Source organism: Panicum hallii, chromosome 6, assembly GCF_002211085.1.
Source record: "Panicum hallii strain FIL2 chromosome 6, PHallii_v3.1, whole genome shotgun sequence".
NCBI lineage: Eukaryota > Viridiplantae > Streptophyta > Magnoliopsida > Poales > Poaceae > Panicum > Panicum hallii.
In genome coordinates this window covers 34,490,722-34,562,810 of record NC_038047.1, presented here as the reverse complement: position 1 = coordinate 34,562,810, position 72,089 = coordinate 34,490,722, and the positions used below count along the sequence as shown (strand labels likewise).

The 72,089-nt window shown below is 45.0% G+C and overlaps 2 protein-coding genes across 2 annotated transcripts; one reads left to right on the top strand and one right to left on the bottom strand.

Annotated features, from left to right (window-relative positions):
- Positions 1–9,292: 9,292 nt before the first annotated feature.
- On the bottom strand, positions 9,293–10,156 carry LOC112898233. The gene has a single exon (XM_025966597.1). The coding sequence runs from the start codon at positions 10,154–10,156 to the stop codon at positions 9,293–9,295; it is 864 nt and encodes a 287-aa protein (XP_025822382.1).
- A 37,155-nt stretch (positions 10,157–47,311) lies between these two features.
- Positions 47,312–48,655, top strand: LOC112898232 (aspartic proteinase nepenthesin-1-like). Its single transcript, XM_025966596.1, has one exon. The coding sequence runs from the start codon at positions 47,312–47,314 to the stop codon at positions 48,653–48,655; it is 1,344 nt and encodes a 447-aa protein (XP_025822381.1).
- Positions 48,656–72,089: the final 23,434 nt, after the last annotated feature.

Below are 72,089 nucleotides of genomic sequence, written 5' to 3'. Positions count from 1 at the left end.
AACAACGAAAGCCTATAGTAGAGGTGCACTACTCGAAAAAAGTCTTTGGTCCTCCTGAAAAGTTTGTGTGTCTTGGGTCATCTTCAAGGTTTTGAATATCTTACGTTTCAGTACCGGTTGGTGCTACTTTTAATGTCAGGTCATCCAACCGGTACCGAACAACCGAGATATTTTAGTCTCGAGTACTCAGCACTGGTTATATATCCGGTACTAATGCGAGTGATGAACCGGTACTATTCACGTGTTTTCCAATAGTGGTGCTTCAATGGTTTGGCGGCAACACAGTTACAAGCTACTCAACAAACAATTCGGTGAATGGTGAATATCACTGTTTTGGATCGACATAAACGTGCTAAATCATTCTTAGCCGGACATTTCAAACATTACAAGCACGTACAAGAAGCAGAAGAAACGTGTTGTGCATAAGACCCATGGGCCCACATGGCTCACAATGCCAAGATGTCCCCGGTCGGTGGTATTGTTCAAGCGCGACGTATATTCTTCATTCAGTCTTCAGTCTGCTAGTCTTACTTACTAGTAATATGAGCTTATTAAAAATAGTTTATCTTCTGCCGACTTTCTTAATTAAATACAAATAGTATAGCGTGCCAAATACCTGACTAGTACAATGCCATAGACTAGTACAATCCCATCTTCTGATGCCACCCATTCCTCATTGTCTTCTGCCGACTTTCTTTCTAAACGCCCGGTAAAATATGCTTCTGACATAAGAAAAATTGTGATGAATGGGATCAGTGATGAAGCATATATATAATTGAAAACTGAGGGGAGGGAGGCAGCGAAGTTGTATAATAAGTGGTAAAGTGGGGAGGGCGACATATATATTTATACCATATTTTTATGGGCTTAATAACTACGGTGGCCAATGACGTACAGTAGTGGTGTCAGTATTGTCCATCATCTTCCTATGATCCTTCTATAGAGGGGCCACCATCAGCATTCCTAAATAAGCATGGATTCACATCAACGGTAAGTTCCTCCATGAGGAGGCCAACTTTGCAATCATACACCTAGCCACAAATTTATTAGGTAAAGGACACTCTAGAAGTTGGAGTTCCTTCACAAGGATCTTTATATCTCATGAGTCTGCTCTACCATAGAAAGGTTGTTCACCATGAAAGCTCTCCATGGTATATAGTTTACTGCCAGTAGTAGTCGTATCATACTTTGCAACCAATGCATCCAACAGCTCTTTTGCATCTGTTATATGCATTTACACATCAACCAGATGATTAGTAAGAACACTTATAACGCAGCCTACGAAGAGATTGTTGGCATCCGTGAACTTCTTCCTCTCCTTAGAAGAATGTTCACCTATTGGTATGCCAAGCCTCGGTTCCCATGCATGCATTATAGTCAGCCCGAGATGAACCTTGACTTGCCATCTCTAGAAAAGTTTTTTGATCTCAATGCATCAGCAAAACTAGTATAATAAGGTTTTGGGATTGTTGAGAATATAGGCAAACACAGTATTAAATTTCGTAAGAAATAAATCATGATGAATATAGATCTAACATACTAGACAACATAAACAACATAGCCAGGATTTCAGGATACATGCTTAAGAGACAGATCAGATCACAGAATATGTATTGAGGCTTGGCTAGAGGGTTGACGACGACGAACCGCCGCTGCTGAAGACGATGAAGGCGGTTGGCCCACGAGGCGACGGAGTTGGATGGAAGACGCACCGTGGTGAAGACCTTGAGCAGTCACGCGAAGTGCTTCCAAAAAGCCTATTCGCCCTCTCCCGGTGCAGAATCCCAAAGGCGAAAGGTTCCGGAGATGAGAAGAGGCAAAACCCTAACTCATTTAGATGTGTTCTTTGGTGGAGGCCGATGGGTCATATATTATAGGGAAGTCAAACCCATCTCGCCTTGCGTTAGCAATCTAAACCAATTAAGCCCCCGGGCGAGGGGTTGGATTTCGGTGCCGCCCTTTTCTCATGCCCAGTGAGGTATGGCGTGCACGCATGTGTGGTGTTTCTCTTCTCTCCCCCATCACATAGATTGGAGGAGTGGAGATAACCTCCATATTTATGTTGGCTATCCCACTCCTCCACTAGCAAGGTAAGACTAAGGTTTGCACCATTTATTTTTGCACACATGGGCCTTTGAGATTTATAGGAATTCTGAAATTTTCAATGGACCAAGCCCATTAATTCCAGCAGACATGTGCTGGTATTGTTGTGCTGTATGTTCAGTTTGCATTTGTAGGTGGCTGAAGCAAAACACGGTGATTAAAAGATGTCTCATTTGTCTTGTTTTCCTTATCTCTTCTATTTTTTCTGTTTAATGTTGGAGGGTCGGAACCTCTAGCCTGGCAGTTTACCGATTATTTCAATATGAAAATGAGTGTTGATTTGTCGTCCTCTGAGTTTCTATAGGATAAGAAAAACAACAATTTTGTAGCTGTAGCTGCAGTTTGAAGATCTTGAGAGTCCATACCAGCTAGGCCTGTCCTATCGTGCCAGCAGCCATGAAGCCTATGATGAGCCCATTGCCCGTAGTCCACTTCTTGTGCAAGGTGCTGGTGTTTGATTTGGTTGAAGGGCTACGATGGGATGGCTATACAATCCTTGTATTTCAGGATATTGTGACTTGATTCCCGATGCCTCCCATATTCAAAAGTCATACTCATTTCTGTAGCAGTGTATAGCTTGGAGATAAGAGCTCTTGTAGCACTCATGGTTGTCAAACATGCTGAGTTTATATCCTTATTTGTGGTAACCATCTTTCTCGTACTTTCTGAATTATGTTCTCCATTGAATGGGCACATGGCTTGGCTTGTGATAGTAAGTTTAATTTCTACCAGAGTTGCCAAAAAAAAAGAGTAGTAATATAATATTGGTATTATCTACTATTACAATTGTGTACCGCATATTGACATGGACACCATAAGTTGTGTCAACTCAGGAAATGCCACAGTTATATGGATGTATACATGGCCTATTCTAATGTGGATATAGAGGTTTTGCATTCATTAACTAGCTAGCAAGGATTGAGAAGATCTTCAACTCTTCTAGATTGGGGTAGTTCAATGACCAAATAGAAGTTTACACACATGTCCCATTCCTCTTCCTCAGAAAGCTCATAATCAGCCATCACTACCGGACGCGGCTGATTTGCCGAGTGCCCCGAGCACTCGGCAAAGACGTAAAAGCACTCGGCAAACATTTTGCCGAGAGCCCCACTCGGCAAAGGGCTCTCGGGGAAGCCGGGGTCGGCAAAGGATACTTTACCGAGAGCTTCTCCTCGGGCTCTCGGCAAAATGTTTACCGAGAGCCAAAAGCGGCCCTCGGCAAAGAAAAGTAGCCGTCACGGCGCGCCCCCGTGGACGGATCCTTTGCCGAGTGTCGCCGTCAGACTCTCGGCAAAGGACCGCGTCAACGCCCACCCTGGACGCCTTCTTTGCCGAGAGCCCGGTCAATAGCACTCGGCAAAGAGGGCATCCAGAGCTGCGCCGTCCTGCCTCTTTGCCGAGAGACACTGGAGGCAGCACTCGGCAAATATTTTTTTTTTGACCTCACTATTTTCTCTTTGCTTGATTAGAAGGAGAAGGAATGAAAGAACGGATGGAGACAAACACAGGATTATGCAGTAACAATCAGGCCTGAGAGTGTCTGGCGGACAGTCCGCCAGCCCTGGCGGACTGTCCGCCAGGCACTCTCAGGCCTGATTGTTCCCGCGAAAACTAGTGACGTCAAGAATTAATCCAATGGGCTCAAACTTTGTAGGCACATTCACTGTAGCCAAGTATATCACAAAGTACACAATGAACAATCAAAGTACATTCAGTCTAGCTAAGTCTCAAATGCAAATAACTCCATCATCTATGCCGAAGGTGGCTAGTTGTTCTGGTTGGTCTGATTTGGAGAAATATACGGATCATTGGAGGCCGCCGACTGATTCTGCAACATATAGATGAAATGTATGAGTGAAACGACAAAATAAACGACATATTGAACATTGCATACTCACTGAAGTAGAAAACGGATCGGTGGGTGGTCTAGGTGGGGTGACGAAGGGAGGTGGCGGAGGTAGACCCGTCGCGGCGCCAAGACTCTGAATGTACGCGAACATGCACGCCATCCTCTGTCGGTCAGCCTCCCGCTCGGCCTCCATCTCCGCCCTCATCCTTGCCTCCAACTCCATACGTTCTCTCCTCTCTTCTTGCAGCTGAGCCTGCAAAATTTTTACCCCAATATTACAATAATACAAAAGCTAAGTTATGTAATATAATAGATAAAAAACGTATGAACAAGCAACAACCTGGAGTGCCTGGACTTGGCTCGTCAAACTGTCCGGACGAGGTCGGATGCCTGCGCTCGAGCTCGTTTGCCGTGCTTTTATCTGAGATAGAGTCGGAGTAGAAGAGGAGTCGATCGCGCCGTCGCAAATCCAGTACCGTCCATGCTTCTTTCCTCCTCCGACCTTCATGACAATTTCAGCGTCAAGATCCTCCTGGGTCGGATCGTACTCTGGCCCGTGCACCTCCCTCGCCATCGATGTGTACTCATTGAGGCGAGTATAGGTGCCCGTCCTCCGCGTTGTAGCTGACGCTGGATGTCGCTTTACCCTTGTGGGATAGAGCATACGCCATGAATTTGTTGCACTGCTGCCCTCCATGTGCCGCCGACTGCGAGAAACAAGATGATGAGAAATCATGCATAGTTGAATAACCACAAAACAAGTAAAGTCGCGTACCCATGCTTGGGCGTACTCGGTCAGGTTACGGTTGCCTTGGTGGTGTGGCACACCGGCCATAGTCAGACGGTGCTCACGACGCTCCTGGTGCACAGCGTTCCAGTCATCGGATAACCACTTAGCAACTATCTGCTGCCAGCACTCAGGAAAGTGGGCACACCAATGAGGAACCATCTACATGACATCAAGTAGAAGACATATTAGTAGAGGACATTAAGCCAAGTTAATGTTCAAATAAATCAAAATTTGGTATTTACCTACAAGTACTGCTCCTCAGTCAACGTCATAGTTCTTGCTTGCGCCTTGGTGACCTTCTATCCAAGGACGACGGCGTGGTAGTTGATGATTGACTGGAGGCGCTGCTCGTAGAACATGTCGGTAACGAGCTTTTTGCAGCGATACTCGGCAACCACATCCGCCTGCGCGTCCATCCCGGCCTGTAGTCTGTAGAAATCCTGCAATAAACACGATATCATTATTTCAATCATATTATCAAGGATGTGCAACGAATGCGATATATTGATCACTTACCCAAAGCTCGCCCTTCACTCGCTTAGCCAAGTTGGGCCACTGTCTGTCGGCAACATCCCGCATGTCGGGGACGGCCCGGTAGTGCTCCCACGTATAGGCCGGACACGGCTCTCCGGCCAACGTGACCAGGCCAGGGAAGTGATCCCTAACCAGAAGACCCAAGATCCCATTCACATGGCGTCTGTGAGCACCAACGGGCCTCTCCACAACTATCCAGTTCCTGCACAGGTGATTGATAAAAAATTTTAATTTCTACCACAAAATTGAAATTATAACGTAAACATGTACTGAAAACATGTAAATTTACTTACTTATCCCCTTGGGGAGCTATGATCGGGCGTTTTGCTTCAGGAATCGGTCGCTGGGGGAGACTCGCCGGACCTCGCTGGTAGACGGTTGACGAAGCAGAGGCCTCCGTGCCCTCCTCGTCCGCCTGCTCGTCATCCCCTGGCCCCTCCTGGTGGACCACCTGGTCCGCCTGCTCGTCCTCCCCTCCGGGAGCGCCTGCTCCTCCTCCTCCGGGAGCGCCTGCTCCTCCTCCTCCGGCGGCACCTACTCCTCCGGGAGGCACCTCCTCCTCCGGGAGCGCATGCTCCTCCTCCGGCGGCGCCTGTGTCATCGCCCTCCTGCCACTCCCCTCCTCCTCCTGTAAGACGGTCCCTCAGCCGCCGCGGACGTCGGCTCACTGCTCCCCCCGAAAACCTCTTGTGAAGGGCCGCTACACTCTTCTTCATCCCGCGGCCCACCATCTCTGGTGAATCCCCTGCAATTAAAAGAAAATTAATTAGTACAGATAAATATATAACACATACTTAGATAAATACATAAAGAAAATAGAACATAATTACATGCAAATTATGTGGATGAAGAGAGATAGAGGAGCTTCATCCAAGATAAATACATAAAGAAAACCGAGTTGTGTTATGTGGATGAATAGAGATAGAGGAGCTTCATCCAAGAGGTATAGAGGGTTTTGGATAGCCTCCCACGGACATAAGACGATGGGCCCACGAAGAGATACTTTGGATGAAAGAAAAATGATCAGTTCTGCTGGCTGATCCCGAGCTGTCCTGGCGGACTGTCCGCCATTCCTGGCGGACAGTCCGCCAGGACCTCTCAGCCAGCCAAAAAACCTTCTTTAATTCCAAGGGATTGATCCAAACTTTAAGATATCTTAGAGGGATGATTGGATGTATATGAGACAAAGCAGAAGACAAATAAAACACAGTTTTCAAGACAACATAAAAAAAGTTTACCACTTTAGAGCAACACCCATAATTACGTAATAAGTACAGATAAATATATAATACATACTTAGATAAATACATGAAGAAAATAGAACATCAATACGTAATAATATAGTCTTACATTGACTAAAAATATTCATCGTAGTCGGGATTAGCTGGATCATAGTCCTCATCATCACTATCAATCATGTCGTAACCAATAAGATCAGAAGACTCGGTGTCTTCATTTGCATTGTCTACTTGTAGTCGTTCTAGCATGTGTAAATCCTTAACGCTCTGCACCTCTTCCTCCTCCCCCGCATCATCAACCGCTTCAACTTCCATTTCGTTTGCCTCGGTTAATTCTATCTCGAATCGCCCTTGTAGCCCCTCTTCTTGAAAGAACTCTCCGTCATATATGTTTGGATCTAAGTTGTAATCATCATCGTTAGGGACAGGTACTCTGCCGTGCGGTGATATCTTGTACACAATATACCAACCCTTAAGATGCTCTTTGCTTTCACACGCATATGGGAGATAATAAACTTGTATAGCCTGTTGAGCAACAACATAGACATCGTCTATGGTCATGACTGAATCCTGTCGAATTTCGACTAGCCCAACATTAGAATGCGTCCGTCTCATTGCTTGAGGGTCAAACCAATGACATTTGAATATCACGGGATTAAGTGGTTTCGAACCATAGTAGCTGAGTTCGTATATTTCTTCAATTCTTCCATAATACTCAATCCCATCAAGGCCGGGAGTAAACACCCCAGAATTTGTGGTCTTTCGATTGGGTCGACAATCCTCATGACTGCTTGTACAAAAACGATATCCATTCACGTCATAACCAGAATATGACTTGACCTTATATCCAAAGCCACCGGCCACCTGTCTCAACTCGGCACTCAAGGTCGCATCGCTAACGCCCTGCAAGTTCAAGTACGATTGGACAAACTAAGTAAAAACAACTTAGAGTGAAAAGCTAAGTACGGGCTAGATTGGACCGTACCTTCTGTTTGAACCAAGAAATAAAATTGGGGGATCCATTTCCTGCACCTTGTTTGAGCAGGGTATCTAATTCCTGCTCCGTGATATCCCTTGATTGACGCCAGAATTCTTGAATAAATTGTTGCATGTACGGTGTCACCTCGTCAAGGTTGGTCAACACATACAGCATGATCCGACACCACTCTTGATGACTCAACCTCTTGGTGGTCGAACCACTTGCAGTTCCAAGCTGACCTTGAAAAAGGCTGAGTCTCGAGTCATTTTCGCTAGCATTGTAATGAGCCGGTGGATTATGCACACTAGGTAGGTTGTCACCATAGTATACTGATGTAAAGTTCGACACCTCCTCCAGAATGTATGCCTCGGCAATGGAACCCTCAATTTTGCTTTTATTTCCACATTTCTTTCGGATAACCTTTAGGCATCTCTCAATTGGATAGCACCACCGACCCTGCACGGGACCCCCCATTCGTGCCTCATACGGGAGATGCAATATCATATGCTCCATCGGATTAAAGAATCCGGGTGGAAAGATCTTCTCCAACTTACATAACAACACCGGTGCGATTCTTTCCAAGTCTGCAACTAAGGTCCGTGATAACTCCTTTGCACAAAGTGTGCGGAAGAAGTAGCTCAACTCTGCAAGTACCAGCCAGACATGCTCAGGGACATAACCTCGAACCATCGCTGGAAGAAGCCGCTCAATCCATATGTGGTAGTCATGACTCTTCATACCTAAGACTCGCAAAGTAGACAAGTTGACTCCTCTACTCAGATTAGCTGCATAGCCATCAGGGAACATCAACGCCTTGATCCATTGTAGTACTTCTATCCTTTGGGGCTTGCTCAAGACATAATCGGCTTTAGGCCTTCTCCATGTCTTTCCTCGTGCAGGAGGCCTCATTTCTAAGTTTGGTCTGTCACACAATATTGCTAGATCCAACCTAGCCTTAACATTGTCCTTTGTCTTCGTGGGAATATCCATGATTGTTGCCCAAAGTGCTTCAGCAACATTCTTTTCAGTGTGCATCATATCAATGTTGTGTGGAAGGAGCAGGTCGTCATAGTACGGGAGCCGAGTCAAGCCCGACTTATGAGTCCACATATGTTGCTCACTATATCCCACAAAGCCACCCTCTGGATTGATCAAGAGACCATCTATCTGCTGACGAATCTCGGCACTAGTCCTCATCGGACTTGCGAGGTCTGTCACTGTAACACCTTTTGTAAAGTTTTTGATGTCTCGTCTGAATGGATGGTCAAGAGGTAGGAACTGTCGATGTTTGTCGAACGCAACATACTTACCACCCTTCTGCAACCAAAGGAACCTAAGACGTTCCTTGCATACCGGACATGGGAATTTGCCGTGAACACACCACCCGCAGAAGACCCCATACGCCAAAAAATCGTGCAGAGAGTATTGATACCAAACATGCATCTTGAAGTTGGTCTTTGTGGCCCGATCATATGTCCATACCCTTCCTCCCAAGCATGGACCAATTCATCAATCAGCGGCTCCATGAACACACCCATATTTTTCCCCGGGTGTCCAGGAATAATGAACGATAACAACACGTTCTGTCGTTGGAATGCTATGCCTGGGGGGAGATTGAGGGGAATCAGAAACATGGGCCAACATGTGTATGTGGCAGCCATCGCTCCATACGGATTGAATCCATCAGTTGCCAGCGCAATACGAACATTACGAGCCTCACTGGCTTTGTCCCGATGAATGCTATCAAAGTAGGTCCATGCTTCACCATCTGATGCATGTACCATCTTGTGAGGATTGTATCATTTCCCTTTCTTATGCCATGTCATCTGTTTCGCGGATTCCTCAGTCATGTAAAGCCGTTGGATCCTCGGTATGGCCGGCAGGTGACGTAGGATTGTCACGGGGATATCAAGCTGCCTCTTGTTGCCATCACCAGAGTCAACCTCCAAGAACCTAGAGGATTTACACTTCGGACAGTACTTTTCTTCCGCGTATTCTTTCCTGAACAGGACACATCCGTTCGAACAGGCATGTATCTTGTCATACGGCATCTTGAGTGCACGAAGAAGTTTCTGTGACTCGTACATACTCTTTGGCAGGATGTGACCCTCTGGAAGCAGGCTGCCAATAACTGTCACTATACCATCAAAGGTGTCTCTGCTCAGGCTGTACCGCGACTTCAACGCCATTACTCGTCCAATGGCATCCAGCTGAGAAACTTTTGTATGTCCGTGAAGGGGTTTCTGTGCTGAGGCAAACATATCATAAAACGCCTTTGCGGACCCCTCAGGCTCCTCCTCTACAAGTTCTTCAGCAACGTGTGCCTCATGATAGTCATCTAACATGTCCACTACACCAGCCTCAGCATCACAATCCTCGACACGTGGTCTCACCACGTCCTCTCTCCTACGATGGCCTTCACCATGATGGATCCACCGGGTATAGTTTGGCGTAAATCCATTAAGGAAGAGATGTTCCCCCATGACATCCTGTGTTTGTCTTTTCCTGTTAGCACACTTGCTGCATGGACAGAAAATTCTAGCCGCTCCTTTAGCATTCTCGCCCCACGCCTGTTCCAAGAATTCATTGGTGTTCTTAATCCACTCAGGGCTGACATCTCTCTTACTACGGTGACCAGTGTACATCCACCTACGGTCCTCCATCGTCTACTATACCCAACGAAAACTAGTTAATATCAATTATATATGATAAAAGTCTAGTAAAACTAAATTAATACGAAGTCTCTATAGACGATGGGCCCACGAAGAGATACGTTGGATGAAAGAAAAATGCTCAGTTCTGCTGGCTGACCGAGACATGTCCTGGCGGACTGTCCGCCAGTACTGGCGGACAGTCCGCCAGGACCTCTCAGCCAGCCAAAAAACCTTCGTTCCAAGGGATTGATCCAAACTTTTAGATATCTTAGAGGGATGATTGGCTGCATATGAGACAAAGCAGAACACAAATAAAACACAGTTTTCAAGCCAACCTAAAAAAAGTTTACCACTTTATATCAACAACCAAGAGAAATCGAGATTTTCACAAACAAAGCATGCATCATTTTGGAGATTCTTTTTGCTTAAATAAGAAATTATCTACTAGCCAAGCAGGTGTGCAACATTTCATTCAACATTCCTAGAGTCAATAATGTTTAGCTCACTTCTTAACTCACAAACTCCGAAATCATTACTATAATTAAGCAATTGTTTCCTTTTAATATCCTTTTCAAATCTCCAATCCACAAGGGGTAGATCTATCGGGCATACGCGAACACATACTTCACAAGCATTGCAATCATCTTATGTACTAGCAAGGCGGGGTCGTCACCTAGACTGGAGGCGACGTTGCCGGCGGCGGACGGACGGTCGGCGACAGCACCCGAGGAGCGCTCCCCGGCGAGACGACGGCGTTGGGAAGACTGCTGTGTGGGAGCAGCGGCGTCGGGGTGTGAGCAGCGGCGTCGGTGGCCTCGGGGCGGCGAGCCCGCGGCCTCGGAGCGGCGAGCCAGCGGCCTCGGTGCGGCGAGCCCACGGCCTCGGCGGCGGGCGGGCGTGGGCGTGGGCGGGCGCGGCGTGGGCGGGCGCGGCGGCGTGGGCGGCGGGCGCGGAGGCGTGGGCGTGGGCGTGGGGGCGGGCGTGGCGGCGGGGGCGGGGCGGGCGGGCGCGGCGTGGGCGGGCGCGGCGTGGGCGGGCGCGGCGGCGTGGGCGGCGGGCGCGGAGGCGTGGGCGGGCGCGGCGGCGTGGGCGTGGGCGGGCGGGCGCGGCGTGGGCGTGGGCGGGCGGGCGCGGCGTGGGCGGGCGCGGCGGCGTGGGCGGGCGGGCGCGGCGGCGTGGGCGTGGGCGGCGGGCGCGGCGGCGTGGGCGTGGGCGGCGCGGCGGGCGGGCGCGGGCGGCGGGCGGCGGGCGCGGGCGGCGGGCGGCGGGCGTGGGCGGCGGCGGCCAGGCGTGGGCGTGGGCGGCGGGCGCGGGCGGCGTGGCCGTGGGCGGGGCGGCGGGCGGGCGGGGCGGCGGGCGGCGGGCGCGGGCGGCGGCGGCCGGGCGTGGGTGTGGGAGGCGGGCGGCGGGCGCGGGCGGCGGCGGCCGGGGCGTGGGCGGCGTGCGGGCGGGCGTGGGCGGGCGTGCGGTGGGCGGGCGAGATAAACCCGCTTGTTTGCCGAGTGCCCTAGATCTGGCGCTCGGCAAAGCCCCCGCCCTCGGCCCCGCTATCTTCGATTGAGCCGCCGCCCCCGCCCCCGGGCCCGCTGCGCCGCCGCCGCTCCCCCGCCCCGCGCCCCCGCCCGCGTTCCCGGCCGCCGCCCGCGCCCGCGCCGCCCGCGCCCGCCCGCCCGCCCGCCGCGGCGCGCCCCGCCCGGCCCGCGCCCCCGCCGCCCGCGCCCGCGCCGCCCCCGCCGCCCCAGCCGCGCCGCCGCCGCTCCCCTGCCCGCGTTCCCGGCCGCCCACGCCCGCCCGCCCGCGCCCACGCCCGCCCGCCCACGCCCGCCCGCCCGCCCGCGCCGCCCCCGCCTCCCGCGCCCGCCCGCCCGCGCCCCCGCCCCCGCCCCCACCCGGCCCGCGCCCCCGCCCCCGCCCCCACCCGGCCCGCACCCCCGCCCGCGTTCCCGGCCGCCGCCCGCGCCGCCGCCACTCTCCCGCCCCGCGGCCCCGGCCGGCCCCGCCCGGCCCGCACTGCCGCCGCTCTCCCGCCCCGCGGCCCCGGCCGGCGCCCCCGCCGCAGCCGTGCCCCCGGCCTACGCCCCCGCCGCCGCCGCCGCCACGGCCCCGCCCCCGGCGTGTGCTGGGAATGTCTGCCTCTGACTTTTCAATGTAGTTGCACACAAGTCTTTCATTTTAAAGATCTCGCTACTTGTTTCTCCATTACCACTCGCATCCCACCTTATGCATGTTGATTTCAGGTTGATTATCTAAAAAAGGCTTATCCAGCAAGAAGCTATATTATTCAGTGACTGATTGGTAACCAAGGCATGTTGATTTTTTTTAATAACCTCCCTATTTTCTCTTTGCTTAATTAGAAGTAACGAAAGAACGGGTGGAGACAAACACAGAATTATGCTGTAACAATCAGAACTGAGAGGGCCTGGCGGACTGTCCGCCAGGACCCCTCAGTTCTGACGGACCGCTATTTCTTTGTGCTGTGCAGAGAGTGCTTGTTGTCTGTTACCTTTGGCTGTCATGTTGCTCTCACAATTTTCGTAACTTGTGAGACCGAAAGAAACTTACCATAGGCATGTCTTGGGGCTTTTAGTCAACAATTAACACCCCTTTCGCACTTGTGATATCAGCTGAGTGCTCCTTGTGGCCAACTACATGATGACTTTCCAGAATTAAGTAGGGTTGGCTTACACCTTGAGTAACTGGGAGAATAGAGCAATATGGGACTGTGTTCTGTACTTGTTCAATATATAGGTATTGCTACTTGTATTTTTTGGGGGGCAAACAATTTTGAGCTGATAAGCTTTCGACCATATGAGACCCTAAATCTGTGTTTTCGACCATATGAGACCCTAAATCTGTGTTTTCGACCTACACCATTACACGTTGTTTTGTTCATAAAAACTTGTATCATATGCAATTGATATTATTCTCGGCTATGTATTTAGAAAATAAGACATCTCTTTTTTTGTGCATTGATCCATAATGTATATGGATTTTATTTCCTTCTTGGCAGGACTTCGTTCCATCAGTTTCAACAACTAGCCATTGTATGTCCGGTTCAGTGTCAACTGAGGAATCGTGTTCGACTGTACCGCCGCTCTCAGCTCAAAGGCCCAGTCCAACACAGGTTTGTTTTAGTTGAATTGAGGTGTTCCAAAGTTAATCGGTCCAGTTGGCTTGATTCATGGCGGGACTAAATCAAATATCCAACAAGTTTTTTGCATACAAATTTCCCAATGACTTATTGACTCATTCTTTCAGTTGAACACCCGGTCGAAAAGAAGCTCACCTGCAAGGGTTAAGGAAAACACCCAGTCGGAATCATGTGGAAGCTCACCTGCAAGGTTTAGTTGTCCTTATAATTTGTATACGAAATTATTTGCACATTTCCAAATAGTTCTGACGCAAGTTTTTTTTAATATTATTAAGTGGACCGATAGAGCTGGAGTATGAAATGTAAGTTTGTCTGCATCCTTATAATTATTTTTGAACAGGAAAGTCAAAAGTAAGCTGGATTATAAATTGTAGGTTTCCAACTGATCCGATGGACACGCGAAAAAGAATCCTTCTTTCTTTGCATAACATAAAGTTTGCGGATAGTAACGATCAGTGGAGAGCTACTGATCATGATGTACTGGAAAAAGTTGCACGAACTCTACAAGTTGTGAGTTGCAACTTGAGTATCGATGATATAAAAGAACATGTTACTGCATTGGAAAATGATGTCAAACTCCATTTGGTAAGCATTGCAATCCATATCATAATCCGAAACTTAGCTTAATCTTAATACCCTTCCAATCCACAAGTTTTTTTTTGGTTTATGCAAGCGGGTGAGCACTATATTTCAGAGCATTGGCTCACATATGCGGCAGTGTTTGACTATGTTACGCCTGACTATGTCGTCGAGACCCCGCCGACACATCTTGTAGACAATGATAATGTAGCCAATGAGCCTAATCCCAGAAAGAAGATGAAGATGAAGATGACATGCAACGCAGAGTCCACCAGCAGTGGCAAGTCAGATTCAAGCTTTGGTGAACGTTTTTCAAACCTGATGGAAGATAAAGAATTTGCCGCACAACTCTTCATGGGTCGACTGAGTATGGAAAATTGTTGTGACAAAGCTATGAGGTGTGGTTTCAAAGGCAAAGAACTTCGTTCTGTTCTAAATTTATGCAGGTTAAATTGGGAGCAGCGTCAGATATTCTTGAAACTTGAAGATTCTGAAGCAAAGGACTATGCCTTAGAAGCTATTTACGGGTTTGTCCCGCCGCCACCGCCTCCGCCGCCGCCGCCGACCCAGTGAGTTGTATGAACGTTTCCAAACTTGTATGGACTGTATATGTTCATTTATGCTAGCTCGGGACATTTGAACTTGTATGAACTTTGTATGAATTTGTATGGACTTGTATGAGTATTGTCATATATGAAATGTGTGTAATGTGTATTGTCATATATATATATAAACTGCATGTGATGTCCGTTGTTATATATATATATATATATATATATATATATATATATTATTGGACTGGATACGAGAAAAAAATAGTCATAACTTTGTCACGTGAGCATCCAATTGGCAAGCAAGTTGCACAACACAACATCACACTCTCTATCCAAGCAATGAATAAAGTTTGTCCGTGTCACTGGTGAATTTCACACTCATCTGTTACTAGGAGCGATAGAAGAGGATGCGTTGTTAATCGGGAAATATTGTGATAATAAAGCCATAAATGGAGCAGCCCTTTACCCAAAAGCTCTCACGCACAGGAAGCATCTAGCTAACGCGACGTCGATGGAAAAACATGAGCATCTTGGTCGCTGCGGCAGTAATCACTCATCATCCTCATCATCATCATCATCATCAGCAGCACCTACATCATAATGCTCCCACGCAGCTGGAAAGTCCCTAGGAGGAGAAGGCGGAAATGAGGGCCAATCCTTCTCCTCAATGCCAAGGTGGCGCTCAATCCTGTTGATACTCTGCTGATTTGCCCGAGCGTGAGCACGAACTACATCGTTGGTGTTGCGGCATACTTTGAAGAGAGCTTTCAAGCCAGAAATAAAGGCATTGCCTTTCCTGCGAGGACGAGTCCTAGAAGAGGAAGGCATCGCCGAGGTGGAGGGCATATCCATAGTGGGCTGGGGTGGAGAGTGAGCTGATGGGGGAGACTCGCCCTCTGGTGGAAACTCTTGCTCCTTGGGAGGCTGTGGGCAATATGGGGCATGGACCGCATCATATCCAAACTCCATTCCAGTCACGGCATTAATCATCCTTTGAATGTATGGAGCATAGATAACTGGATTACTGCCATGATGGAGCATGTACCTCAACTCCGTCCAGAAAAAGTGAAAGACACTAAAGGGCGGGTGATCAAAGTCCATAGCTAGAAGAAGGTTCTTGACCGTACCATGAATCTTGGTGCGATCACCCCTCTTGGGAGTCAAGGTCTCCCGGAATATCCTGTTCATGATCTCCATATATGGACGTAGTCCATGAGTCGTCGCTATATCCGGATCCTCATCCCGATAGAGAGTCATAAGAGCTTCATCCGTTGGATTGATGTCATCGTGAATTTCCATCTCATCTAGAGTGTCATCAAGCTTAAGGATAGTAGCAAATTGCTTGTATGAAACCCAGAAGGCGCGCCCTTGAAGATTGAAGTGAATAAAGGAATTCTTGCCCTCACCTTCAAACCAAGCAGTGGAGCAAAATTGAGCAACCAACTCATTGTTCCAATCTTGATTGAGGGCCAAGAATTCATAGAGGTGTTTCCTCTCACATTCACGTATGACCAAGTCAAAGGTTGGATTATTTTTCTCACTCATTTCAACCCAATTGATGTACTTGGAGACGGTGATAGCATTCTTCTTCTCAATAAAGACGGATATGTACCAATCAGCTTGAAATTTGCTCCAAAACCTCCTATCCGTGATGTACTTCTCATAATCATAAGGATTTTCCTTTCTTTCCTTAAATGCAGCACCTCTTTGCTTTGTGGTGTAATCCACTCGCTTCACTCCAGGGTCACCGAAGTTGATCCTTGTGTACTCCGGTCTGTGCATGATATACTTCCGGTAGGGTTGGAGTGGAGGGTACTCATCAAAGATAGGAACCTCCTCTTGAGGCACATCACCTTGTGGTTGAGCAGCTCTTTGGTAGCTACGCCTGGGTTCCGCATGGCTAGGACCGCCCATTTTCCCAGCTCGACTCATTGAAATTTTGGGCGTTGGCTTCCTTTTGCGCTTAGGTGGAGGAACGACTTCAATTTCATCGGAATCGGAGTTGGAGACGGGATCATGCAAGAACTTGGTCCTCCTCTCATGCACCATCTGTACATGTATAGAAAGTATACTGCTTGATTAGAAGTAATGAAAGAACGGGTGGATACAAACAAAGGATTATGCAGTAACAATCAAGACTGAGAGGTCCTGGCGGACAGTCCGCCAGTTCTGGCGGACTGTCCGCCAGGACCTCTCGGTTTTGAATGTTCCCGCGAAAACATGTGATGTCAAGAATTAATCCAATGGGGCTCAAACTTTGTAGGCACATTCTAGATGATAATGGAAGCCTAGACTTAAATTTTGAACAACAATGAGTGGATAGATTGGGAGATCGACTTGAATAAAGGTTTAGGTTATGAAATGAACATGAACATGTGAACTAAAGATTTAGCCATCCATTCTTCAAGATTTTCAAGGAATAGCATGCTCTACCTAGCAGGAAACAATAGCTAAAAGCATTCCTCAAGATATGCATCGTGTAGAGAGATCGATGGAGGATTGCATATACATTGTTCTTGCCCTAGGATGAATGGAAGTGCTTCCAAAGGATTGGAAACGAGGGGAGAAGGTTCTTGCAGCCTGTGGAGGGGCTCGTTCGCCGTGGACCTTGCGGAGGAACCGAATCCTTGGCTCCACGGACAATGGGGGGGGCAATGGGGGGTGTTGTCCGTGGGGAAGGAGGAGAGAGTGAGAGGAGCTAGTTGTGTTATGTGGATGAAGAGAGATAGAGGAGCTTCATCCAAGAGGTGTAGAGGGTTTTGGACAGCCTCCCACGGACATAACACGATGGGCCCACGAAGAGATAGTTGGATGGAAGAAAAATGATAAGTTCTGCTGGCTGACCCCGAGAGGTCCTGGCGGACTGTCCGCCAGTACTGGCGGACAGTCCGCCAGGACCTCTCAGCCAGCAAAAGAAAATATTTTATTTGCCGAGTGTCGGTCAGCTGACACTCGGCAAATACACCCTTTGCCGAGTGTCAAAAATCAAGCACTCGGCAAAGATAACGGCTTTTAGGGTTTACGGTTTAGGGTATCTGTTTGCCGAGTGTATTTGTTTGCCGAGTGTTAGGCTCTCGGCAAAATATTTTGTGCCGAGTGTTTTTTTTTTGCCGAGAGCGACACTCGGCAAATAGTAAGTTTGCCGAGTGCCCGAAATATAGCTCTCGGCAAACCTTTTCACCCTCGGCAAATCTGGCCTCTCCGGTAGTGCATTTTAGCTACTAGACTGTGGCAAGCAGTATGTTTATCCACAACTAAAGCTCTTCCGAAGGATATATTTAGTAGTGTTTTGATTAATGGCATTAGCCACTACAGCATGGGGGTAATTGACTATATTATACAAGCTAAAAAAATGCTCTTTGAGTGGTTAAGAGCCGGCCCAAGTGTCGTCCTACAATCTGGTTTGTGAACCATATCTAATTTTGAAGGTTTTGCATCCCAGAATGTCCCCCCTAACCTTTTATGAGCATTACACCAGTAAGCTTGAGACTTGATACCCGAGGCCTTCCATCCCCAAAAATCATAGAAAGGAAAGCAAATACTCCTGTTCCACATGCAGATGCATAGCTAATTTGCATTGGAGGCAAGCGCTCCAGAGCTACTCTGGCTTCTCAAACTTGCTGAGTTTAAAACCTCGCTTACCACCTGATTTATAATCTGGGCCTTCAATGAGCACATGTCTTGGATTTGTTGATGGTATTATTTATCAAAGTTATGGACAGAGAGATAACTACTCAAATCTTCAGTACTTCGCTCATGCATCTTTAAGCTTTGCAGTCTACCTTTGGTGTTTTCTAGCAATTAGCAGCTTCTCACAGACATGCGATTGCTATTTCGCTTGTGCTTTCGGTGATAGCATTTCTTAGGATCTCTAGGAGCAAAACTAGTGGGTATTAGACATTAACTCATGGACAAAACAGTGGTTCTTCTCATTACACGCGCGAGAGTGAGATAGATAGATAGATAGATAGATAGAGAGAGAGAGAGAGAGTCAGGGTTGGTGCTGGATCCGGCCATTGCGTTGGTGACGGTGCTGAGGAGGCGGTGGCGATGTCGAGGTCGGTGAGGCCGACAACGAGGTGGTGGCGGCGGCGTAGTCGATGGCGGCACACTGCAGAGGTGGCGACGCTTCCCGCCGCTTCAGGCTTCGGCAAACCGGTCCATGTTTGGCTCGGCCTGCAGGCTTCTGTTCACGCGTGCGCAGCCCACAAGCACCTGTGGCTTGGCATGCACGCTTGGCTCGGCTCGGCCCAATAGCCATCTTCAGCTCGGCTCGTCTCACCTAGGCCTGGAGCGTAGAAACCAACGGCTGGGCCGCCAAACTGGCCCAGCGCACCGCTTCCCCCCACACGTTTTTAAAAAAGGGATAAAAAAATTAAAATTAGGAAAAGGGGTGCCGGTTGGGAACATTTTGAAAAATGGGTACCTCCCGCCCGCTGATCGGGCGGGAGGCGTGGGGCCGGGGACCTCCCACCCATCCAGCGGGCAGGAGGCTCCCGAGGGCCTCTTCGCAAATAAGAAATTCGCGAAGAGGTCACTGCGGGGGCATCTCGCCCACCCAACGGGCGGGATGTGGTCCTGAGGGGCATCCCGCCCTTTGGTCGGGCGGGAGGTCCCCCCTCCCCCCCGGCTATATAAGCCCCAATCTGCCTCAAAAATTTCATTTTATCCAACAAAAATCAGAAAAAAAAAAGAAAGAGAGGAGAGGAAGAGAGAAGAGGAAGCGGCGAAGCCCTGTTCACACGTCGATTTGGAGGTATATTCTCATTCTAGCCGTATAATTACTTGAAAATAACTATAATCTAGAAAATATTTCTTAGAGTAGTTATGTTTTGAATAGTTTTTAGTATTTTCATTTGTTTGTAGTATAATTTATATTCTGAATAGTTTAGAATCTGTAAAATATAATCTGAGAATCGCTGAAACTTAGGGTCATCGTTGTGTATTAATATGTAGTATAACTAGTTTATTAATGATTGACAGATATGTCTTCCGAGAAGGATATTTTCAGTATATATTACGGAGAAGGAAATGTGATTTATGGGCCGAATGGGGTAGATTTAAGTGAATTCAACTGTGCGGTCAGAGGAATTACCAGACCGCACGAGAGGACATTTGAATCCATATGCAACTGGTTAATGAGGGGATTAAGGATTAATCAGGAGACATACACTGTGAGTGTTCAATGCGTCATAAATCGTACCACTCATGCTTTGATCTGGGAGCTGATACCACTTGCAAGCAACGAGGACTGGTTAACTTATCTGCAAAATGCAAGTCATTGGCAATGGCCACTAGTACTCCTTGTCTGTGTGCATCAGAACCCTTTGGTAAACATTGAAGCTGCGCCGGGGGATGAAAATATTGATGAAGAAGTTGAGGAGGCAAACATTGAGGCAGGTGGCACCGCAACACCTCAATGCGTGGCAGATGAGGGGGAGTACATACCCTTTATTGTTGAATAGCTGCAAGACGAAGAACGTGAATTGGATGAAGCAATGAATGCCGATTCGTCTGATGATGACGATGATGTGCCTGAAGAATGGGTAAGCAGCGACTTCAGTCATCTTATCGTAGATGACGGATCTAGCGGGCCTTCGGATTGCAGGCAGAATGAAATTGTCCAGGGTGCGAGGTACCACTCAATTGAAGAGGTGAAGGAAGCTGTTAAGTGTTGGTCTCTCTATCTTATGCGAGAGTTTAAAACAGTCGAGTGCAAATCTCGTAAGTACGATGTGGTATGTGTGAAGGAGGGCTGTCCGTGGTGGGTGCATGCCTATAAGGGTAAATGGAAAGATTATTGGGAATGCTCAATTATCACTCAGCACACTTGTGATTTGCCGGGGGGTGCAGAAAACCCATCGCAACCTTACATCGCAATACATCGCAAATGAGATGTACGGGATGATAGTAGAGAACATGTCATATGAACCAAAATCTATTATCTGATATATTCAGGAAAAGTACAAGTATACCATCTCGTACAGCAAGGCATGGAGTGCAAAACAAAAGGTGTTGGAGATGAGGTTTGGTACATTCGAGGCTGCATATGATAATGTTCCTCGATTGCTGGCCGTCCTATGTCAGAGAAATCCTGAAAGCTATTATGACCTGAAGACTCTAGACAGAGGAGAAGGTCCGCCCTACATATTGCAGCAGGTCTTTTTCAGCATGGGTCCATGCATTAACGCATTCCAACACTGCCGGCCTCTCCTTTGCATCGATGGGACCTTTCTCACAGGAAAGTATAGATTGCAAATGCTGACAGCTATTGGAGTGGATGGAAACAATCAGTTGCTTCCTGTTGCTTTTGCTTTTGGTGAGAGTGAGAACACAGACAGTTGGTACTGGTTCCTGGAATGGGTTAAGCTTGCAGTCGTTCGGGATAGGGAAGATGTCTGCTGATTCATGATCGTCACGCCGGCATACTGAGGGCAATACTAGATTTGCAGCAGGGGTGTGTGGAGATCGGAGAGCCGCCCAAGTGGCGTGATGTTCAGAGTAGGTGGTGCATGAGACATATCGGTGCAAACTTTTTCAGGCAATTGAAGAACAAGCACCTTATGGATATGTTCAAGAGGCTATGCAAGGAAACGAATCAGCAAAAATTTAACAAGCAGTGGCAGAAACTTGATGAACTGACCGGGAAGAAAAGAGCTGAGGACGCATCAAAAAACATAAGTGCACAGGATGAAACAGAGGCTTTGTGTCCATTGCCAACAGATACTGCAGGTACTCGCAGAAGGTCTGGGTCAGCGGTGAAAACCTTTTCTGAATGGATTGAGAATGAACCCAAGGAGAAGTGGGTGTTACTTTATGATACCGATGGTGCAAGGTACGGCATAATGACCACCAACTTCGCCGAGGTTTACAATTGGGTGCTGCGAGGTGTTCGTGCGCTTCCACTGGTTGCAATTGTGAAATTCATCGTCCGCGGGTGTACCGATTACTTTAGGGAGCGGTTCACTAAAAATCAGGTATTCATGCAAGATCCTAACAGATATTTTGGAAAAATAATAACAGAATATATGACTAAGAAGGCAGCTAGCGCCCGGCTACACCACGTATGGCAATGTGGTACACAGGAGCTCAAGTTTGAGGTATCTCCTAAAGACAGAGCGCGACGTGGCATGAGACGTCAAACTCCAGTAAAGGAGTGCATTCTCAAGTTTGATGGAACTTGTTGTTTCTCATGCATGAGGCCAAAGTTGCTGCACTTACCTTGTTCTCATGTAATGGCTGCTTGTGCGGATATTCGACATCCTATCGATATATATGTTTCCCATTACTTCAGAAAGGAGACAATTGCCAGCACCTGGTAGTATGAGATCTATGGGTTCCGTTTGGTTGGATCGTTCACTGAGACAGCGAATCCTGTTATATATATTCCAGACCCAAGATCATCACGGGTTAAGAGAGGGCGCCGTCAAACACGGCGTATTCGTAATGATATGGATGAGTCCGAGCTCCGTTCGAGGATACAGCGCTGCAGTGCATGTAATCAGATTGGACACACATATAAACGTTGTCCAAACAATGATGCTGGCCCCAGTTCTACTGAAGCTGGATCTACAGGTGATGCTACAGATGGAAGACCTCCGGTTGCATCAAGGAGTGGGAGACGTCGCTGATCGAGTGCTAGTACGTCATCAGGCATCATTTAGTTGTAATTTTATTTGAACGTTATTTGCTCATGTGTAATATTTGCGGCGTTGAGATTGTATCAGATCTGGATGTGTATTTGTAATATCTGCCGCATTGACTAAAGACAGAATATTTTGATTCATGTATTTGTAATATTTGTTGTAATGTTTGTAATGTTTGTTATCATATTATTTTATTTTTAATGGCTTCATGTATTGTACTATCGTAATATTTGGATTCTACTTTGCAAAACGTTATCGTTTAACCATCTTCGTACGAGTTTTAGATACCGTAATTTTCTTCGTAAAATTGAAATAAAATTTTATATGCATACATAAGAGTATGCCGAATAAATCTTATATTTGAAAAAAGTCTGAATTTTAAATAGTTTGTGAAACATAAATTCTAAGAAAATATAACAAAAACCATCCGGCTCCCCTTTTTCGAATTTTAATTTTTTATCCCCTTTTTTAAAAAAAACTCCGCTTCCCCCCACCTCCGCCTGGGCTGAGTCGCGGTCCGGCCACTCGTGGCCGTCCATCGTGATCGGACGCCCATCCGGCATTTTCGTCGGATCAAAAACGACGGCCGGCGGGGAGCACCTGCAAACCCTAGCTCATTCTTCTTCTCAACTGCAATAGGAGTTGCGGCGGCCGTCCATGGTGGTCGGAGGAAAGGTGGCGGTGCCACCGCTGGTCCCCTCGCCAGCGCGCGCGCTCACCCGTGCGTGAGCGCGCTGCTGTCGAGCGGCCTTGTGGTGGTGCCCTGGCCCAGAGCCCGCGCGCCAGCGACGTGGTGCCGAGCGGCGGTTTGTCTTCTTGTGCGGCGGCGGTGGAGCATCGGTGAGCCGGCACCTCAAGCTTATCTTCCAGCATGGCAACAGCCGGCAGTGTCGGGCGCAGGTAGGGCTAGGGTTAGGGTTTTGGCCTTTTCTTTTCTTCTTCTGATTTGTATCGAAATCCTTTTATTCTTTCTTCTTCTTTTTCTTCTACCCTGATTAGATCTACTCACTAGTCTAGGTCGGATACCATTGATCGCATTTCTTAGGATCTCTAGGAGCAAAACTAGCGGGTATTAGACATTAACTCATGAACAAAATAGTGGTTCTTCTAATTACAAAGAGAGAGTGAGGGAGATATATATATAGAGAGAGAGAGAGACCATCGAGGTTGGTGCTGGATCCAGCCATGGCGTCGGTGACGCTGCTGAGGAGGCGGTGACGATGTCGAGGTCGGTGAGGCCGGCGATGAGGTGGCGGCGGCGGCGTAGTCGATGGCGGCGTAGTGCATAGGTGGCGCTCCCTAGATCGATAGGGTTTTAGGTGGGCGAGTAGGGCACGGCGAACCTTGGCGTGCGTGCCTCTGCGGCCCCCTCCTCTACGTAGTGCTGCATGACGGGAGTCCACCAACCACATCTCGGTTGGGCGCCCCTATTCAGGTCGCGATTAAGGACTCCGACTCGGTCGTCTGACCGAGTCAGACGAGATCAATCTTAACATTCGGCACATGTCTTTGCTTCAGAAACCGTCACGGCCTGCGGCAGCTAACTACGCAGAGCGGAGCTCATGTACCAGTAGGGGCATGTCGCATTAGTGGTTTAACTATGGCTGGTGAAGTAGCGAGTCCGGAGCACGGGCGAAACACAAGAACACTAACACAGAGGAGACGAGCTGAACGGGAATGAGAATGCAACGATGGACCATGTAGAGGGCTGAACACGGAACAGGTAGAAAAGCACGAAGAGATCACTGTACGTGTATGATGGTAAAACTACTTTTAAGAATGCAGAGGTAGAGGTGAGAGATAGAGATCTCGAATTTCTAAGGGCAGGCCCATGTGCTGTCATTTGGAGTTAATGTGGCCGTGAGCCTTTCGCCTGGATCTGGATTCTGGATGAATCCTTCCAACATGCCAAAGGCTTCTTTTTTTTCTGCAGAGAACGATCACCTTTCACTAGAAATTCTGGCGTGGCTTTGCCGCACCCCACAGATTGCATTGGATCAGCCGTATCCGCGTCGAGTGAGCATTAGGGCCAGCAAGCATTGTGATGGATCCGCTGCAATGTATAATTGAAGCTCAGCCAGTGGCCTCTGAACCATTTTATCAATACATTTCTGCTGTTGTTCATAGAGATGAGATACCAACCTTAGGGGTGTATCGTCTTTCAATTTGACAAAAGCCTGTTAAGACTACTCAAGATATGGACGGGAAGCAACGATTAGTCGTCAGCAAGATTATTACTTACTGGTATATCATACTTTTTATTAGGCTGAAGATAAGGAATCATATACTGATATCCGCAAAAAAAAGGAATCACATACTCATGATGAGCTGCACATGAAATTGCATGAAAAACATTCTCTAAATGTAATTATCAGGAGTTAATACCACTGTACTACCAAAGACACGCAAGGCTTTCCCGGGAACACGGTCACTTGCACTCGCTGGCTCGCAGCTATATCTGCCATCTTCAGAAATCTGCACGCTGCAAGGGACATGGCAGAGAAGAATAACCAACTTCAGCTCTCATAGGCAAACAATCGAGCACATAGTGGATATGTCATGTGAACACGGTAGTTAAGTGATTTCATTTTCAACTTAATACCGTTGACCTCATATCAGCAAATTCATCCATTCCATTTGTCATCTCATTTAGCATGCTTAATAGACATACATTCTAAATCCTTTGCTTCAAACTAACATGTAGACAAGTGCTCTGTATTGAAATATTCTGCCAACATAATCTGGAGCAAAATTGGAACCAGTGCACATCCTTATTCATATAATCAGGAGCAATATAATCTGCCAATACAAACTGGAGCAAAATTGGAACCAAAAGCACTCGAAAACAGGTGCTCGACTTGTCCGGCACCGCACTCCTGAAGTCAGAGGCCGAGCTAGCAGATAGTGAATCGCAGCCTGTCCCATCGTGCCAGCAGCCAGAACCCTATTGCGCTCCAGCTAGTCCACTCTTTGCGCAAGGTGCTAGTGTTTCGGTACCATCGAGATAGTGAATTGCATCCAGTCCTTGCTTTTCAGGATCTTGTGACTTGATTCCTAATGCCGCCCATACTCAATAGTCTCACTCATTCTTGTGGGCAGATGGCTATATAGCTTGGAGATAAGAGCACTCATGGTTCTCAAACATGCGTGCCATGGTTTATATATCCTGGATTGTAACCACGTTTTCAGTATTTTCTGAATTGTGTGTTGTCCATTGAATGACCGCATGGCTTGGCTTTTAAAATATAGTAGTTTCTCTACTACTTAATCTGTCCCATAATATATATAACTACATTTAGATTGTTCTAACTCAAAACATTTTCAACTTGGATTATAAATTGCAAGAAAATTACAAAGACTATTGATGTAAAAATGATGTCAATAATTCATTATAAAACTGACTATTATAATGTAATTCTTAACCACTTGAAAGAAATTATTCTTAGACATATTTTTGGTTAAAGATAGTATTTGACTTCGGACATATCTAAATGTAGTTATATTCTAAGATAGAGGAAGTAGTACTATACCATCCTAGCATACTGACATCAACATAATAAGTTCTGCTATCTCAGCCAATACCACAGTTTGTGTAGATCCAGTCTAATGGTGTCATATATGCTTGTATTCCTTAACTAGATAAAATCAAGGTCTTCATGTCATTTATATCAAATGGTTGTGTAACTAATGCCATTTGCTATAATAAAGAGAATCTATTCACTATTAGCACTACACCAAAACAGATCATTTTCGTCGGCCATATTTATTTTCGTCGGCCCACGGATAACCGACGAAAACAAATGTATACTTTCGTCGGCTTTACTGGGCCGACGAAATTATTCATTATTTTCGTCGGCCGATGCCTGGCCGACGAAAATAGTGGCCTACTTTCGTTGCTATGGGTCAGACCAACGAAAGTAACTCTATTTTCGTCGGCCCACTGGGCCGACGAAATTACACTGTTCAGTAGTTTCGTCGGCTTGACCTAAGCCGACGAAACTAGAGTTATTTTCGTCGGTCCATCCTAGCCGACGAAAATAACTTACCCTATTAGGCGTCACCGCCCGTCAAGACTTCATCCTTTCACTTGCTCGCTGCCTGCTCCCTGCCTCCTGCGCCGCCGCCGCCCCGCGCGCGCCCGCGCCTGCGCCTGCTGCCCCGCCCGCCGCACCCTCCGCACAGCCGGCCGCCCCGCGCGCGGCCGTGACCGCGCCCGCCGCCGCGCCCTCCGCCCGCCGCTCGCCGCCTCGCCGCCTGCCGCTCGCCGCCCCGCCGGCCGCGCCGCCCGCCGCCCCCCGGTCGGCCGCCGTCCCGTTCCTGCGCTCCGCCGCCGCCCCTGGGCTTGGCCCGCCGCGCCCGCCGACCCGCGCGCCTGCGCCGCCCCTGCCCGTGGCCGCCGCGCTCGCCGCGCCCTCCGCCGGACGCTCGCCGCCCGCCGCCCCCTGGTCGGCCGTCGACCTGTTCCTGCGCTCCGCCGCCGCCCCTGGGCTTGGCCCGCCGCGCCCGCCCGACACGCGCGCCCGTGCCGCCCCGCCCGCCGCGCCCTCCGCCGCCCCCCAGGTCGCGCCCACCGCGCCCACCGCACCGCCGGCAGCCCTGCGCGCGGCCGCGCCCTCCGCCGGCCGCTCGCCGCCCCGCGCTCGGCCACCGCCCGCCGTCCGTCGCCCCATGGTCGGCCGCCGTCCCGTTCCTACGCTCCGCCACCGCCCCTGGGCTTGGCCCGCCACACCCGCCTCCCCGCGCGCCCGTGCCGCCCCTGCCCGCGGCCGCTGCCCCCGTGCGCCCCCGCGCCCCTGCCCGCGCCTCCCCGCGCACCCCTGCCTATGCGGCCCGCGCCCCTGCACGTGCCGCCCCGCGCCCCGCGCCCCTACCCGTGCGGCCCGGGCTCCCGCATCCCTGCCTGTGCTGCCCCGTGCGCCCCTGCCCGTGCGCCCCCGCGCCCCTGCCCTGTGCAGCCGTGCCCGTGCGCCCTCACGTGCCACTGCCCGGGCGCCCCCGCGCCCCCACGACCGTCCCCGCACGCCCCGCGCTGCCGCCTCCCGTGACCGTGCTGCAGCCCCCCCCAACCTGCCCCCGTGCAGCCGCTACCCACACCTCCGAGCCACCGCCGACGCGCTCCTCTCGGCCGTCCTCTGCTCGAGCTAAGGTATTAACCTGTTGACTATATTTGTGATTATGTTCGTATAAAATTTGTGATTGTTATAAGATTTCTGGTTCATTTCTTAGAAAATATATAGCATTACTGATATCTAAAACGATTTGTGTTAGATATGCTTGATAATTTTTGTGTGCTTAGTATCGTTAAGAAAGTAACATTCTCAATTTCGTTAATGAAGTAGCTAGTTTGAGAAAATGGAAGATGATCGAAGTTGGATGTATGATGGTTGGAGAAGTAACGGAGTGCCTACGCGAGAGTGGATGGTCAACACACAAGCTTTTGTAGATCATGTGTTTTCATTGTCTCCTGGCGGTAGTTTGGCAAAGTCAAGATTGATATGGAGCGTCATCTCTGCAAGTTTGGTTTCATGCCAAATTACGAAAGGTGGTACGAGCATGGGGAGTCACAGAGGCAGGGGGCATACAACCTAGTGGATAGCTTTACGAAACATGAAGATAGGATGGAGGCAATGATGGATGATTTTGTCGAGCAGGTTGAGAATGTTGCTGAGGTCCCGGAATATTTTGATCTGCTTGCGTCATCAAAAGAACCATTACATGGGGCCACTACTTTATCACAGCTTGCTGCTGTGACACGGTTAATGGCTATTAAGTCAAAGTACAACTTTTCAGTAAGTTGTTACAATGATCTTGTTGACTTAATATTGGATATGCTTCCGAAACCTCACAAATTTCTGAAAGACTTTTACTACTCAAAGAAGCTCTTAGCTGGTTTAGGGATGCTGAATCAGAAAATTCATGTGTGCGAGAACAATGGCATGTTATTTTGGAAGAATAATGAAAATCTCAAGTACTGTTCATTTTGTAAGAAGTGCAGATATAAGAAGGTGGTGAACAAAGATGAAAGTATGCAGATAACAAGTGTGCCTGTTAAGGTGTTACGATACCTACCTTTGAAACCAAGGCTTCAAAGGTTGTACCTATCTCAGAAAACTGCAAAACATATGAGATGGCACAAAGAGGGAATTCGTAATAATACAGGATGCATGAGTCATCCATCCGATGGTACGGCTTGGAAGGCCCTCGATCATTACGATCCAAGTTTTGCGAGAGACCCCCAGAATGTGCATGTTGGGTTGGCCACTGATGGCTTCACTCTCTTTAACTCAAATGCAGCCCCCTACAATCTTCCACCATCATTATGCATGAAGGATGAGTACGTGTTTTTTACTCTCATTATACCTGAGCCTAACAATCCCAGTAAGCGTTTGAATATGTCCATGCAACCATTGATTGATGAGCTGCATGAGTTGTGGAATGGAGTTAGAACATATGATAGCAGTAGGAAGGAATACATCAATATGCGGGTAGCATTTCTTTGGTCTATTCATGATTTCCCTGCATATGGAATGTTCTCGGGGTGGAGCACACATGGTCGTCTATGTTGTCCGGTATGCATGGGTGATACAGATGCTTTTCGTTTGAAATATGGTGGCAAATCCTGCTTCTTTGATTGTCACCGTCGGTTCTTATCTCATGATCCCCCGTTCAGGAGTTAAAGAGATGTCTTTCGCAAGGACACAATCGTTACTAACGGTCCACCCAAGCGTTTGGCCAGTCAGGAGATTGTAGCAAGTCATTGTCTGTTAATTGCCACAGATGATGGGTTTGAAGGTTTCAAGGAGGAGCACAATTGGACTCATATAGCTGCCATTTGGAGCCTTCCTTTTGCTACTGTTCTGATCCTTCCACATAATCTAGATGTAATGCATCAAGAGCGCAATGTTGCTGAAAGTATAATTAGTATGGTCTTTTATTTCAAAGACAAGACTAAAGATAATTTGAAAGCTCGGCAAGACTTAGCTAAAATATGTTTTCAGCCAACCCTTAATCTGAGACCCAATCAAGCTAGACATATGGGGAAGCCACGTGCTAAGTATTATCTTAAGCCTGCAGAGCGAAAAGAGATTCTTTTCTAGCTCAAGAACCTAAAATTTCCTGATGGATATGCAGCTAATCTAAAACTGGCGGTGAACATTGTAACTGAAAAAATGAATGGTTTGAAGAGTCATGATTACCATATCATCATGGAAAGGTTGTTGCCTATCATGCTGCGTGGGTACCTCCCCGAAGAAATTTGGACAATGTTGGCTGAGTTAAGTTTTTTCTACAGGCAGTTATGTGCAAAAGAAATTAATAAAAATACAATAAGAAAACTGAGTAAGAAAATACCTGTCTTAGTATGTAAGATGGAGAAGATGTTTCCTCCGGGTTTCATGAATGTAATGCAACACTTGTTAGTGCATTTGCCTTATGAAGCTGAGGTCGGTAGCCTCGTACAATATAGGTGGATGTACTTTGTAGAACGAGACTTAAAGAGGCTTAAAGCAACCATCGGAAATAAAACACGAGTGGGGGGATGCATTGCCGAGGCATTCTATCTCAAGGAGATCTCATACTACACGAGCACATATTTTGCAGAAGAAAATAACATTAATGCTTATATACCGCGCTACCACACCTCGCATGAGACACCGAGGAGCAATCTCAAGTTATTTCAGTGGACTGGAAAGCCCGTGGGTGCTAGTTTTGGTCTACGAAATGTGCATACAAGAATGGAACACTGCATAGTTGTATATGTACACAAACATGGAGGAGATGGATAAATATTTCGTGTAAGTACCACCATATATCTCCTATGTGATTTGCGTTTAGCGATGTACTTGTGCTAAATAAATAATATGTAGGTTGTTTGATCAAGAAGAATGGAGACATGCACGACAACCAACAGCTAAACAGCTTGAAGCCGTAATGTGGTGGTCCCAATTTTGTCACATGGTTTAGAAAACACGAAAGCACTACTACTCTAAGTACCTAATTTATTTAAATCCTTATGAGTTAACAAAATTTTCAAACTTGTAGTGCATGAGGGATAGCAGTGTCCATGATGATCTAAGGCAGCTTTCACATGGAAGCACAACTGCAAAGAGTTATGGTTGTTATGACATAAACGAATTTCGGTTCCGTTCAACCAAGTTTGAAGCAAAAAATCCACATGCTGCCACAACAAATAGTGGAGTTGTAACCACCGCGAGTGCCTCAGATGGTTCTATCACGGAGTATTTCGGTATCATTCAGAATATAGTGGAGCTGAAGTTTGAAGGTTCAAAAGATTTAAGAGTTGTGTTCTTTTATTGTGATTGGTTCAATAATAAAATAGGTTATCGGGTGAAGCACAACAAAAAACTTGGTTTAGTGGAGGTGAACCATAAATTGCGGCTTTCAGGTTACAACCCATTTGTCCTTACACATCAAGTTGAGATGGTGTATTACATGTCGTATCCATGCCGTTTGGAAAGTTTAGAACCATGGTGGATTGTTCAGAAATTCTATCCTCCTGGTCGTTTGCCTATTACTGGAGATGAAGGTTACGATGAATGTGAGCTTGATCGTACTGTTCCTGAAGCATATCAGGAAGATGATTGTAATGGACCTTTTGAAGTTGATATTGGGATGACACTTGAAAAATTAGATGGTGACACCGGTGATATAATAGTTTCTGAGGTCCGTAGTAAAAAACGACCATGTCGTGCAACCAAAGTAAAGTTGACAACATATGAAACGAGGTATGGTACTAGTCATGGAGACACCATAGCTGATGAAGATGACCCCGACGAATTTTGACATGTAATGCGATGTAAAAACTAGTTTTTCTTAGTAGTGTAGTATTTGCTAATTGATGTTATGAAAATTGTTATCTTCTATTTACCATTGCTTCATATGATATTTACTATCCATAATCTGCTTCTTTCAGGATGAGGTCATTTGTGCACTCTTTGAAGGGAAAGAAGGATGTCTCCTCATCTTCAAGGAGTCAAGGAAAGAAGAATGATGGCTCCACGTCTTCGGTTAGGTCTTCTCTGTTTAGAGGTAGCAGTTTGCACCTCAATCGAAGAAGTGCACTTCAGCGATGTCTAGATGAGGCTCAACAAGTAAGTGATATTTACTAATTGTATGTGTAATTTAATTTCTTTAATCACACTACATATCTACTTGTCCTTGAACAGCAAGAAGAGGTAGGTAGGGGTGCGGAGGAGGAAGAACATGTTGCGAATATGGACGGCGATGGAGATGGAGGTGGAGAGGGAGATGGGTGCGAGTATAGAGAAGGATGCGAGGAGAGAGATGGAGATGTAGAGGAGGAGGCAGAGGAGGAGGAAGATGAGGATACTGCTGCTCAACCTATGTTCAGGTACTTATGATCAATTAATTAAAAATTTTATATGCGCTAGCTAACTAATATGATGTATTTAGATTTAGAGCCAACAATGTGATGACACCTGCAGCTACAAATCTGGCAAACCGTCGAAAAATTAGGCCACATGGGAATTGGTAAGTAATCTACTTTATTGTTGTGATTGTTTCATTCAATATTTTATATAGTTTAAGTAAGAAACAAGATGGGTATGATGTTCTGATTGTAGGCAGTGGGATGATATTTGTTGGGAGGGAAGAAATAGGTTAAGGCCTGTGAATGCAACATTAGGAACACTTTGTCGGTTTCACTACCCTGGAATGGTCACTGTTCGAGGTGTGCTTCAGCCTGCATTGAAGTGGGAGCACTATAAGATGCAATAGGATGATCAGGGCGTCACGACTGCAGCAAGGGTTTGGAATGAGTTCTGGGTAATTTTTGTCATTACTTGTATAACTTGTATAACAATATTCTATTTGATTCATTTATAAGTTCTCTAACTAATTTATTTTCATTTTTAGGAGAGGTATCATTTGCCGGAGGGGGAGGAGCAGGCCCTAGAAGCTAGGGCTCATTCTGTGTTTGACAAGGCAGCGACGAAGGTGGTTAGGGACATGATGTCCAATGCTCATATACAGTGTGTTTGCTTATACTACAAGAAGATAAAGCTGCAAGACATGAATAAGAAATTGGGTGCTTCTGAGATATATCTCTGAGAGGATGAGTATCTTCAAGTTGATATTAGTGGTTTGCCTTGGCTGAGAAAGTGTCCAGATGCTTGGTGAGCACTTTGTGCTTATTGGGCTTCACCCAGCTTTGTGGAAACATCCAGAATGAAGAGAGCTAATCGGCAAGCAGGACCACGGGTTACACAAAGATATGGGGCCGATGGACATCTTCGTTTGGCTCGTCGAATGGTAGCTGTTTATTACTTCAATTTGATTGTTATGTACCAATATTACAATTTTTTCTTTGGTAGGAGGCACAAAGTGGGGTGGCCTCAAGCTATATTGAGACATACATTCGAGGCCACCACGGCGCAGATCCTACACAGCCAAAGTTGCTTTGCATTGAGAATACCACACAGACCCTGGTTAGTAAAATAATTTGATTTCATTTAAGCGATGATTCGAATATAATCTTATTATTGGTTGCCTGAATGGTAGGCGAGATATGGTGATGAAATGGTGGCACGGCATGGGGAGGAGTACGATTGGAGGAGGAGTGATGTGGATGTCGGTGCCTTATACTCAAGCGGGGGAGGGAAGAAACATGGCAGGTTCAGCATGTTGAATGGCGTTATTGATACAAGTGGTGCTTTGAGTGAGGCAAGGTGTTCTCAGTCCTCTCAGAATTCTCGGGGCTACCAACGGGAAAGTGAAAGGGAAAGTCGACTGCAAGAGGAGATAAGGCAGCATAGAGAGGCGATGCAGAGGCAAGAGGAGTGGGCAAGGCAACAACACGAGTACATACAAGGTTTTTTCGCTCAGCAACGACAGATTCAGGTACTATGCAAGTTTGATATTTTTTCAAGTTCTTATGCACTTTTCATTGCTATAAGATACTTGATCTACTATCGGTTTTTAGGAAATGCTAGCGGCTACCCTTGGCTCACAATTTAATTTGTCACCTCTTCCTTCGCCTCCTCCTCCACCGCCAACTTTTGTACCATATGTGTGTCTACCGTCTCCACAAGTGGTAATTATATTGTATAACTAGCAATGCTTAAATTTTCTTATATATACATACTAAATAGATTTAACTTTGTCTATAATCAGGGTTCAACGAGTACTCATCCTCGAGGAGTTTCTGGCAGCCCATCCACGCCACCATCGACAGCGCGTAACATTTCTGGAGGTGACTGCGGCAGCGGACATAATATTACCCCTCCTTGATTTGTGTTTTCGCGTTTCATTGACATATATATATCATTTAGACTATGGATTTCATGATTGTACTTATTACATGTATTTGATGATTGGGTGATGATGTATTTCATAATTCTGCTTATGGATATGTATAACTGCTTATGGATGATTGCGTTTCATAACTGCTATTATATGCAGCTGTTTTTTAGCAGGATCCCAGTATTTTCGTTAGCTCTAAGACCGACGAAAACGTGAACATATTTTCGTCGGCCGTGTTGGCCGACAAAAATAGAGTTATTTTCGTCGCCAACCGACGTAAAACCGCTTATTTTCGTCTATTTTATTCCGTCGGCCTAATTTCGTCTGTCGGCCGACGAAAATAGCTACTTTCGACGGCTTTAGGCCTATTTTCGTCGGTTTGTGGCCGACGAAAATAGCTACTTTCGACGCCTTTAGGCCTATTTTCGTCGGTTTGTGGCCGACGAAAATAGGCTATTTTCCTGTAGTGTAGAAAAAGATCATCCATCCAACCTAAAAGTACCGGTGAAAATTGGACCCGGTACTAATACTATCTTTAGTACCAAGTTTAAATCCAACCGCAATTTTTATATTGGATGCATGGTTAGGGAGGATTTTAGTACCTGTTGGTAACACTAAGCGATACTAAAACCCACACATTAGTACCTGTTGGTGTTACCAACCAGTACTCTAATACTTAAACTTATATATTAGTACCAGTTGGTAACATCATATGTGATTCAAAAGGAAACGTCTCTGTGGCAGAACCAACCTAAATTATACCGGCTCAAGTACGCGAGTCCACTTCCGAGGTCTCCAACGTGCTTCAAACTGTATAATCCCTTGGCCTGTCGGGTAACGTCCCGATAAACCACCGATACACAGGATCAAATAAGGTTACCTCACACGAGGGTGAGTCCAGAGATACAATTCCCATCACATTTTATATCACAGAGAAAATTACATCAAGGGGGACGAAGTTTCAAATTCAGAGAAAAGATTACAAAAGTGTTAAAACTATGGTTTTTAGCAGCGGAAAACATACGCGATGATTAAACACGTCGTTAAGACGGATATCATGCTAAGCCCGAGCACGACATCGCTCGATATCATCAATGTTGGCCGAGGACGGATCCCATTCCACGGACCAATCTTCTGGGAGAGCATGGTGCCAAGGCAAGGGAAGAGTAGGGTCTTCAAGACATTACCTGCAAAACATATAACTAGCAAGGCTGAGTATACTAATACTCAGCAAGGCTTACCCGGAATTGGGTATACTTAGCCCATAACTAGACTTATGAAAGCTTATAATGGTTCTGGGTTTAGTTTTAGCTGAAAAGCAACAAAGAGTAGATCCTTAATTTCAACTTTTACCTTTCAGGTTCTAGTTGATTATCCATTCTAGGTGAGCACCTATAACTACTCAAGCATGGTAAGATCTTTAGCCAAACATCATCTTTAATAATCATAACATTGCTCTTGTTACTCTATGTGGTAAAGGGATTAAGCAGTCTCAATCTTCGTGAGAAGCGGACGATTCTGAATCGAATTTAACCTTGCAAGGTAAACCTAACTCACACGCTTGGAACATCCAACGATAGTTCCGAAGCAACCGTTTGCCTTTCATTCCGACTCGTGGACAGGTCCACCACAAGCGACTGCAGGAACATACGCACATCACTCGTGCAGGACATACGTCTGTAGCGCGACTACAAAACCCGTATTCCTGGTTGCCCTTGCAACACGTATTTCCTTAGTCGAACATAAGTAACCAGAAGAAGCAAATACATGTGGTGGGAGGTATGTCCACTCCTCGGGCCGATTGGCTACTAGGCTTACCGCTTACCCATAACTCACGGCATGTGGCTAGTACTTTCAAACGCTTAACCCGCACTACCACACACTGCGACCTTATCAGATTCATCAACACAGATGGGGTATCACCTCAACCATGATACCGCACAAAACTCCCGTCCGGCATCCTTATAGTGGTAACAGGAATGTAAACATTACAATTCCTATATCGCGCGAGTGACAGGAAATCACCCGACTTCTACCGACCCTATTAGCATAGCAGCTAGCCGGACTCAAATACTAGTATTCAATACATCGGTTCCTAGGAGAATGCAACTAGGGTTTCAAGCAATTTCCTAAGAACTTAATGCATAGAATACGTAAATAGATATAGATTGCAGTATAATTAAAATAGTAGGTTATGTCCGGGGCTTGCCTTTACTGGTGGGGCTGGGGTTAGTCAAGTTAATAACGTCCGAACTTTGGTTCGGGCCTTCCGAGAATTCCCTGATGAAGTCCTTAGGGTCTTCAGAACAACCTCCTTCCGGTTCCAGGATTAGCTGGTAACTTCCGTCAGCGAGGGAGAGATCGAGTCTACATGATATGCAAGATGGAGTTCAATGGATGCATACACTTTCATTTCAATTCACGATAAAGTTGCAATCCAAATAAAGGAACATTACATTTTGACAAACAATCTAACTACCCTGTACTGGGCAGTCATTTATCGGGTATCAACCAAACTAACTAGTTACGTTAAGCAACAAGGTCGGTTACCCTAAACATCTATACTAACTTCATTAGGTAGCATGTTTGGTTATTTAATGGGTTGGTGTATAGGTCTTGGCCGTAACCGATGAGGATGCATCAGGTTTAGCCGATTGACGTGCTTTGGTCATGTCTAACAGAGGCGTGTCTATTGTGCTATCTTACAGATCTAGAGTTGTATACTTTGGCCTGTGTAGCCGATGGATAGGTGCATCGGTTTCCCAATTGATCGATGAAAACATTGATTACTTTGGCAAAGGGGTGTTTCTTAAAGCAGTTGGGTCTTGACTGAGATGTGCTTAAGTGTTATCCTAGGTAACTAGGTGTGGTTGCATTGGCTGGATTACGTCAACACAACAATTGAGTGCCGTACAGCCAATAGGGTTAGCTAAGTTAGACCTATTTCAAGAATTAGGTGTAACAGAACACTAATATTAAACTAGGTTGGTGAGACCACAAGTGCGAAACTAGTCTAACGCGAATGTGGCCGATAGGTGTATAGCTGATGGGTTGTACGTGACCGACTTCTTAGCCGACAAATCGGCAGGTAGAAGTGTGCCGGTAAAGATTGTACGTGACCGACTTCTTAGCCGACTAATCAGCTTGGATTAGCCGAAAGCAAGAATCTTAAGATCTAGTGTGAAAACTCAGATAAATCGGCTGTTTAACAAAGGTTCACACATAGCCGATTCACATTTTAATCTGACAGAGTATCTAGCCGATAGGTGCGGCCATCGGCTAGCCATAATCTACAGTGCATCAGCATCGGCTGCCGATTGTGTGCGTATCGGTTATTTCAGAAGGCTGTCTACAGGGTCGATCGGATCTAGCCGATTTGGTGTGAATCGGCTGTCAGCCGATTATCAGGTGCTGAACCGGCTGCGTTCAGCCGATTGGCCGACTTGACATCGGCTGTGCTGTGCCGACGTATTTATCAGTTGCTTTTAGCCGATAGGTATGTAGTCGATAAGTGTATCCTAAAGGTATGTGATCGATAAAGGCCGGGGTGTGCTGATTTTACAGAAAAGGTCCTAGCAAGATTAAAATCTACGAACAAACATTTCATCAACTACAACACAAAGGCACTTAAATTCCATAGCTAAAGAGCAGGAAAAGACTTGAAAATTTTTACACAAGGCTAAACAAGAAGGACACAAGTTATATTTCAAAGATTAGCTGCAATCCAAAAGGTTAACACTTAAGAACTTATGGTACAAAAAGGGAACCTAAGCTCTGAATCATTTACATTCAATTCATGATTATAGCATTGATTTAATTGAAAACAGAAATTAAAATATTTCAAGTTTAAATTAAATTCAAAATTGAATGTGAACCTTGAATAATTAAGGTTATAAAGTTTTGAAAATTTAAACACAGATTGATTGCATATTTAAAGATTCTGATCAAAAGATTTAATTAAATAAGTTTTACTGAAAAGACTTTAACTAATTTTTTATATAAAACAAATGGAATTGATCCACTTATAAGAATTAAATTATAAAACAAGATTAGGTTCAAAAAGTCCACATTACTTTGTACTTAATCTATGGAGATTGTATATTAAAAATCATGGTCACAAAGTTAACATGTTGAAACAAAATTGGAATTATAGATAGGATATTATACTTCCATGTCTTAGATTTAACATAGATTCAAAAATATTTTGTTTCATATCAAACTCACTTAATAGAAGTTATAGAGTTCAAAACCTAGTTTCAAACAAAACTGGTTTTGTAATTTTTGGAATTTCCTACAATTCTCTATTGAATTTACAAGTCAAAAATACCACTCACATGAAATAACAAACATCTATTTACTTCTATTCTAAATACAATACAAACTATCTATTTTCACAGCATGGTCATAAAACAAAAGTGATAGAGTTTGAAATAAAGATTCAAGTCCAACTAGTTTTACATTTTTTTGATTTTTCTACGATTTTCTAAGAATTTTCAAAGTTCAGCACATTGGAAAGGAAGGAAGGGTTGAAAACTTTCATTTGGACCCTTGGAAAGATTTGGGGCTTTACAATTGGTTCCTTCTGCCATGGATGGCCGGTGGAGCTCGGTTCCATCTCAAATTCCGGTGATGGAGTGGTTAATTAGCAAGGGGAATAGGGTGGGGAGAGAGAGGGCATCCGGGCGCACCTATTGGCGTTCTTGGGAGGAGGAAGGACAGCCGGAGGAGGTCTGCCGGCGTGGAGGCAGTAGGGCGGCGGCGGGCGGCACTGGGAGCAGCGCTCCGGCGAGGGCAAGACGCAAGGGGGGGTGGAGAATAGCTTCAAGCGGTCCTGGGGATGCTATTTATAGGGAAAGGAGGGGAAGGGAGGGGCGCATGGCCGGGCGCCACGGCGGCGCGGAGGTGGCAGTGCCGGCGGCGGCGCTGGGCGCGTTGGAGGCGCGAGGAGGTGCCACCGAGGCGGGCTAGGGCAAAGGGGCAGGCCTAGGACGGCGCCTAGGAGTGAGGGGGAGCGAGGGGGGCTGCACTGACGGCCGGGGTTTAAAGAAGAATGGCGGCGGCGGGCGTGGAACAGAGGAACACGGGAGGCGGCCAGAGGAAGAAGACAGGTTGAAGGCGCCAAGGACCTATTTGCAAATTGTAAAATCTTCAAGGGCCTGAAAGTAAAACTAAATTTCCCACTGATACAGGGCTCTAATGAAGAAATGACCAAAATAAAAGTTGTACAACTTTTTAAGCTCTACAACTTTATTTTAGAGTTTGAAATCCAAAACTCATGGTATGCAACTTTATTTTGAAATTTTGGACTAACTTTAAGTTTTCTAAAGATTTGTCCTTGTTACATATTTTACACACAACTTGGGCCTAAATGCAAGTTTTCAAAGCTGTCATGATTACTTGCATTCTTATAATTTGGCCCCTAGTAACTTTTGAAAATCACTTTTGTAAATCAAATATTTGCGTAAAAGGACTTATACTTTTATAAAATTACATAAATACCCTTATTTTTACCATTTTACCCAAAATTTTTTACACAATTCAACACTTGCATTTCCAATGCAACTTTTGAATAAATATATATTTTTTTACAAGGAATAAAATAAGAAAAATATGTTTACCAAAACCACCTTTCACTTATTTTTAAATTACCCTTATCTAGTTACATTTTGCAAAAACAACCCTACGTTTTTTCTATAATTACAAAAATACCCCTTTTTACTTGTACTTTAAATTTTCAAAAGCTTCACATATTTCACACTAACAAAATATGAGCTTTACACTAACAAACACATATTTCACACTAATAAAATATATGTTTAACATCACAAGTACATGAACTGTCACAGTCTCCTTCAAAGTCAGATGTGCTATGTAACTGAGATGCTAATAAGGAAGATACGTGCAAGGCAAGAGGTTCTCGATTCGAACACTATCGCACACGCGCATATTTCACACGAAAAATCACGTGACTTGTAATAACTAGCCTCTTCCCACGTTTGAAATATTTTTTAAATTTTATTTGGATGTCTTACTCAGTTACTCTTTAGCACCGGTAAGTCCTTTTAACATCGGGTGAGCGACCAGGTACTAAAAGTTAAGACTTAGTCTCAGTTTTATAGTACCGGTTGGGAATTTCGTAGTAATAGGAATTCCCAATTGGTACTAAAAGCCTATAGCCTATTCTCCAGTAGTGATTGCTATTGAGTGATGGTGATTGCTAAAGGAGAAGGAGAGTATGAGAAGAAGAATAGTGAATTAACTATGTAGATTACCATGCATCGATTAATGAGTCTATTATTACTTGCAAAGCACGATGATGTCCTTGGCCACAGCGTTGGTAGCGGCTACCACACGTGTACGCGTGTGATTATATATCGTACAATCAAACTCCCACCATTCTACTGTGTTCCCATCAAATTTTAGCCCAACCAAAAATCAACATCCAATAGGCATCTATACATGGGGGCACTCTGTAAGCATATGCACATGCAAAAGAGACGAATCTTGTTATATCATATGCATGCAAACATGCTAAAGATTAAAAAAATTAATAAATCTCATACCGCATATGTAAACTAAATTCTGATTGCACCATTATCTTTCTATGACAAGAGCTTCAAAATAAGATCACACTTATCTATATTTGCATGATATTTTGAAAAAGTAATTTTTTAATACTAAATAATTATTTTGACTACTAGGAACAAATATTAATAACACGAAGAAATGATTATTTTCTACGAATAAAAAAATAAATATGAGGGACAATTAATAATGTACTACGAATAAAATATTAAACATCATGAATATTTGATTGTATAGAATTAGTGATGAGAAAAGAAAGCAAAATAAATTAGTTTTTGACAAGTAGAATATGGATAGGTGCTGAATAAAGTACATAAATTATTTCCTACACTAACTAATCAATCTAAACAAATTGGCATAGAATACGATAAAAAAGTTTCAATTTGATGAATAAATATCCATATGAGATTTAAAATAAGTAAGGAAAAATAGAAATAAAAATAGATAATATACATCAAAGGAATATAAGAAAAATAAAAAATATATAAAATATATAAAGGGAAAATAAAAATACAAAAGATAGAAAAGAAGATAAATAATAAGTAAAAATAAAAAGGAAAAACAACTAGTCTAGTCGAGGCAAGGAATAAAATTAGTATACACAAAAAATTAGAAAGGGAAGAAAAATAAAAATTATAAGAAAAAAAAGGAAAGAACAAATAACTAGAACATTTTATGAGACATTTTTAATCAAGTTTGAAAATATTCTATAAGACATGTATACATAGAATAAATTATGTAAACTCGTAGAATAAAATAACCGTATACATCGAACAAACTACAAGTCACAGAGAAAATATGTATCTTAGAATAAATTATATGAACACATGGAACAAAATACATCCACACTGTGAACAACTTATTCTCATGGGCGGAACAAAGATTTGCATATCTTAAACATATACATTGCGTACATAGAATGGATATTATAATTTATGAAAAGTAAATAGATAAGTTAAGGTATATAAAGTAATATGGAAGAATTAATATTTAAGAGGGGATATATAAAGAAAGAACGAGGAAAAGAATATATTACTAAATAAGAGAATGGCAAGGAAATAAATAAGGTAGTAAATAAGGAAGAAAAATAAAAAAAATATTAAAGAAAGAGCAAAATAAAAAATATTGGAAGATCAATATGTGTGGGAACAATATAATAAACATACCATGGAACATCAAGTTTTATTGCTAAAGAAACTATACCATATATTTACCAAGATTTGTGGTTATAAAAATTAATAATAAATAAAATTATAAAAATATTATGTACATATCGGTTAATAATAAATCTATATAAAAATTAGATAGAAAATATGAAGAATATCAAAAGGGAGAAAAAAAGCACGAGAAGACATGAATCTGATAAAGTACAATGAAGAAAAAAGAGTAATAAATAAGAAGGAAAAAGAAAAAGGAAACTATAGAGTTCAGCAGCGTAGTATGCTGGCAACGACAGCAGTAGTAAAAACAATGTAGCTCTAGCAGCCAACCGTAGCGTAATCCGAGGCAGCAGTTTGATTACTTGCTGATGGCTTGAGGCACCGCACCATGAAAGCCTACCAGGTACAAAGAGCAATATATATAATATAGGACCTCTCGTGTGTCCGCAGGAAAGCAGGTTCCCTCGAAGACTATAGCTGCTATTGGACCAAATAAGCTAACAGACCGCCCACCAGCGAACGCCGCGCTGCTTCGATGGTTCGGAATTTTGTAACATATGCGATGCATAGCCACAGCGCACCTGTACCCCTAGAAGGTGTTTGTGGGGGTTGGCGCGAGTTTTCTCCAGTTGAGGTTGGAGCGTGGCAACTTGGTTGGTAGCCATGCCACCTTTTGATATCATTTGGTCAGCATGGTGCGATGGTGCTGCTGCAACACCAACCCTAATGGATATACCAAGGGTATTGCCATCGTCCTTGCACAACGTCACAGCCCCAAAACAACAACAGCACCCGGTCATCGGTATAAGCCACTTTACTGATATATGGTCAGGAGTATTAAATTATACCGACAAACTATTGCAATCAGTGTAAGCACCATCGGTAAATATTTTTACCAGCCGACACTGCCAAATTGAGGGTGCTCGCTTGCAGCATGACCTGGGTCATCCTATGTTTACCGGAGGGGCTTCAGTGCTTCACGGAAATCTATCGCTTGTGGGTGCAACTCAGCGGCGCCTAATCAACCCACAGCGGACACTCTCCGAGGCGACATCAACGGACCATCCACTACTAGAAAACGGGTATCGGTCCAGGCTAAAAGTAGGCTGTTGCAGCCGGTATTGATGCGAAGATCAATATCAGCTGCAATGGCAGGGTGGCTAGAGAGGGCCTTTGACACCAGATCGTGGGACTACCAGGTGCCCATGCTAGAGCATTAGTACCGGATCATGCGACCCGGTGCCAAAGGTTCTTAGGGGACTTAAGCAATAGGTCATAGCACGACCCGGTGCTAATGGTGCGTACATTAGCACCAGGTCGTGCCACGGCCTAGTGCTAAATCCCCCAAGGGCATGAGTACAGGTCATGAACATGGTATGACCCGGTGCTAATAGTTGACCAGCTGTATCAGGTCATGCCACGACTTGATACTCATTCCGGCTCCTATATATACTAGCACCCCTCCCCCTCCCCCTCCCCGAGCTGCCATGAACTTAGCACTGTCCATGACAGCCGAGTGAGGGGAGGGGAGGGAAATTTTTGTAATATTTTTTCATCAAAAAGGTAAGCAATTTTCTTCATGACTTAGCAAATAATTTTTTTAATGCACTTAGCACCTGATTTAGTTTATAATTGTTATACATTTGATAATCAATTTTGTAGTTTTAGTTTGCAAGTGATTTAGATGTCATTAGCTATTGATTTAGTTTATTATTGATATAATAATTATTAGACATGTGATAATTAATTTGTTAGATGTAGTTACCAAGTGATTTAGATATAGTTAGCAATTGATTTAGTTTATTATTGTTATAATAATTGTTATACATGTTATAATTAATCCCAAATCCTTGAATTGTGTATTCAATTATCGATCTGAACATAAGCAATTAGTAGATTTACTCTTTAATTTTCCAGATAAGTTGGTAATGGATGTACAACGCCGACCGTTGTTCAATGGAGTTTATTAATGGCACCCATGAATTCATCAATTCGGCCAAACAACACAACCATGACGGTTTCTTTTGTTGTTCATGCCTAAAAAATGAGAAAGATTACTCGTCAACAAGAACCATTCACAGTCACTTGTTCCAAAGCGATTTCATGAATAACTAAAATGTTTGGACCTAGCACGGAGAAAGAGGGATTATGATACATAATGATAAAGAAGAAGAGGAGAGCATCCCTCACTTTGGGGACGATTACGGTGCCTTCTTTGAAGATACTATAATGGGTGAGCCTGAAGAAGATGCTGAAGCACATGCTGCAGAAGATTATCTTTGTCAGATGCTGAGCCAAGCAGAGAAGTCTGCGAAACTGAAAAGGAATCCAGAGATTTGAAGCATATGTTTGAGGACTATAAAAATATTGTTGTACCTAGATTGCAAATAAGGGTGCAAAAAGTTGGATACCATATTGGAATTGTTACGATGGAAGGCATCAAATGGTTTATCTGACAAAGGATTCAAGGAGTTGCTAAAACTATAAAAAACCTACTCCCTGAGGGTAACACATTGCCCGAAACAACGTATGAGGCTAGAAAGGCTGTTTGTTCTTTAGAATTGAAAGTATAGAAGATACATGCATGTCCTGATGATTGCATCCTCTATCGTGGTGAGGAGTACAAAAATTTGGATGCCTGCCCGGTATGCAAAGCATGTCGGTATAAGATCCCTAAAGATGATCCCGGCGACGTTGAGGGGGTGCGTACCAAGAAAAGAGTACCTCCCAAGGTGACGTGGAATTTTCCTATAATACCACGTTTGAAACATCTGTTCATGAACAAAACGAATGCTAAATTGATGCGATGGCATAAAGAAACGAGGAAGCAAGATAATATGTTGAGATACCCGCCGATGGGTCCCAATGATTGCTCGTTACATTAATTTCTAGTGCTTGTAATCGTGATATTTGTATATTTGTAAATATTATTACGATTAGATAACTTAGTTACATGATTGTCAACGATATTTAGTTATTTTCATATATTATTTTAACTCCAACGCGACTAAAGGATATATAGTAGTTTATAGCTTAGGTACATGTAGCAATTCTGCAAAAATAAATAGTAATAAACAATTGCAATAAAATAGGATTTGGAAAAAAAGAAAAACTATTTGGTATCGGTTGGGAAGACCAACCGGTAACCGGTACCAAAGGGGCCGCCAGCTTGTATCAGCGTGGTGGCCCCCTTAGTACCGGCTGGTCTTACCAGCCGGTACCAGCACCGGGTCGTTTATCCAGTGACAAAGATCCTCAGTGCCACCCGGTTAAAAACCGGTGATGAAGGAACCCCGATGCTGATCAACGTTTTTCCAGTAGTGATCACCAGAGGGGCTGTGGGCTGATGGCTCCTGGTGCGCCGGCTACTAGTTCCTCTTGGAGCCATGAGTGGTTGTTTGGCTGCTCGCACCTTTCGCTCCCAAGGGACAGCGCCACTGTTGTAGCAGGGAGCATCCCTAGTACGACAAAGAGGGCGAGAGCTTCCCCTTGAGGACACTGTATCATTAAGGAGAGGCACAAGCTTGAGAAGTAGAGGGGCGAGAGCCAAGCGAGGGCACTGTTTTGTTCATCTTGCTTAGAGAAATTAGTTGTCTGCTAGGTTCGTGCCCGTGCATTGCTACGGGAGGTAAAAGATCAAGCGTAAAAGATGTAAATCTGGCAACAAATAACCGTATTCATCGTATATAACGTTGTGGTTCCAAAAAGTTGTCACCAAGTCAACTAAATATGCAAACAAATGTATAGCAAATTCTAATTTATATCCTTTCCTATGATGCGGCTAAGATAATCTTTTATATTTGTATTAAGTAGTTTTCGATAACAATTCGCGTTTGACGCCAACACATCGATGATGAAATTCTGCCGCATAGTACGGCCATCATGTGAACAATTCGGACACATAAGTATACATGCATATGTAATCGATAGAAACAATTATTAAAGACCACAAAATATTGATTGTGCAAAGGGATCATCAAGTCCAATGGAAATGACATTAAGCATGTAATTTTCAAGTGGTCTGGCCTGTATTTTCTTGAGGTGAATCAATAGTGTCACTAAATATAGAAGTATAAACAATCTGAGAAAACAGCTACGGACATCACGTGATGATCATCATAGACAAGAAAATATTTGAGCAAGCGAATTGATATAAATGAGAAAATTTGTTTTAAAAATAAAACATGATCCGCCTTATGGTGAAGCATTGATCAACACTTTTTAAAAAATAAGCATAGCACATCATCTGCCGGTGAAACATTTTCTTATCAGTATATCCAAGCATGCACTGCATATGAGGAATATAAGTAAACGTCCAATCCAAATGACTCATCAGCCAAGCAATTTATAGAATCGTCACAACAATCGGCTTACAGCTGAATATGGCTGGCAATTGCATCTATTAAATGTGCAGCCATATATCTGCATATTTATCCAAATTGTATATTTTTTCAGTTCTACTATTTAAGGTTTCCTTATATTTTCGACACCAGTCCCTTAGAGCCTTCCAGGTTCAGATGTGGTCACCATGATTACAAGCTGCTAAGAGCAACAGCCCATATGGAGCACTTCAGGTCCTGTGAGTTGTGCTAATAAATAACAGGCATGTTGTTTTCAGCATTGAGTTGATGACCTCTGTTAATCCTGCTATTATAATAAGATTTGGCGAGGAAGGTTCAGGTGGTCGAAAAAGAAAACATTTGCACTATAAAACCAGGTAATTTACAGAATACAATCAGCATAATTTATTGAGTCTTAATAACTTTCCTGTCAGAAATTTCTGATTTAGCCAATACATGTTGTGCTAAAAGAAATGTTGTGCTCTAAATCAGGAAAAGATAGACATGCAGATGCTGGATGCAACAGGCATGCGCCATGCCCTATAGTTGCCTAATCTTGACTGGTTCATGGATTTTTTTACAATTCAGTCATATTTCAGCTGGCTTATCATTAGATTTACCTTTGAAGAAAAGGGGCAAATATTTACATTCAAGACCAGCTGAGGGGGGTAGATGCCGGTAGAGGTTGCAAGCGTGCCCGTCCTCCTGCCATCCTCCTCCTCGAGCAATAACTCGGGCTTCTCAGGCTATTGTGGCCGGCGGCACTGTGCAAAGAGCATGGGAGGGCGTGAGGAGTCAGGAGAACTCGTGAGGGGAGGGAGGAATCCAGAGATGTTATTCATAGCAGGTGCGACTAGCCGCTGTATCATCGCACATGTCCGCTGGAGATAACAATATTTCAGAATAAAATAAAATATTCCAGAACAAGATAAGAATATTTTGGAACATTGTTATCTCTAGTCTTTTATTTTATTCTGAAATATTATTATCTCCAGCGGATATGTGCGATAATACGGCGACTAGTCACACGTGCTATGAATAACATCCCCGTGGAACCGGCCGCGATCTACGTAAGCAGATTGCACGGCGCAAGGGATTTGATGGGAAAACAAAGGAATCTGACGACGCGCGGTATTTTTTGGCAGGATGACTGTTGTCGGGGCCGCGACGTAGGAACAAAAAACTTTCGCCATTTGATTTTTTAGTTGCAGAGATCTCTCCTTATCCCTTTGTAGTGGAGGGGTATATATATTGCTGAACTCCATGTATCATTGCTGAACTCATGAATTCACTTATGTAAGAAGAGAATAATTTTGACGCGCATATAAAATTATAAATCATTTTTGTTTTTTCTTAAATCAAACTTGTCTAATTTGATTAAATTTATAGAAAAATAAATTAATATTTTCAATATCAATCAAATAAACAACCTGTATATACTACATGGTGTATCTACTAAGAGTAGTTTGATGTAGATATTTGTTTTCAAAGCTAAAGAAGTTTGACTTAAGATAATGTTAAAATCACTTATAATTTGGAAAGAGTACATGCGGATCATTACATTGTATACATGCATGTGCAGATGCTTGTGCTTTGGTTAGCACTAACAACGGAAACATGCCATGTGGTCGGCCGTGTGGATCTTTGTTAATCCAAATGATGGAACAGGATTCTATTTCGGTACGAAGCTGACCGAAGAACTCGGTTACCACAGAGATTATCTAGGATTAGCTACTACTTATTATTGACATAGGCATTGTGCGGCTGGAATCCTATTTGCAGTCTTTAAGGGAAACGATTTATATACATGAATGTGCACCAACCACCGCGAAACTCTGCACATCGATCGAGCGAACCCAAAGCATGGCCATGGCGTGCCATCTTCGCCGCCTCCTGCTCCTTTTCTTGGCTAACGTCGTCGCGACGGCGGCCCCCGCCCTTGCCATCTTCCATTTCGACTTCCGCTTCGACACCGACGGCCCGTTCTCGGGCGGCATGATGTCCCGGCACGACATGTGGCGGCGGCGCGCCGCCGAGAGCAAAGCCCGGGACGCCAAGAACTCGGCCAGGCTCGCCAAGGCCGTGGGCAAGGGCGGCGGCGACGACATCACGGCGGCCGACGTGACCGTCACCCCCTACACCCACCAGGGCCACTGGCTGACCGTCGGCATCGGCACGCCGCCGCAGCCCAGCAAGGTGATCCTCGACATGGGCAGCGACCTCCTCTGGACGCAGTGCAGCCTCGTGGGCCCCACGGTGGTGCAGGAGGAGCCGGTCTACGACCCCTCCAAGTCGTCGTCCTTCTCCCTCCTCCCCTGCGGCAGCAAGCACTGCGAGGAGGGCGCCTTCACCAGCAAGAACTGCACCGACAAGAGGTGTGCGTACGAGAACTACTACGGTGTCCTGACGGCCACCGGCGTCCTCGCCACCGAGACCTTCACCTTCGGCGCGCATCACAACGCCTCCGTCAACCTCACCTTCGGCTGCGGCAAGCTCACCAACGGCACCATCGCCAGCGCCTCCGGCATCCTGGGCCTCTCCCCGGGCCCCTTGTCTCTGCTGAAGCAGCTGGCCATACCAAAGTTCTCCTACTGCCTAACCCCTTTCACCGATCGCAAGACGAGCCCGGTCATGTTCGGCGCCATGGCCGACCTCGGCAAGTACAAGACGACGGGCAAGGTCCAGACGGTCCCGCTGCTGAAGAACCCAGTGGAGGACATCTACTACTACGTGCCCATGGTGGGGATCTCCCTCGGGAGCAAGCGGCTGAACGTGCCGGCCGAGAGCCTGGCGCTGAAGCCCGACGGCACCGGCGGCACGGCCGTGGACTCGGCGACCACGCTGGCGTACCTCGTGGAGCCGGCCTTGACGGAGCTGAACAAGGCCGTGATGGAGGGGCTGAAGCTGCCGGTGGCCAACAAGACCGTCGATGACTACCCGCTGTGCTTCGAGCTGCCGCGTGGCACGTCCATGGACGGCGTGGAGGCACCGCCGCTGGTGCTGCACTTCGACGGCGGCGCCGACATGATGCTGCCGCGGGACAACTACTTCCAGGAGCCGAGCCCCGGGATGATGTGCCTGGCGGTGGTCCGGCCGCCGTTCAAAGGCGCGCCGTCGGTCATCGGCAACGTGCAGCAGCAGAACATGCATGTGCTCTACGATTTGGGCGAACGGAAGTTCTCCTACGCGCCCACGCAGTGTGACAAGCTGTGAGCTGCTTGCTATAAATGCAAATCTACAACGATGGTTTGTGGTTTTGTGTATCTTCAGAATTCAGGGGCCAAATATAATTCATTTTTATATTTGTTTGTCTAATGAAACCCTTTTTTAGGTCAGTTTGTAGTAGGCAATGTATAAAATTAATTATGAGGGTGGCCTGTTATTGCAAAGAAAAGTGAACAGATAATAAGAAAGAGATTAGAAATCAAGAATATTTTCAGATTAGAAATCAAGAATATTTTCATGTATACTAGCTCGATGGGGGTTACATATTGTTGTTTAGGGGAAGGCTCTCCTTGGTTAAATGGAAAGAAAAAAAGATGAACAGTTCTAAGGAATGCAGATGAAACATATGCATGTTTAAGAAAATTTGGGCACAACCCCTGCTCGTGTACTAGTTTCTTTTTGTCGTTTTTTGGGCTATGGATAGTAGACCTGTCTGTCTGACAATATTATTTTAGGTCCATTTTTATCTGCCGTTGCAATTTTCACGTAGTCCCCAATCAATCTGTAATTACAAAAATGTTAATCCCTTATAAGCCATACAGGTATGCAAAATAGGATTTCATTGTTAATTAGTAACCCACGTCAAATTGAATAGGTACACATGTGCCATTGGAATATTCTCGAGTACATTAATTTGAGCAGACACTTTCTCAACCCAAAGCAAACTAGAAACATACTTATCATCCCTTGTAGCACCAAATGATGATCCAAGACCCCAAACGGGACATTCAGGAATACGATCTTCAATGTGAGTGTCCCTTTTGCATTCTGATAGTGGATGCTCGTTGCCTAGTTACACATCAACCATCTCAGCTAAACTTGTGTCAATACCCTTGTCGATGGCCAGTGTATCAGTGTATATTATAGACTTGATGGGCGCCCTGCACCTTGAAAGATCAAGTCGTGGTCAAGGCAACCAAATCTCCCCAACTCTTTGGGCACTAGAAGCGTCATACAATGAGAGCAGCCACAAGAGTACACCCTTGTCAGTAGCGCCTACACTGCACCAAGTTCCTGCAGAGATAGTATAATTCTCGATGCCTCTCATACCTATGCATCACTTGACAGTAGTTTCATGGATATATATGGGACCTATACTGGGTAAGTGAGGGAGTTGTTCCTGAGACTGGCACTTTGCGCTAGGAGTGTGTGTGTATAGATACATATATATATATATATATATATATATATATATATATATGAATGAACGGCAGTCTGTAGCTAGATGTCTCTACTGATCTGTGGCTGCGCAATGAAATGATGACAGATCACTAAGTATAGAATAGGCCTTTCATCTTTAATATTAGTCTCGGCCGGCATTAGACATGGGACTAATGGATGCATTAATCCCAAGTCTAAAAGTTAGAGGGCCGGGGGAACATTATTTCCAGTTGGAGCCTCCAACCGGTACCAAAAGCATCTCTTTAGTCCCGGTTGGTGTTACCAACACGGACTAAAAGTTAATCCCGGTAACACCAACCGGGACTAAAGGATCACCATTTAGTCCCGGTTGATACCACCAGCACATGACCCTTTAGTCCCGGTTTAGTCCCGGTTTGTGCTATCAACCCGAACTAAAGGGCCTCCATGAGTTAGTTCAAAAGTAAGACATCTCAACTAAAGTCATATGCGCTGTGTAGGTGGGGTGGCAAGAAAGCTATGCGTGAGGCAAGAGGTCTTATGTTCCCTGGGTGAGGAGTAATCTTTTTTTTTGCATAGACCATTTAGTCCCGGGTGCGGAAACTGGGACTAATAATCTGGCTCTTTAGAACCGGGACAACTAGCCTATTCTGTACTAGTGGATATTTTTCTTTTCTTTTGTTTCTATGAAATATTATTCCCTATGACTACAAAGCATAATATTGAATCATATGTGTAGTATACTGGCTGTCTCCGTTCCAAATTGTAGGTCGTTTTTACTATAAAAAAAGAATTTTTAGGAGCGTGTGAAAATATATTTTTAGAGGCGGATACGGTACCCGCCCCTACTTCTCGCAACTAGAAATGCTATTTTTAGGGGTGGGTAATGCGTTGGCCCTTGAAAATAATTTCTAGGGGAGCCTACTGTCAGTAGTCGTCGGTACTGATGCTTTGCAAAGCTGGGTCAGAGACTGAGAGCTGGATAGCAAGTCCCCATGCCTAGAGTGTGGAGTGTACTGATTCGGAATTTTTATGGATTCATGCTGAAGTTTGTTTCTGTACTTTTTCTATGGAGTCACCAGATACATCTACATTGGTTTCTTTTGTAATCAGAATTCAGAAATAATGCATTCAGAATTCAGAAATAATACATCTACATTGGTTTCTTCTGGTAAATTTGCATCCTGTGCTGATTTTTCCATTAGCTTACTGTCTCAAATGCCTGCAGCTCTTGACCATAAATGCAGGTAAGATGGTTCGGCGCGAACTTATAGATATAATCCAAAAGTAATTCAAAGTCCTTTATATACTGACTTAAAGCATTATACGGCAATGTTTGATTAAAGCTTTTCATAATTACCTTTTTTATATTCAGAGCTTATACCAGATACGTTAGGAAAGGTGGGTTACATGACAAACAAAAGAAAGAAATGACTGTCCATACACATTGAATCTAAGGTTTTTCGCTATAACCAATCCTGTCTTTTCAGTCCCGTCGTGCTAATCTAAGAAAAAAATGCAAATACAGTCAGGACTAGCATATGCCTACATTTTGACTAACTTAAGAAAATAAGACAACTTGCTGAGTAGTGCCCAAAATGCATATGGATTATACAGAAAATATAACTATGGATTTGTTGCTAGTCAATTTGAGTTCTAGCACTGTCAATGGTTAGCCATATTTTGATTTAAGTTAGAGGTTGTATCAATTTGGATAATATATTTGACCTTCTTTGCTCAATTTGGAGAAACCAGAAAATATTGTTTCAATAGGTACAACCAGGGCCTTTTTGGCTTTCAGAGAAGCATCTGATAACTATGATGCTCTATTATTTTACTTGTCATTTCACATCATGTTTGCCATTTTTCCATGCAGTACCTAACTGCTAGCTCAATGATTGAATAATTAAAATCTTTTTGCATATTCATTCACAGTGCAAGACCCTCCCGAATCAAAGCACACTTGCTCAATCCGAGCTCACTAAAATTAGAGGCGAGCTGACTCAGGTACTCAGGTCATCAAGAAAATTGGCAAGTTCTATGATAGTAGCTGAACATGATCTATTTAAGGTAGAGACTTGGTGTAACTTAAATGAGCAAATAGAACTCCTATAACTTTTAAAATCTGTCTGATTAAAATCTGTCTGATTGTGCCTTAATATACTCTGCATGTGAACTGTGATTTGTTATGTGTTTGTGCTGTATATGTGCCAAATTAATCTGTATGTGTGAGGCAATTTGAAATTGGGCCTAGACTTTGTACTGGCCATTTGTTGACAAGAACCCACTGTGAAGAGAGTGTTACAGGGGCAGGCATAATACTATTTTTACTGGAGATTCATGTTGCAAACCTTAGGAATAGATACCATTTATAATGGAGGTTCCTGCCTCTAACCTCAAGTATAGATACAATTTTTACTGGAGGTTCTTTTACAATAGCCGCCAGTGATAATGAGTTATGCCGGTGGTTCCAGAACCGACAGCGCTAATCTCCATTTCTACAGTCAGTTGCATACTGGCGGTTTCCAAACCTCCATTAAAAAGCCTCTGCCAGCAATTACACCTTTTGTAGTGGTGTCCTAATGTAAAATTCTCATCCCAAAATAAATTTTGCAACCTATAGCTAATCCCAGCAAGATACTACACCAAAAAAGTAAAAGCACACAAGTTGTAAGAACGAATAGCGGAAACATAAAGAGAGGATGAGAGAAAGTAAACTCTTGACGTGAGGATTTATCCTATGATATTGATAGGCATTAAGGTACCCCTAGTCCATGCTGCTGAAGCACTCACAAAGAGTATTGCTTTCCGATCACCAAGTCTCTCCCAGGACTCCCTTTGACTTGCCACAAAGGCTCAACCACTAAGGCTCATGCCAAGTCTCCTAGTCATCTTGATGCGGCCTTCACTATGGAGCTTCCCCGAAGGAGGGGTCTCCTCATCCCCCGCACAAAGTCATCATCGCCACTTCACACCAGGCCGGAGGATCGAAGACTTGCTAGCGAGTCAAAAAACTCCAAGGGGCCGGCACACCGAGGTACAAGCTTGAGGTTCACTCAAGAACCAGCAGAAGGTCACAGCACCTTACTCTCACACTCTCTCTAGAGCTAGGCTAGCACTGCACCTTACAAAACTTGTGCTAAACCTACGAATTTGATCAATGAACTCTTTGGTTGGCTTGGAGAACTTCAGCAAAATTTCTGTAGCTTCTCACAAACTCCAGCGGCTTTAAATGATCTGAGATGAGACCTTATATAGGCTAGTGATCCACTCCTAGCCATTACATGCTTTTACACTGAAAAGCATAAAACGTCGGTTAAACCAATCACAACCGTCAGTTTAACCGGTCACTCTGAATCTGCATACGAGCCATTGATCTTCTCTTTGCCACGTCTGTTTTTGCTTGCGTCATTGCACCGATGCCTTCAAGCGACGCACCGTCGGTTCAACCGATGCTAAAGACCTTTTCTGTTTCAACTCCAAAAACCTTCTGAGCATTAAACGACCATTGCATCGATGCCTTCTTGGTAACTTCGGTTAAACCGGTAATACCCCTCGGTTTAACAGGTGCTACTAAGTTTCTTGCACTTGATCGTCGTTGCAATTTCCTGATGCACCGCTCACTTCTTTTTTCATGCCGTCGATTTAACCGGTGCATGTATTTATTCTGAACCTTGTCCAAATTATCGCTGCAGTCATTTGGACACCACAAAAATATGAATGTAGTCATACTCTGGATTTTCACTACAACTTGGACACCTTGGCAGCGATTTGGACACCTTGACTATGAATGGACTTCATCCATGGGAACCTAGAAATCCTACCAATGTAATCTCACAAACTTGTTAGTACCATTGACTATATTGTCATACAATCACCCAAATCACAATAATGACCTAATAAGACCATTTTCCTTACAAATCCAAGAGACCAAGAAAATCTTCAAGAGTACTTCGTTAGTAAATATGGGAATCGCTCTTGTATTCTTCAAGAGGCTACTGCTTGCCAAGTTACACTTCACCCTCCTCAACTCAAGATTGTTTCATACGTTTGACAGAAGGCCAGTGTATAAGTGTACGTAGAAGCAACTAAATTCATATGCGCTATATGCTAGGATCACGCAACTCGATTCCTGAGGCCTCTCATCACCATAAATCATATGGAGAAATCCAATAATCACGCGTCAAGGTAGGTTTTAACGGATTACTTCAAGTCCCATATATCCAGATGCAGGACAAATGGTTTTAAACAAAACCTAGTAAGGTAGTGTCCTAGGATGAAAATGGGTCGGCATTGGTTGACCCAAACACTAACCCACGACACCTAACAAATTATTACTGAGTTTTGGGTTGACCCAATCCAAACTTCCGCTGGGTTTTGGTGTTTTGGGTCGACCCAGCATGCAAGTTATGTACGCTGCCACGACATGCTCTTTGTTCTGCGGCTCTCCAGTCCTCGTCGCCTGACACTGCCATGCTCCTCGTCCGCATTCTCAACTTACGTCAGCTGTCATGCCGCCGCCGTCGTTCTCCAGCCTCCAGTTGATTTCGCTCGAGCTCACTGCCGTCAGCGCCTCGGCGGCGGCACTAGATCGACGAGCAAGCCTTCGTCACATAGTTCAAGCGATGGATGTTGCAACTGCTCAAAAGCATCCAAATTAAAAAAAAAAGAAATAATCGTGGATTCGTGGGGATTGAGTCATCGGGGGGCCAGGCAGTCTTTGACTTAGGCCCTCTTTGGTTACTTGAGGCTTATATAATACTATTTTTCTACAAATTGATAGGCGCATCTCACGAGAGGTACTCCGGCCACGTTCGGGCGAGGGCGCGCGCACGCCCGGCAAGGCGGGCAAGGGCGCGCGCACGCCCGGCAAGGCGAGCGAGCGCGCGTTCTTCCTTCTTCCTCTCACCCACGCTTGCAAGAGCATGGAGAGCATCTAACTATTTAAGTTGAATTTCCTCCACCTCCACTAGCAAGATGGGACTAACTTGCTGCCATACACCTTTGCACTTATGCACCTTTGAGATTTTATTGGAATTATTTGGATTTACATGGTGGATCTTTGCACTATTGGGCCCAAATATTCCAACAGAAGGCTTAACACCAACTGGAACCAAAACTAAATGGGTCGATTTATTGGGTATTTACACTATACTTTATAATTTGGGTATTGGGTCATTGGGTTGACCCACTGAAACCTGCATCCTGAGTCCTATCAAATCTGGTAAAGCACAAGAGCTTGGCTTATAAGGCTATCTCCAGCGATATCCTCCAAATCCCATCCCCTACCTTTTTCCTCCATATCAACTTCATTCTCTATACCAAACTTAACTCCAACAACATCCTCTATTTTCATCCTCTATACCCCACAATCTTACTTTTCTATCATTTCTTCCAACATTCGTTTCCCCCGAGCGCAACGCCCCTGCCCCGCCGCCCGCCGCCCGCACGCCCCGGCCCCGCCGCCCGCGCGCCCCTGCGCCGGAGGCCGCCCACGCGCCCCTGCGCCGGAGGCCGCCCGCGCGCCCCCACCCCGCCGCCCGCCCGCCCCTGCGCCGCTCGCCGCCCGCCCCTGCCCTGCCGCCCGCGCGCCCCACCCCGCCGCCCGCGCGCCCCTGCGCTGCCCGCCGCCCCGCCTCCGCCTCTGCCTCCGCCTCCGCCCGCGCCCCTCCGCCTCCGCCCGCGCCTGCTCCGCCCCTCCTCCGCCCGCCCCTCATCCGCCCCTGCTCCGCCCCCCCTCCGCCTCCGCCCGCCGCCCGCGCGCCCCCGCCCCGCCTCCGCCCGCGCGCGCCCGCCCCGCCTCCGCCCCCGCGCGCCTCCGCCCCTCCTCCGCCCGCCCCTCATCCGCCCCTGCTCCGCCCCCGCCTCCGCCTCCGCCCGCGCCCCCTCCCCCCCCGCCCGCGCGCCCCCGCCCCGCCTCCGCCCCCGCCCCCGCCTCCGCCTCCGCCCCCGCCTCCGCCCCACCTCCGCCTCCGCCCTCCTCCGCCTCCGCCTCCGCCCGCCCCTGCCGCGCCCCGCAGCCCGCGCGCGTGGAGATGCGCTAGAGGGCGAGAGCGATGGAGGACGCCGGTAGGGCCTTCGTCTGTGCGGGACGCAGGCGATATCCTCCATTTTACCGCACTCGTTGGAGAATGCCGATGGAGCGATACGGTGCTACAGTATCCTCCGTTAATAGGGAAGCGGACCCTTTATGGGACGCCGCTGGAGTCAGCCTAATATAGACCTAGATGCAGTAACCTAGTGGCTGGAGCTGTGAATTGTGAAAGAAGCAGTGCTTCTCGAACCGGCCGGATTTATATGCTCACTTTGCTGTATGAAATATCAGAGGAGCAGAAGCAATAGGAGGAACGGACGCCCCTGAACTTTGGGTGCGCTCGGGTTGCGAGTTAATAGATGCACAATCGGCATAACCAGGATTACAATATATAGTCCGTCTAGATGTATCCGGTCAGTATTCTAATACAGGTTGATTACCTTACAACAACTTTATCTACAAGGATACGGACTACAACTACCTGGCCGGACTCATCAAGTTGTTCTGTTTTCTTTGTTACAAGAGATATTCTAACAGTGTAAAGGTGGGCTTTCTTTTCCTGATTATTGTTCACTGCCCTCTATAAGGATGTTCAGTGGTTTGTGATAATTGGAAGGTAGTGGAGTCACTTAACAAAGAAAAACAGAGCATATAGCTCTGTTCTCTCGTTTAGTATTGTGTTTGAGCAACAAGTATTGCAGTGACAAGAGTATGGCGTAGTTACGGTGCGATGTTGTCGTTCTTGAATTACAACGGCTACATGAGACTAACAAGAATGGTAACATTTCGAATGGTAGCTGCCAGACCCTCTGTAACCTGTGGCACAAGGGGTGACTTGCATTACTGGGTTGCACGGCCCAAATAGTTGTGACCGATAGATATGGTTACGGACAGCATTAACAACAAGATTGAAGTAAACTCTTCATCTGTAGTAGCAGTGGACGTCTGCATGTCACTATATTGAGCAGGAAGTGACGCAGACTACAAAAGTACAAGCATTTGACTGTTTACTCTGAGCTGTAACAAGCAAACAACACCAGATAGTGCAAATTAAGCTATCATGCTCTGTAATCTCTGCTTCCCAAACAGTCCATGTTTATGGGTTCATCCTGTCATCAATTAAGGTCACATGCAAATTAGTGGAATTATGATACAACTAACGTCTCCTAACTCACATGTGCTAGGGCATTCCCAACCCTTCATGTAGGATGGTTTCCATAACATTAATTATACCATCATGTAGGACTTATGTGGCACCATAATAAATGAGAGAGAGTAGAGAGAAGAGGAAACTGGGTCTTACCGAGTGTCAACGCGTAAATCAACACGCTAGACACTACAAATTGTGCATTGGAGTGAGGTGGTGTATTTATAATAAATGGAGAACAAATATGATAGGTGGAGAAAAGTGAGTGAGTTTAATAGGAATCCGTATCAAGATATCATGGGATGTAGAGTGTAGTTTCTAAAAGGTGGTGTCTCGATGATATGGCAACATAGACACTACTCATAGACACAATGGGTTGGGATTGTCCTTACTAAATCAGTGTTCCCCTTCTCCTATGTCTGGAACGTGCATTTAATTTGGCATGTTTGGTGAGTCCAGATTATTGAAAATAAAAATTAGCCATGATCTGTTTTAGTTTCAATTAACCTGCGTAATGGCTGGCAAATTCTCTTTATTAGATTATGTGAATGATAGAAGTTATCATATAATCTAGAGCAATTTACCTTCATATTTTTCCAAATATGTCTTTGCTACGATGATGTAATAATTGACCATGGCCGTATGCATCGGATGAGCAAAAGGTTGGATTTTATCCATTTTCTTAAAAAAAATCTCTTCGGCTGTCTGTTAAATCCCGCTTGGCTTAACTGGGACCTTGCATAACGCGTCATAATAACTTCGTTGCAGATAGTGAACTACACCAAAGTTCTTCCTGGCATCATGCTCTGTTTAGAGCAGCCTCAAATTGAACACTTGGCACTGGAGCCTAAAGTCTTGAGGCTGGGTAAGTGTCACCATCATGCCCATCCCGTCTGGCCAGCAAATTTCTACTGGCCTAGGCTGGTCCGAACCTGCGAGAAATTGTTTCGACAGGCTTCAGGCAGGTAATCAAATCATAGAAAAATTATAATGCTAGGTCTCAGCAAAAACATGAAGGAATAGTTGGTTAAGAAATTCTTACGTGCTATTATCATGCAACTCGGATCCTGAGGCCTCTCATCACCCGAAATCATATGTAGAAGTCGAATATGCAGGTCCAGATATATTTAAATGGATTTCATGTTTTATACGTAGATGCAGGGCAATTTTTTGTAAAGAAAAAACTGGCATGGTCTAGTGTCCTATGAAGACTGGTAACGCACAAGAGCTTAATTTAGACATTGAAGCTGCGAAAGGAGTAGTGCTCTTCTCAAACCGGCTCAACTTATATGGTCTCATTGGTTGTAAAGGGTTCATTTTTTATGCTCATTGTTCACCGCCCTCAGTAAGGATGTGCATGCAGTTGTTTGTGATAAATGGTACGTATCGAAGCCATGAAACAAAGAAAAACAGAGGATATGGTCACGATTCAATAACTGCATCATAGTCATGCAGTACAGCACTTGCAGATGGATAATATGAAATGTGGCAGTACATTTTGAATGCTATACATATATACAACCAGGCCCTCAGAGACCTGTGGCTAAATCCTTGACGCCACTCACACCTACGACGTGCTCGACTAATGGTTCTTCAGATTCCTAGTGCTTCAGATGCCACTGCAAATGCAATTCGACCTTGTGGTGGCTGAATTTGTATTGCCACAGTCTACGGTTCAAGGTTTAAAGGCGTGCATGGCATCTGACGAAAAGCATTGGATGTTTAAAACTCAGGGCACTTCCTAACACAGCATGTGCACTGGATGTTCGTTCTGTAAGCCACCATGGCTATCTTGCCTAATCTTTGGTTGGCTGAACTCCTTTCTCGTGTACCTCTCTACCACGCGGCTACGCTGTTCGCCACAGCATCTCGTCCAGCATCCACACCACATTCCAGGATCTCTGAAGATCTTAATTCACGTGTTCGCTACTCTTGTTGCCCACATGATCCATCCTTCACCCATATGACGGCAGCAGCTATGGCAAAAAAAAAGGACAACCTAGGAATGCACCCACTAAGGGTTTGTTTGGTTAATCTCCTCCAAAAGGGAATTGAGGATTGAGGTGGATTTTAACTTATTAGGCATTTAATCAATCCCAGACCTCTCCAATTCCCTTCAACCCCATCGAACCGGACAAGCCATGCATGCCCATTCCGTCAGGCCAGCAAATTTCTACTGGCCTAGGCTGGTCTGAACCAGCGAGAGAGATTGTTTCGACAAGATTCAGGCAGGTAATTAAATCATAGAAAACTTATAAAGCTAGGTCCTAGCAAAAACAATGGATATGACGATGGAATAGTTCGTTAACAAAATTCTTGTCTGCTATTACCAAGCAACTGGAATCCTGAGGCCTCTCATCAATGCAAATCATATGAAGAAGTCGAATATGCACGTGTCCAGGACTCCACGTATATTTGAATGGATTGCATGTTTCATACGCAGACGCTGGGGAAATTTAAAGCAAACCTGGCAAGGTCTAGTGTCCTATCAACACTTGTAAAGCACAAGATCTTAGTCAGGAGACTGGATTAATATGGTCAGATCATATCGGTTGTAAAATTAAAGGTGCACTTATATGCTCATTGTACTTTGTTTTACGGATTTTTGTTCACCGCGGTCAATAAGGAGATGTGCAATTGTTTGTGATGTTTCGTGACAAAGGAAAAACTGTGTCGATGAGCCACGGAGGAGATCATCAATGCGTGACGTTTTGAACGCTATGCTATGCATTCAGAGAGACCCTCAGGGATCTGTGGCTCAATTTTCGATGCCTCTCATTCCTACATGCTCGACTGATGCATATATATACTACTCTGATTCCTAGGGTATCACCAGGCTACAAATGCAGTTCGATCTTGTGTCGGCTGGATTTATATTGCCACACTCTATGTTTCAGGGTATCTAAGGAAAAGCTGAATTATACGACTTCTTTAAGAGAATTTTTACAGTGGTTAGAAGAAAATAGGAGCCATCCATCGAGAGAAATCATAAGGTGGAAAGATAGGACGTGCCTAGAGATACCTATAGAATAGTACCAAGAGGTACCAATAATTAAGGGACTGGTACCAAAAATAGTAGGACCACTAGCGTTTTAATTTATTTTTTCTAATGAAGAAAGAGAAGAGGGGCAGTTTCACGTTATTAAATTAGAGCAAATTAATATGCCTGACGCACTGGTCCTATTACCAGTATTGTGTCTCAATTCGGCCTGGTCATCCCCTTTTCCGGCAAGTTTGCTGCTGTCCATTCCAACTCTACTATCACCACTCAGTAGAGTTTTTTTTTTGTCACGCTTGCTGCATATTACTGTCACCTAGGGTCTGTTTGGATCCAACGGAAAGAGAAAGAGAAAGTGCAAAACTTTTGCTCTTTTGCACTTTTTTTTGCACTTTTGGATCCAAACACCCCAAAGTGCAAAAGGGCAAATGCTACCATAATTTTGCTAATTATGGATTAATTAGGCTTAATAGATTCGTCTCGTCATTTAGTCCTCATCTATGTAATTAGTTTTTTAATTAAACTATATTTAATACTTCTAATTAGCGTCCAAACATCTGATGTGACAGGAGCAAAAATTTTACCATTTGCCCTTTTGCTATTTGGGGGTGGATCCAAACAGTCCCCTACTCATGCCTGCTTGTAGGTTAATTGGAACGGATTGGCAATCGAATCGACGCGTAGGTGGAGGGAGATGCGCTGGCCCTTCTCATTTGGTGCCACCGAACCACAAGAGCGGCCTCTGGCGTGGAGCGTCATGGCCTTCGTTCTGAAATGACTAGAGAACAATACCATAGGTGTTCCTTTAATGGGTTTTGCTACGGTACTCCCAAATAATTATGGACCATCCATTTAAATAGATTTAGATGATAGTTATCACATATTACCTCTTTAGAGGTAATAGGAGTAATACATATATTTATATAATTTTTATCTTAGAAAATAGGAAAAATAGGCATTATATCTTCCATTAGATCTAACTATGGTTTGCTAATCAGGTAATCTAATTCAGCCACGCTAAAGTAGTGCACCCTAATGTGCATATATATTCATGGTAACACGATTATTCTTGATAATTAATCCATGCTAATCTAATCCGATCGCATGAGATGCAACATAACATGCACGTTTTAAGAAATACAACAATTCTTGGCGCATGTATAGTGGTGTTCCCACATAAGGATAAAAGCCATCAAGTGACCTGATAGAGTACACTTCGTTGAACTTTGGTCCATCTCAATATCCTATGAGATACGAGGTCGACCAGTTTGATTAATACAGATTGTATTTTGATCCATTTCGCGGAGAGCCAACCGTGGAGAAATAAAGAGAGAAAATATACGGAGAGCCAACGCAGGGAAAAAGAAGAGAGAAGCGAACCAAAAGAAGCGCTCGGCCTGTTACCGTGATCTGAGGTGGTTAGCGTGATTCGGGGAGAGAGTAACCGGATTTTTTTATTAATTTTAATTTTCTCCTACAGAAATCAAGGGCTGAAATTTGTTACCTCTATCTTGAAATTTGTGGATGTCTTCATACTTGAATTGCGCCAACTATATGTGCTGGACAGCAGATGAACATCAACAGTAACATTTCGAATGGTATGCACAGAGCCAGACCCTCAGCAAGCTGTGGCTCAATTCTCGACGCCTCTCATACCTACACTTGGCTATTGCTTGCTCTGGTTCCTACTATCACATGGTCAGATACATGGCATTGCGCTACAAATGCAGTTCGGGCTCCTAGCTGGCGGCTGAATTTATGAAGAGGCAATACAATTAAATATAATGTGGATGACATTAGATGAATATTGAATAAATTCAACGCACTTCCTGACCCTAGCATGTGCACGGGTGTTCCTTCTGTCGTTAGCCATCGCACGGCTATGTGCCATCTAAAATTGGCTGGCTGCAGCGCACTCCTTCAATTTCTCTTGTATCTCTGACATGCCGCTACACTGTCCAACACGATACATGTAGTCATGTACACCACATCTCTGGATGTGCGAAGATCACGTCGCCAATGCTTAATCTTTCGCCCTGGAGCGCCACTGCAAGACATGATTTGCATTCCTCAGTTGCACAACTCAATGTTGACAACTAAAATTGGCACGGCTGGTCAAACCGAAGCTGCATATGGTTATCAAAAACCGGAAATTCCAGTTAGAAAGGTCTCCGATCATGAATTGGAGTTTACCATTGCGTAGGTCTCGTCGAGATGATCAGAATGTATGTAGATGGTCTAATTTGAACCGCAGATGAGAAAATTATTAAGGACATTTTAGAAGTCCACATGGGAACAATGGAGGTTCGGGTTTTGGAACTCCCGAAGTTCCATTTTTTATTAGAGAAATCGGATTTGAGTCAGTTTGACTGTAGTCTGTGATGTACCTTGACTCTTCGTGGGGTAAGATCTTCCTACCCTATAAATATACAAGGGCCACGGCAAATTGAAGGAATCTAATAAATCCATGATACAACTTTTATCTTTTTACCATTTCCAACCTTATATGTTGTTTTCCCTTCATCTCTACGGCAATTGAGCAGTGGTCTGTCAACCGAAAATGGCCCCATTAGGCCATTATTGTGATTTTGATGATTGTGTGACAACATAATCAATGTCACTAATGAGTTTGTGAGCTCAAGTTTGAAGGATTTTTAGGTCCCATAGATAGAGTCCAATTCATATACAAGACAGTCCAAATTGTAGTGAAAACTAGAGAAAAAGGGCGATCGGTTAAACCGATAGTCTGGAAAATAAACTGACCGGTGCATTGGAGAACTGCTACTGTGATCAAGCCAGTAGCATCGGTTTAACCGAAGGTATGCATCGGTGCAATGTGAAGTTGCTGCGATGATCAAGTGAAGAAATCACCAAGGCACTGACGGTGTGTCGGCGCATTGGTGAGTTAATTGATCAGAGAGCATGTCAAGAATCAGCAGAGTTCGAGGGATAAAGTCTTCAGCACCCGTTAAACCGGCACCCGTTGGTGCAACGCGTGGTATATTGACGTCAGCAAAGGAGGACGTTAGGATTCAACGGCTAGCCGGCAGGCTGAGTGTGACCGGTTAAACCAATGGTGGCGATCGGCTTAACCGACACTTTAAGCACTTTGGTAGAAAAGCAGGTAACAGCTATGAGTGCCTCTCTAGCCTGTATAAGCATCTCACCCTAGATTATTTGAGGTTGCTGGAGTTTGTGTGAAGCACCTAGACTCTGAAGAAGTTCACCAAGCCATCCAAGAGCTTATTGATCAAATTCTTAGGTTTTAGCACAAGCTTTGTGAGTGATAGTGCTAGGCTAGCTCTAGTTAGAGTGAGAGAGCAAGGTGTAGATGCCTTGTGTTGATTCTTGAGTGAACCTCAGCTGTAATCTTGGTGTGCCTGCTCCTTGGAGTTTTGGTGACTCGCCGGCAAATCTTCGACCCTCCGACTTGGTGTGAAGCGGCAACGACGGCTTTGTGCGGGGCATGAGGAGATCCCTCCTTCGTGGGAAGCTCTATAGCTAAGGCGGCATCAAGGTGACCGGGAGACTTGACGTGTGCCTTAGTGGCCTAGCGTTTGTGGCAAGTCAAGGGGTGTCCGGGAAGAGACTTGGTGACCGGAAAGCAATACTCTTTATGAGTTCTTCAACAACGTGGACTAGGGGTGGCTGAGTGACTACCGATACCATGTGATAAATCCTTAGGTCAAGAGTTTGTGTCCTCTCATTCCCTCTTTACGTTTCCGCATTTCATACTTGCAACTTACGTGCTTTTACTTCCTTGGAGTATTTCCAAGCTAGAATTGGCTATAGATTGCAAAACTTGTTTTGGGATGAGAGTTTCACACTAGATGAACCATAGTTACATATCTAGATAGCATGTTCTAGTTTATATTTTGTGCAATATAGCTTGAGCCATAAGTTAAGGATTTAAGTTTGACTAATTCACCCTCTCCCTCTCCTAGGCAACAAGCACCAATTCATTTCATCTTAGAACAACCCAAAGTACACTTAGGATCCCTTCCTAACGAGTGTCCGTTTTGTTTTTGGTCAGGGCTAAAGTTTGACCCCAGCATCCAAAACGGACTAGAAACAAGTAGAGTGTACTTTGTTTTCCTTATTTTTGCTCACAGCCTTCAATAAGAATATGCAGTCTGATTTGTGAAGGTAGGTACGTCACATAAAGAAATAATAGTGTATAGCTCTACTCTGTTGTATTGTGCTTGAGTACCATATTTTGGTGCGGCAACAGTATGACAGTAGCTATTGCCACTACAAGAAAATAACCTTTCTTCGCGCATGTTAGTACCACACACAATTTGGTCCGACACTAAACCTAGCATGGAGCTATTTTAGTACCAGATACAAATTTAAAAGCACTCGGAGCCATTTTAGTACCGGGTCAAAACACGACCCGGTACTAAATGTCATCTTTTAGCATCGATCTTTTTACTACCTGGAGTACAAGTCTGGCAGCATTCCAAAGATCATGAAGACTCAAGAGTAAGAGTAAAATGCACGAGCGGTACATGAATTTGGCAGGGAGTGTCATCTAGATCCCCAAACTCTGAAAATGCACATCTAAATTCCTAAACTTGCTAATCGGTTCTCATGAGGTCCAAATCTCCATAATCCATGTTAAACTGCATCCTTGGCATGCTGGTTGTACAATGACATGGACCTACTTATGTGGGTCCCACATGTCAGGTCAACCTGCCTTCTCTCTCCTTTCCCCTCTCTCACTTTCTCTCTCTCCCCACGATGGAGATCGAGCTCCCCACAACGAGCTCCCCACTACGGAGCTCGCCCGGTCGGCAGCCGTGCCCTCGCGCGAGAGGGACGGCAGTGGCGGCCAGACCCAGGGGAGCGGGAGGAGCAGATGGCCCCAACGGCCCGCGCGGCTGGTGCGAACAACGGCGGGTCCACATACTAGGGGTGGTGGCTGCGCTTGGGCGCGGGAGGAGCGGACGGTGGTGGTGGCCAGGCTTGGGAGCGGAAGGACTGGAGGAGCAAACGGCCGCGACGGCCCGCGCGGGTGGAGCAAACCGCGGCGGGCCTGGGAGGGAGGGACGGCGGCGACTGTCGGGCGGCGGCGGCCTTGCGCGGGTGGCCGGCCAGGGCTGCGAGCTGACGGGAGATCGAGCGCCACTCACTGGCGGGAGCGCCGCCCATCAGCGAGAGATGGAGGTGACAGGGAGAGAAAGAAAGAGGTTGACCTGACATGTGGAGCCCACATAGCAGGTCCACATCATCGTACGGGCAGCGTGCCATATATGCAGTTTAACCTGGATTATGGAGATTTGGACCTCACGTGAACCGATTAGCAAGTTTAGGGATTTCGATGTGCATTTTTAGAGTTTGGGGACCGGAATGAAACTTCTTGCCTAGTTCATGTACCGCCTGTGAATTTTAATCCAAGAGTAATATTTTGAATGGTATGCATATGACAAAATTATTTGCAGCCCTTGGCTCAATTCTCAATGCCTCACTTTCCTACAGACTTGTAGACTGCTTGCTCTGATTCCTATTAGCTGGTCGCATAGGAGTATTTGCCATTGGGCCTAGTTGCCTGAATTTTTGTTGTTACACCCTTTTAAGGACAAAACCGAATGCATAACCAGGATCAAGTTCCATACATAGTGTATTACAAAAAGAGAACTAAGAGACTATAAAGATTATCAGAGTTATACAGCTTATCCTAAAAATAAAGGCTTCAAACTTCACAGGCAATCGACCGGGGGTTGCGTACACCTAGAAGTCAGCATCATCATTTTCAAGAGATTTCACATCAAGTAGAAATTATAACTAGCATCAGTACACTTATAGTTGGTACTCAGTAAGTGTTTGGAATTATAGGACTTGAAGGCCAAAAGTAAGGAAAGGCTGACTGGCTTACTGCGTAATGCAATTTTAGTTGGTCAAATTTTATTAGCATCTGATTACTAAGGTATAAGTATATGCCAACCACATTAAAAGAAACAGAAGAGATATAACAGAAGCATAACGATAACCATAAACATGGTTCATGATTTAATTCATCTTCAAATTTGTTAACCATGTGAGGGTCCAAGTCACTCTTAACCGTGAGGACGGCTGAGATATCAGTTTTCACTCTACAGAGGTTGTACACTTTACCCATAATTCGTGTCTCCCATGTTGCCCGAGGTCACGAGCCTCTTAAACACTTTTAAGGTGAGTGGCTAGGAATTCACTACGAGACCTTTACAAAAATTTCCTGACTTATGACAATCCGCTATGGTTTCAGGCTGCAATGGTTATAACCCTCTCTAGTAAGGAAGATGCCTTAACCAGGATCATACTAAGTCTCAAGAGGACTGAGCTATTAGAAATATGCCCTAGAGGTAATAATAGATATGATCATATTTTATTGTATCCATGATGTATTATGTGTTCATTAAATATCCATGAAAGGCAACTTGTATTGATTCGCAATTATGTGAATTGTTTGTGAGACTCTTTACTTGTATGGTTATTCTAAAGTTGTTCCAAGTCGGAGTTCATGTATGGACACACATGAATATTAGACTAGCACATGTATTAGTTGATGACTGTGTTTCACAAGTCATAGACATGGAGATGTCAAACTAATAATGTGGGCACATGTATGATATGAGGCTGGACCGACCCAACTCGAGAAATAGTGATTTCTCATTACACAATATGCACGTTGTGTTCTTAGACCTGAGATTGTCGCATATACTCAGGATGTGGACCGACCTACATAGAAGCCATCAAATGCTACTCCGTAACTGGGTAGTCATAAAGGTGATTCTCGGGTTTGTCAAGAAGCATGCTATGAGACATGGTCAGTCAAGATGGGATTTGCCCCTCTCTGCTTGAGAGAGATATCTGTGGGCCTCTCGAGTGATCGGATCAAGAAATGCATAGCTATGCTACGGTTAAGTGTTAACCAAGGATTCCGGATCACGGCATCGAGAAAGAGAGGTCAGCTTGGAGCTAGACCAAATATCGTGAGGCAAAGAGAATAGCATGTATATGAGATTGTGACGGCTCATCTAATATGATCTTTGCGCGTGCATAGGAGTTGACACGTCTTGCTAGAAACCGTTGTCAACTATTGATCAAGTAGGAGTACTCGGGCCATGTCTTTTCCCGCGTGAACCCATAGGGTCACACACTTAAGGGACTGGAAGCCTAATGAGGATATGATCCGAATTAGACTGGGCTTAGGTGCACTAATGGGCCTCGGTTAGGAAGCCCATTAGTGGGCGCCTATAAAAGAAGGGTGGGGGCACATCGAGTGGCTAACCCTAATTCCACACTTGCTGGCAGCCGCCTGTTCCCACACCCGCGCCCACGATTGCCTCGCGGACCTAGTAGTTCGGAGTGCGAGTCTTCTTCCCTGTACGTGTGGATACCTTGGAGGTGCTGCATCTGCTGCATGAGGACAAGCCACACGTGAGGAGGTCTTGAAACTGCACTGCCGGCGACCGACTCCACTACCCTGATGTGCTACAGAAGTTCCACACCCGCGCGTCTACAGAAGTTCTGAGATCTATAACAATAATTTTCCTAGTTTACGCGGTGAAAAATTTTGTTTACCGCTAGCGTAGCCCACCTCATATCCCATCAGCTATACCCCGTCAACGCACTCCCCTATTGCTTTTTGGGTAAGATTATCACAGGCTAGAGTGTCTAATTAATTAGATAAGATTAGAGCCATATCGTAATGTGGTTGCACTGTTTTTTCTAGATGGTTCTCCATGTTTCAATTAAAATAATAATCTTGTAATTAACAACAAAAATTATCCATGAACATGGATAAAATAGGTGTAGCATCATCATTGTTGTCATCATGCTTATAAATTATTCCCAAATTGGAACAGTTATAGTAACTAAGCAGTAGCTATCCAACAGAAAAGTAAAACCCAGGTTAGCAAGAAATGATCATAAAGACTAGGCATATCCTTAATTAGCATCCATCAGGTTAAGATACATGCATGCATAAAGAAAGTCGTATTTATTATGATTATTAAGACAAAAGCATGATCAAGGAAACACTTGCTTTTCTTCTAAAGAATAGCTGCTCAGAGTCTTCAACTGTTATTCTTGAAACTCTTAATCTTCAAAGCTCTTGGATCGCGCTCCTTCTAACGTCACACAAGCATCAGATCTAAGCATACAAGCAAACAAACAAACAAGAACAACTAAGAACAAATACATCAACAAAAAGAAAGCTTAAAAAGAGCGTACTAAAAGATATGGCTCGTTGCTACAGTCACGAGAGCACAAGAAACGCGGAAGATCGAGCTACGGTTGAAAAGAAATAACTATCAGAAGATTTGTGTTATAAAAGAAACAAAAGAACTATAAGATTCATTTATTTTAGTTTAGAAAACTAATGTAAAAGATATTCAAAAGAGAATATCACTAATTATAATTAACTCATATTATATTTATATTTATAAAGACGAGGTACAACTTAGTCAAATTTTATATATAATTTTCTATATACAAATTATAGTAATTAAATAATTAATTAGAAAAGAACTTGAGAGAGCATCTAAATGCATAACTTTATGATTCGAGTTGAATTAAACAGGTTATAAATGAAACACATTTATGTTGGTATCAATCATGTTAATATTAACTAAGAAAGCCGATGTATGAATCTAATTAGATTTTAATTAGAAAACCTACATGAGAGAATAATAATCAAATTAAATCTATATTAAATTTTAAAAAAGGAACTATGGTACAACAACACTATAAACAATAGCTTAGGATTTTAGAAGACTAATACAAAAACAACGGATCGAAACGGATCTAAATGTGGAAACTGTGTTAAAAACAAGGCTGTAGGGATCTAGATGCGATTAAACATAGACGCAAAGGACTAGCTGAAAACTTTTGCACTGAAAACTTTTGCAAGACACACGAAACAGTGCTTACAAATTGTTTGAAGGATAGGGTTAGATCTTAAAAAAACACCATGGGTGGGGCTGTGTTGAAGAGGTCTAATCTACTAGGTGGTTTTTTGTGATATATGCAAGACACAAGAAAAAGAGCTGGAATTACAAGATCTCTTGGGTGCTAATTTGCAAAAACCTCACAACAGCCCCATGGAGCCCGGCGGGTACTATAGCACGAATTCCCGGTGATTTAGGGCGCGAGAGATCGCGGGGAGCGGAGGGATAGAGAGAGGAGGTCGAGGGGAATCCGTTTTACCTCTTACCCGCGGTAGGGAGTCACCGTGGTGGCCGGAATCTCACCAGAAAGAAGAGGGCGGGGGTGCTCTGGTTCCTGGTGGCGGCGCAGGATGTCGCGTGCATGGGAACACCGGGTCAGGTCGAGCAGGAGGGCAATGCAGGTGGGTGTGGCGCGAGGTGCAAGGGCAGCTGCAGCTCGGGGCCGAGCAAGGCAGATGCGTGCACCGCAGGGGGAGGCGCAGCAGCAGGCACGTAGGGGGCGAGGGGAGGTGCAGGGGGGCGGCGGCGCTAGCTTGGGCGACGCGAGGAGGGGACGCACGCAAGGGTTGGGGGCGCTCCTGGTGGCGGCATGCACTCGGGAGAGGGGCGACGCAGGTGGACGCGGGTAGGGGTGCCGCGGAGGCCTAGGGCCGGCACTTTTGTTGGGCCTAGCTAGGTCCTCGAAATTGCGTCCTATGCACGCGCTAAAAACATGGCGTGCAGGGCTAGGACTCGGCCTTGAGTCCATGTTGATCATGAGTGAAAGGAGATGGGGCTGGCTACCACGTCCCACGAGTCAGTGACAGAAAGAGAGGAAGGGATAAGGAAAGAAGGGAGGAAATAACCTCGCATCGAGAGTAGAGTAGCGAGCGAGTTTGGTTGTGGGCTGAAACAGGTTCAGGTGGGGGCCGAACATGAAAATGAGCTGACGGTGCTGGTTGAACGCGAACGGCCTGTTCAAGAGCACATGACACAAAAGTGAGAGAGGGGGATCAGGCTAGGTCATTGCTGAGTTAGTTCGGGGTCTTGCAACCGTGATGCATGTTGCCACAATGGGCACTTGCAACACCGGAGACATAAACAAAAAATATCGAAATTGGCTACGGCTCTGTTTCAAGCGTGATTTGATTAGAGAGAAGGATTAGAGAATGGGAACCGCGACAGGGTATCTTGGGATGACGGAGAGGGCAAGGAAAAGGACGGACGGTGAAGTAACAGTTCAGTTCGACTGCAACGAGAAATTTGAAACTAAAGAATTAGAAAAAGAAAAAGGGAAACAGCTTGGATGCTTCCTCATTTCACATGAAAGCTTATGGATCGGATAACTCCACTCGGTGTAGGAAGGTAATTGGCGGTAAGTGGTGGTCGGCTAGTTTTGACAAACTTTGGAAAGCAAGGACAAAAGGAAAAATAAGAAGGTTTTGATTCATTACATCAAAGGGAAGCTTTTGGTTAACTTTTTATTGTTGGAAAAGCAATGAACGATGAGATCAGGGCGGTGGTCGAGCTCAAGCTTACGCGTGGCACGATTCTCGGATTTATGGCGGACTAAACCCAAAACAAGTTGAATCCAGCCCGAGACGAAGAGAAAACAAATTCACTTTCCAAAAGATATTTTCAGGCTTAAATAAATCTAGAAGTCTAGATAAATCTTTTAAATCATAAAAAAATATATCCCAAAGTTCAAAAATTACCAAAATATTTCTTGAAAATAGTTTGGGACACGAGAGTCCAAATCAAATACTTGGAGCTCGTGAAAAATATTTTAGAGCCTTCCAATAAATGGATTTAGCTCTAAGAAAAAAGAGAATAATTTCCAGAAAATTCTGGAAAATTCTCGAAAAACTCTAAAAATAGATGAACACATTCTAAAAGACAATCACATCCTCAAATTAAATATTTTAGGGTGTGATATTTGTCACCACGGTCCAGAAATAAAGGTTAAAAAAAGTGTGCAGGGCATCTAATAAAAAGCAGGACTACACTAGTTATATAATGAACAAATTCAGGTCACCTCGTGACCCTAACATATGTATTTGTTGTCTAAAATAAAAAACAGGACTACACTAGTTATATAATGAATAAATTCAGGTCGCCTCGTGACCTTATATTAACAGGGCATCCTCTTGTTGTCTTGCAGCCTTTTCTCATGTCTGTTTGCCATGCCGCCAGCTGTCCTCCCTGTCCGGTCTGGGCAAGTACAAGACTGCTAGCTAGCCAAATCCAAATGATCCCCCTTCTGAAGAACTTGGTGGAAAACATATACTACTACGCCGTTCTACGGCAACCCATCTGTCCTCCCAAACGTGCAGCAGCAGAACATGCATATCCTCTACAATGTGGGCGACCAGAAGTTTTCCTACGCGCCCACGCAATGTGAGATTCTCTAAGCTGCTATGCAAGTGCAATGATAATATGTGGTTTTGTGTATCTTCAAATTTTAGAGGCCAACTAATTTTTATATTTGATTATCTAGTGACATTTTGTAAGTAGACATTGTATGAAAACAATAATCAGGTTGGCCTTTTACAAAGGTAAAGTGGACAGGTTACAACAAAGCTGTTGCTGTCAAGTGACCTTATTGAGATGTGTCATTGCCTATATATTACAACGAGAAAGTGAACAAATAACTAACAAAAAGATTATAAATCTTTAAAATTTTCAAATTTTTTTGATAAGGGAATGTTATTTATTTCAAGTGACATTACATCAAGATGATACGTAGGAATTTGAAAAGAACCCCAGCCTCTGCCTTAGAAGCACACAACCACAAAAGAGGAACAAGCACTCTAATGACGACTATCAATCCTTAGATTAGACAGCCACGCATACCCTGGGTAAAAAAGCCCATGGCCATCTGCGTCAAATGCTAAGCCCACGTGACACGGTGAAGATAACATTAGAAAAGGATATATGTTTGTTTTCAAATATAAAAGCATTGTGAATTCAACCAAAGGGACCAATATGTAGCCGCTGCTCCAAGTGACACAAGGCATTTAAAATTATTAGTAACCCCCATCAGCCACCGACCCAATATATGTCTCACATTGCGAGGCTTGGTACACCGAAAGCCACATGAATAACATGGGATGTTACAGTGTTGATAAGGACGTAGCATGATGACTGGTAAGACCGTCTCCAGCAGTACCCGCATCGCCTCTCGTTTCCGCAAA

Bases quoted from the DNA above. Each gene is read 5' to 3' on its own strand.
- LOC112898233 (XM_025966597.1), bottom strand. From the start codon at position 10,156: ATGGAGGACCGTAGGTGGATGTACACTGGTCACCGTAGTAAGAGAGAT.
- LOC112898232 (XM_025966596.1), top strand. From the start codon at position 47,312: ATGGCGTGCCATCTTCGCCGCCTCCTGCTCCTTTTCTTGGCTAACGTC.